Source organism: Oncorhynchus kisutch, linkage group LG22 (genome assembly GCF_002021735.2).
Source record: "Oncorhynchus kisutch isolate 150728-3 linkage group LG22, Okis_V2, whole genome shotgun sequence".
NCBI classification, from domain to species: domain Eukaryota; kingdom Metazoa; phylum Chordata; class Actinopteri; order Salmoniformes; family Salmonidae; genus Oncorhynchus; species Oncorhynchus kisutch.
This window is the reverse complement of record NC_034195.2, coordinates 48920085-48991320: the sequence shown is the minus strand read 5'-3', so window position 1 is coordinate 48991320 and position 71236 is coordinate 48920085. Positions and strand designations below refer to the sequence as shown.

General features: G+C 42.5%; 4 protein-coding genes across 8 annotated transcripts; 1 reads left to right on the top strand and 3 right to left on the bottom strand.

The window, feature by feature from the left end:
* Positions 1–12778: 12778 nt before the first annotated feature.
* LOC109867403 (CCR4-NOT transcription complex subunit 4) lies at positions 12779–30472 on the bottom strand. 3 transcript variants are annotated; one of them, XM_020456548.2, is made up of 13 exons: positions 30234–30472; positions 28272–28480; positions 27443–27640; positions 24338–24424; positions 22440–22541; positions 21974–22099; positions 21442–21569; positions 21065–21295; positions 18139–18196; positions 17622–17883; positions 16487–17041; positions 15829–16074; positions 12779–15404 (listed from the first exon to the last, which is right to left on the bottom strand). In XM_020456548.2, the coding sequence occupies exons 2-13, from the start codon at positions 28443–28445 to the stop codon at positions 15013–15015; spliced, it is 2559 nt and encodes an 852-aa protein (XP_020312137.1). In that variant the 5' UTR covers positions 28446–28480; positions 30234–30472; the 3' UTR covers positions 12779–15012. The 3 variants fall into 3 exon arrangements, with proteins under 3 accessions (XP_020312137.1, XP_020312138.1, XP_031657001.1); XM_020456549.2 differs by having other exon boundaries at positions 15832–16074; XM_031801141.1 differs by lacking the exon at positions 30234–30472 and adding an exon at positions 28949–30191.
* A 138-nt stretch (positions 30473–30610) lies between these two features.
* Positions 30611–49008, bottom strand: zgc:136858 (Indigoidine_A and YeiC_kinase_like domain-containing protein). Of its 3 annotated transcripts, none has more exons than XM_020456543.2 (20): positions 48849–49008; positions 38815–38900; positions 38598–38686; positions 38091–38205; positions 37580–37754; positions 37357–37468; positions 36936–37042; positions 36582–36708; positions 36271–36391; positions 35415–35500; positions 35062–35201; positions 34855–34914; positions 34689–34752; positions 32998–33092; positions 32654–32782; positions 32207–32321; positions 31816–31953; positions 31365–31531; positions 31113–31195; positions 30611–31029 (listed from the first exon to the last, which is right to left on the bottom strand). In XM_020456543.2, the coding sequence occupies exons 2-20, from the start codon at positions 38823–38825 to the stop codon at positions 30828–30830; spliced, it is 2136 nt and encodes a 711-aa protein (XP_020312132.1). In that variant the 5' UTR covers positions 38826–38900; positions 48849–49008; the 3' UTR covers positions 30611–30827. The 3 variants fall into 3 exon arrangements, with proteins under 3 accessions (XP_020312132.1, XP_020312133.1, XP_020312134.1); XM_020456544.2 differs by lacking the exon at positions 48849–49008 and adding an exon at positions 46568–46999; XM_020456545.2 differs by lacking the exon at positions 48849–49008 and adding an exon at positions 40853–41087.
* Positions 47010–55968, bottom strand: LOC109867402 (interleukin-17 receptor A). The gene is made up of 13 exons (XM_020456547.2): positions 55694–55968; positions 53489–53513; positions 53078–53233; positions 52758–52882; positions 52508–52628; positions 52369–52416; positions 52122–52270; positions 51428–51502; positions 51275–51344; positions 51050–51160; positions 50762–50925; positions 50152–50492; positions 47010–49858 (listed from the first exon to the last, which is right to left on the bottom strand). The coding sequence occupies exons 1-13, from the start codon at positions 55787–55789 to the stop codon at positions 49294–49296; spliced, it is 2046 nt and encodes a 681-aa protein (XP_020312136.2). The 5' UTR covers positions 55790–55968; the 3' UTR covers positions 47010–49293.
* Positions 55969–59710: 3742 nt separating this feature from the next.
* On the top strand, positions 59711–67592 carry LOC109867339 (troponin I, cardiac muscle-like). Its single transcript, XM_020456452.2, has 9 exons — positions 59711–59762; positions 61539–61570; positions 61679–61682; positions 61789–61830; positions 62451–62582; positions 63463–63552; positions 63919–64089; positions 64403–64493; positions 64848–67592. Exons 2-8 carry the CDS (start codon positions 61560–61562, stop codon positions 64487–64489), a joined length of 537 nt encoding a protein of 178 aa, XP_020312041.1. The 5' UTR covers positions 59711–59762; positions 61539–61559; the 3' UTR covers positions 64490–64493; positions 64848–67592.
* The last annotated feature ends 3644 nt before the right edge of the window (positions 67593–71236 follow it).

The window sequence follows — 71236 nt, the reverse complement described above, 5'->3', positions numbered from 1 at the left end:
ATAACATATGTACTATACATACACATGGATTTAGTACTGTAGATATGTGGTAGTGGTCGAGTAGGTGCCTGAGGGCACATAGTGTGTTGTGAAATCTGTGAATGCATTGTAAATGTTTTAAAATGGCATAAACTTCCTTAATTTTGCTGGACCACAGGAAGAGTAGTTGCTGCTTTGGCAGCAGCTAATGGGGATCCATAATAAATACAAATACAGTGAGATAAGGAAGTGGCCTAGAACCACCTCTTCATTCATTCATTCATCCATCCGTAGTGCCTTTGCTGTGAGTAAATGGTCAAAATGTGCTTAAGGAAACAGACCGTCTGTAAAGGAGCCATCTAAGACGCAGCACCATTGAAGCAGACAGCGACTGAATTGTAATTTTGAGGTTCCGCACCACAGGACAGTGGTCATCTAAGGCTCTACCCATCCACTCACCTGAAGAAAAGTCCTTCCATTCCTCTCTGCCTCCTCCTGCCGGCTCTGAAAGCTAGATCAGTACACCAGTCTAGATCCAGTCCAGTCTATCAAATCACATTTTATTTGTCAAATGCGCCAAATACAACAGGTGCAGACCTTACCGTGAAATGCTTACAAGCCATTAACCAACAATGCAGTTCAAGAAAGAGTTAAGAAAATATGCTAAATAAGCTAAAATAAAAAATAAAATAAAAACACAATAAAATAACAATACCGAGGCTATATACAGGGTGTACCGGTATCGAGTCAATGTGCGGGGGTACAGACAAGTTGAGGGAATTTGCAATGCAAAAAGTGGCTGGAGTCTTTGACAATTTTTAGGGCCTTCCTTTGACACCGCCTGTTATAGAGGTCCTGGATGGCAGGAAGCTTGGCCTCAGTAATATACTGGGCCGTACGCACCACCCTCTGTAGTGCCTTGCAGTCGGGCAGTTGCCATACCAGGCTGTGATGCAATCCGTCAGGATGCTCTCGATGGTGCAGCTGTAAAACCTTTTGAGGATCTGAGGACCCATGCCAAATCTTTTCAGTCTCCTGAGGGGGTAATGGGTTTTGAGGTGCCCTCTTCACGACTGTCTTAGTGTGCTTGGACCATGTTAGTTTGTTGGTGATGTGGATGCCAAGGATCTTGAAGCTCTCAAGCTGCTCCACTACAGCCCTGTCGTTGAGAATCGGGGCGTACTCAGTCCTCCTTTTCCTGTAGTCCACAATCATCTCCTTTGTCTTGATCATGTTGAGGAGAGGTTGTTGTCCTGGCACCACACGATCAGGTCTCTGACCTCCTCCCTATATGCTGTCTCATCGTTGTCGGTGATCAGGCCTACAACTGTTGTGTCATCAGTAAACCTGACTTGTTTATTGTTTACTCCATGTGTAACTCTGTGTTGCTGTCTGTTCACACACGATGCTTTATCTTGGCCAGGTCGCATTTGAAAATGAGAACTTGTTCTCAACTTGCCTACCTGGTTAAATAAAGGTGTTCTCAACTTGCCTACCTGGTTAAATAAAGGTGAAATAAAAAAATAAAAAAACCTAATGGTGTTGGAATCGTGCCTGGCCGCACAGTCATGGGAGTACAGGAGGGGACTGAGCATACACCCACGAGGAGCCCCTGTGTTGAGGATTAGGTTGGCGAATGTGTTGTTGCCTACCCTTACCTCCTGGGGGCAGCCCGTCAGGAAGTCCAGGATCCAGTTGCAGAGGGAGGTGTTTAGTCACAGGGTCCTTAGCTTAGTGATGAGCTTTAAAGTCTCTATGGTGTTGAACGCTGAGCTGTAGTCAATGAACAGCATTCTACCATAGGTGTTCCTTTGTCCAGGTGGGAAAGGGCATTGTGGAGTGCAATAGATATTGCATCATCTGTGGATCTGTTGGTGCAGTATGCAAATTGGAGTGGGTCTAGGGTTTCTGGGATAATGGTGTTGTGAGCCATGACCAGCCTTTCAAAGCATTTCATTGCTACAGACGTGAGTACCTTGGTGTTCTTGGGGACAGGGTCTATGGTGGTCTGTTTGAAACATGTAGGTATTACAGACTCAGAGGTTGAAAACGTCAGTGAAGACACTTGCAGGTTGGTTAGCGCATGCTCGGTGTACACGTCCTGGTAATCTGTCTGGCCCAGCGGCATTGCGAATGTTGACCTGTTTAAAGGTTTTGCTCACGTCGGCATGATCACATAGTCGTCTGGAATAGCTGATGCGCTCATGCAAGTTTCAGTGTTACTTGCCTTGAAGCGAGTATAGAAGTTATTTAGCTTGTCTGGTAGGCTCATGTCACTGGGCAGCTCTCGGCTGTGCTTCCCATTGTAGTCTGTAAATGTATGTTTGCAAGCCCTGCCACATCCGACGAGCATCGGAGCTGGTGTAGTATGATTTGATCTTAGTCCTGTATTGACGCTTTACCTGTTTGATGGTTTGTCGGAGGGCATAGCGGGATTTCTTACAATCTTCTAGGTTAGAGTCCTGCTCCTTGAAAGCGGCAGCTCTACCCTTTAACTCAGTGTGACTGTCGCCTGTAATCCATGGCTTCTGGTTGGGGTATGTACGTACAGTCACTGTGGGGACGACATCCTCGATGCACTTATTGATGAAGCCAATGACAGATGTGATGTACTCCTCAATGTCATCTGAAGAATCCCGGAACACGTTCCATTCTGTGATAGCAAAACAGTCCTGTAGTTTAGCATCTGCTTCGTCTGACCACTTTTTTATAGACCCAGTCACTGGTGCTTCCTGCTTTAATTTGTGCTTGTAAGCAGTGTAAAAACAAAGGGGGGGGGGTCAATGTAAATAGTCCGGGTGCCATTTTATGAATTGTTCAGCAGTCTTGTGGCTTGAGGGTAGAAGCCGTTAAGGAGCCTTTTGGACCTAGACTTGGGGCTCCGGTACCGCTTGCCGTGCGGTAGCAGAGGGAACAGTCTATGACTTGGGTGACTGGAGTCTTTGACATCCTTGCTGGGTCAACAAACCAGTCTTGAATGTGTCCATGTTGATACACTTTACTGTATATCCCATCTTACAGTTTCAGGCTGTTTCATCATGCATTGTCAGGGGGCCTGTCTGTGGGAGAATAGCTGAAAGTTAGCAGTTAGCATCATTACTTCTCATCCATCCAGTAAACCAGTCTAGAATGTGTCCTTGTTGATATCCAGGGTTAGATACACTACATGACCAAAAATGTGTGGACACCTGCTCGTCAGACATCTCATTCCATAACCATGGACATTAACATTGAGTTGGTCCCTCCCTTTTCTGCTATAACAGCTTCCAGCCTGTCATTGTATGCTGTAGCGTTAAGATTTCCCTTCACTCTCACTAAGGGGCCTAACCTGAACTATGAGAAACTGTTCCAGACCATTATTCCTCCTGCACCAAACTTTACAGTTGGCACTATGCATTCAGGCAGGTGGCGTTCTCCTGGCACAGATTTGTCCTTCGGACTGCCAGATGGTTAACGCGTTTCCACTCCTTCAGAGTCCAATGGCTATGAGTTTTACACCACTCCAGCTGATGCGTGGCATTGCTTAGGTTTGCTTAGGTTCTTAGGTTTGTGTGCGGCTGTTCGGCCATGAAAAAAACATTTCCTTAAACTCCCGATGAACAGTTCTTGTGCTGACGTTGCTTCCAGAGGCGGTCCCGTTCTGTGAGTTTGTATGACCTACCACTTCACAGCTGAGCCGTTGTTGCTCCTAGACGTTTCCACTTCACATTAACAGCACTTACAGTTGACCAGGGCAGCTCTAGCAAGGCAGAAATCTGACAAACTGACTTGTTGGAAAGGTGGCATGCTATGGCGGTACCACATTGAAAGTCACTGAGCTCTTCAGTAAAGCCATTGTGTTGCCAATGTTTGTCTATGGAGATCGCATGGCGGTGTGCTCAATTTTATACATCTGTCAGCAATGGGTGTGACGGAAATAGACGAATCCCCTCATTTGAAAGGGTGTACACATACACTACATCACCAAAAGTATCTCATTTTACAGTCATCATGCAGTGTCAGCAGACCTGTCTGGGGAGAAACACTGAAAGTTAACAGTTAGCATCATCCCATCCAGGAATATATATGACCTTACCGATTAGATTACAGTACATCACTGCACAGGACACTGCACCACACAAGGGGTTAGCCAATAGAAACCACAGAGGAAAGGAAAGTCTGAGTGCAGAAACGAATGCTGATGTAGCTATACAATGTCCACAGGCATACTGTAGATTTACAGTACAGTAGAAAGCTTGGCAAACACATTACAACCTTTCACATTGGTCAAGGCACTTCATTGATGAACACTATGTACAAAAGCATACTGTAGATAACCTATGGTAAAAATTCAACTGCATTATTGGTCAACGGTTTTTGAAAAGAGCTTTTCAAAATAAAATGTGGGCTTGGTGCTTCGGAAAATTCCCTGGAGAAAAAACCCACATCCAGTCACCTCCCTCCTTACCCCACATCAACCTCCACCCTCTACTCACCCCAACTCCCCAACCCAACAGTGGTTCACCGCCTTCTCCTAGCCCCCTCTCCTCTTCCCCTCACGCATTGATAAATAGCAGGCAGTCCCATCAACTCAGTTTGCTCTTAATTCATTTAAGGTGTCCTCTCTTACACTATAGACTTTGTGTCACTTTTACATACTTCTGTGGAAAACCACCGCATTGGGTGACTTTTTACCAGAGACCTTGGTCTTGACTTCTGAGAGGATTATCTACAGAATTAAATATAACACATTATCATGTATCTCTATGGGATTATCTTTGTTGTTACACTACAACTCTGCTGTTACGGGAGATCAACAGTTGTATTTAGCCAAACATTGTGATGTGAGGGTCAGATATTGTATTGTTTCAATGTTAGCGTTATGACAATAGGATTCCTCTTATATAGAAGAGGGGAACCAGATATCACCTAGTCTCTCCACTACCAGGAACCCTACAGGAGAGAAGAGATCCTCCAGGGAGACCAGCTATCACCTAGTCTCTCCACCACCAGGAACCCTACAGGAGAGAAGAGCTCCTCCAGGGAGACCAGATGTCACCTATAGTCTCTCCACTACCAGGAACCCTACAGGAGAGAAGAGCTCCTCCAGGGAGACCAGCTATCACCTAGTCTCTCCACCACCAGGAACCCTACAGGAGAGAAGAGCTCCTCCAGGGAGACCAGATGTCACCTATAGTCTCTCCACTACCACTGTACACATCGTCTAATTCCCCCCTTGTTGTCATAGTGAACTGGCGATACATTGCCAGCCTGTATGCTCTGCAAAAAAAAAAATCATAAGAAAAGTTAGTCTGATACCGAAACTAAATCACGATACACACTACCAGTCAAAAGTTTTAGAACACCTAGTCATTCAAGGGTTTGTCTTTATTTCTCACTATTTTCGACATTGTAGAATAATAGTGAAGACACCAAAACTATGCAATAACACATATGGAATCAAGTAGTAACCAAAAAAGTGTTAAACAAATCAAAATATATTTGAGATTTGAGATTCTTCAAATAGCCACCCTTTGCCTTGATGACAGCTTTGCACACTATTGGCATTCTCTCAACCAGCTTCACCCGGGATGCTTTTCCAACAGTCTTGAAGGAGTTCCCACATATGCTGAACACTTGTCTGCTTTTTCTTGCGGTCCGATTCATCCCAAACCATCTCAATTTGGTTGAGGTCGGGGGATTGTGGAGGCCAGGTCATCTGATGCAGCACTCCATCACTCTCCTTCTTAAACAGCCTGGAGGTGTGTTGGGTCAGTGTCCTGTTGAAAAACAAATGCCTGATTCACACAGTCTCCTCTGAACAGTTGATGTTGAGATGAGTCTGTTACTTGAACTCTTAAGCATTTATTTGGGCTGCAATTTCTGAGGCTGGTAACTCTAATGAACTTATCCTCTGGGGCAGAGGTAACTCTGGGTCTTCCATTCCTGTGGCGGTCCTCATGAGAGTCAGTTTCAGCATTCATAATTTTTGCAACTGCACTTGAAGACACTTTCAAAGTTCTGGAAATGTTCCGTATTGACTGAGCTTCATGTCTTAAAGTAATGATGGACTGTTGTTTCTCTTTGCTTATTTGAGCTGTTCTTGCCATAATATGGACTTGGTCTTTTACCAAATAGGTATTTTTTCAGTATACCGCCCCTACTTTGTCACAACTGATTGGCTTAAACACATTAAGAAGGAAACAAATACCACAAATGAACTTTTAACAAAGCACATCTGTTAATTGAAATGCATTCCAGGTGACTACCTTATGAAGCTGGTTGAGAGAATACCAAGAGTGTGCAAAGCTGTCATCAAGGCAAAGGATGACTATTTGCATGACTATTATTTTGATTTGTTTAACACTTTTTTGGTTACTACATGATTCCATATGTTTTGATGTCTTCACTATTATTCTATTATTCTACAATGTTGAAAATAGTAAAAAGAAAAGAAAAATCCTTGAATGAGTAAGTGTTCTAAAACTTTTGACCGGTAGCGTATGTAGAATGAGCATGCCCATTATTGGTTAAAATTAGATTTGTTTATGAATGAATTATGAGGCCGTCTGTGATTCGAACTCCGGTCTCTAATCAAAACGTAAATGTGTTACCATCGCACCAAACAGCGCTGGTGATAAATAACATTGTAGGATATGGGTTATATATATTGAGCGTATACACTCTACTGATTTTAACCTTAAACAATTTATAAAATGAAGCAAAAATTGTCTAATTCTTTAACTGGCATATCGGCTGCTGACTGGTCGAGTAAACTCTTCTACCAGGAAGTAATTCATAAGGATTAGTGACACGTCCAATACAAACATCACCATCCAGACAGACTGACAGGAACCTCTGACCTGGATGTAATACAGTCACCATCCAGACAGACTGTAAAATTCAGCCATTTTATGGAGTTACAAACATTTATTTCTTTCCATTGATGCAACAATGCCAACATGGTGATTTACAGTTAGCTGGTGTTCTAAATCCTAGTGTTTCCATTCCCCTTTAACATATGTGAAATTGCAGCAACAGAGGACCTATGTCTCGTTCTGCATTAAAGAGCCTGGGTTATTCCCAAATGTCCCCATATTCCCTATATAGTGCACAACTTTTTAACAACCCTAAGGGCCCTGGTCCCTATGGGCCCTGCTGACAGAGTGCTGTCCCTACAGGTTTCACCATCCTGCACCGGGTAATTATAATCTGGTCATTCTCATAAGATGCTAAAAAGGATTGTGTGTGTGTGTGTGTGTGTGTGTGTGTGTGTGTGTGTGTGTGTGTGTGTGTGTGTGTGTATGTGATCCTGTGATGGTGTGTGTGTGTGAGTGAGAGAGAGAGAGAGAGAGAGCTCCTGAGATGGATTATCCCCAGGTACAGAGGAGCAGTCAAGGATGGTAAGGTCAACTATTGCAGCTAGAGACAACACCCTCCACTCTGCGGCTAGAGAGAGAGAGAGAGAGAGAGACTACACCCTCCACTCTGTAGCTAGAGAGAGAGAGAGACTACACCCTCCACTCTGTAGCTAGAGAGAGAGAGAGAGAGAGAGAGAGAGAGAGAGACTACACCCTCCACTCTGTAGCTAGAGAGAGAGAGAGAGAGAGAGAGAGAGACTACACCCTCCACTCTGTAGCTAGAGAGGAGAGAGAGAGAGAGACTACACCCTCCACTCTGTAGCTAGAGAGAGAGAGAGAGAGAGAGAGAGAGACTACACCCTCCACTCTGTAGCTAGAGAGAGAGAGAGAGAGAGAGACTACACCCTCCACTCTGTAGCTAGAGAGAGAGAGAGAGAGAGACTACACCCTCCACTCTGTAGCTAGAGAGAGAGAGAGAGAGACTACACCCTCCACTCTGTAGCTAGAGAGAGAGAGAGAGAGAGAGAGACTACACCCTCCACTCTGTAGCTAGAGAGAGAGAGAGAGAGAGAGAGAGAGACTACACCCTCCACTCTGTAGCTAGAGAGAGAGAGAGAGAGAGAGAGAGACTACACCCTCCACTCTGTAGCTAGAGAGAGAGAGAGAGAGAGAGACTACACCATCCACTCTGTAGCTAGAGAGAGAGAGAGAGAGAGAGAGAGAGACTACACCATCCACTCTGTAGCTAGAGAGAGAGAGAGACTACACCCTCCACTCTGTAGCTAGAGAGAGAGAGAGAGAGAGAGAGAGAGAGACTACACCCTCCACTCTGTAGCTAGAGAGAGAGAGAGAGACTACACCCTCCACTCTGTAGCTAGAGAGAGAGAGAGAGAGAGACTACACCCTCCACTCTGTAGCTAGAGAGAGAGAGAGAGACTACACCCTCCACTCTGTAGCTAGAGAGAGAGAGAGAGACTACACCCTCCACTCTGTAGCTAGAGAGAGAGAGAGAGAGAGACTACACCCTCCACTCTGTAGCTAGAGAGAGAGAGAGACTACACCCTCCACTCTGTAGCTAGAGAGAGAGAGAGAGAGAGACACTACACCCTCCACTCTGTAGCTAGAGAGAGAGAGAGACTACACCCTCCACTCTGCAGCTAGAGAGAGACTACACCCTCCACTCTGCAGCTAGAGAGAGACTACACCCTCCACTCTGCAGCTAGAGAGAGACTACACCCTCCACTCTGTAGCTAGAGAGAGACTACAGCCTCCACTCTGTAGCTAGAGAGAGACTACACCCTCCACTCTGTAGCTAGAGAGAGACTACACCCTCCACTCTGTAGCTAGAGAGAGACTACACCCTCCACTCTGTAGCTAGAGAGAGAGAGAGAGAACACCCTCCACTCTGTAGCTAGAGAGAGACTACACCCTCCACTCTGTAGCTAGAGAGAGACTACACCCTCCACTCTGCAGCTAGAGAGAGGAGAGAGTACACCCTCCACTCTGCAGCTAGAGAGAGAGAGAGAGAGTACACCCTCCACTCTGTAGCTAGAGAGAGAACACCCTCCACTCTGCAGCTAGAGAGAGAGAGAACACCCTCCACTCTGCAGCTAGAGAGAGAGAGAACACCCTCCACTCTGCAGCTAGAGAGAGAGAGAACACCCTCCACTCTGCAGCTAGAGAGAGAACACCCTCCACTCTGCAGCTAGAGAGAGAGAGAGAGAGTACACCCTCCACTCTGCAACAAGCAGTCCCTCTAGGAAGCAGGGAAACCTGAGTTTCAGCATTGTAAGTGAGTGCTGTGTATGTATGTGTGTGTGATTGATACTCAACTACATTCCCAGATAAGAAGCTTTTTCTTTGCCGTAAGCAAAAAAAAACGTCATCTCCCCAAGATAATGCTAACAACGATGGCATAATTAGAGTATGATTAATCTTTATGTCCGTTACTGTTATACATGCATTACCACCCACCGCTTGGTTCCTGTAGTACTCCCATAGCAAGCAGCACTACAGTAACTAGCGTGAATACACTATTTCAGCAAATTCTGGGAATTAATAAGTTAATCAATCATTTTTAATTTGTTTGAACACTTAAAAGTACCCAGCTTGTAATTACCACTCAAAATAGCATATTCTCTACCTGGCCCTGCCCAAGACAAAAGCTAACTAGAGGAATCTGATTGGCCAACCCAGCCAACTCATACACAGAAGTTATATATAAAAAAAAACATAACAATGGGTGTGTTTGTAAATTCTCTCTGGTTATCTAATCTGATTTCAGAGCACTCTCGTCTGAGTGTGCCAGAGCGCAGAATAACTGATGAATTTACAAACGCTCAACCCCTCGTTGAATATGACCGGTGTCAGTAAACGTTGGCAAAAAAAAGGCAATTCAATTGTTGGCAGCAGCAGTTAATCACTAACGCTCTGGATAACATGAAAACATCGCAACCAGCTCTGCTAGGGAGAGTAAAATGGTCAGAGTGAGGTGTTCTCTCATTATGTGTCTGGAAGTAGCTAGAAAGCTAGCCAACATTAGCCAGTTAGCTTGGGTGCTTGACTGTTGTGAGGTCAGAATGCTCGGATCAGCCCTACTCCTCGACCAGAGCGTCCAGTGTGGCTCTGAACGCTCTGCATTTACAAACGGACAATCTGACGACGCTCTGAATTTACGAACACCCAGAGTGCACTCTGGCACTCCAGTTTGAATTTACGATTCAACCTACACTGACTTTCCTGACCCTGTGACCCCACCACCTATATTTACTTTCCACTACAGGTAATTTGTAAACTTATTACAAATCATTAATGAAAACCTGTATATACAAAATATTTATAATTCTTATATACATATCAGGCATACATTGTGTAATATCACTTCAGCTGTGAGTATGTGAAGTGCTTGCTGTGTGAAAGCACTCTATTTTCCTGCTTGTCTGTGTGCGTAAGTGCCTGTGTGTCCGATCGGCAACACAGTAGTGAGAGAGAGCAGTGCCTCCCCCTCTACTGCCTCTGTGTTGCTGACTCATTGTCACTGCCCCAGAATCTGCTGGCTGTCTGCATTATTCACTGACTCACCTTCCTCTGTTAACTGGTACTGTCTCCTCAGCACCTGGCCGGCTATGGGGACTGTGCTGGTCCGTGGGGTCAGTGCTGGGATGGCCGTGCAGGCCCTAGGGGCCAGGCATCAGTGGGAGCCGGGGGACTTGTCTCAGAGGGCATTTCTAACCTCCAGCCTCCCCAGCCCTAAATCACTTGGCCTGCCCTGTGACCCCCCAAAATAATCACTGTAAGCGTTTAACTACAGATCTACAACTTTTTATTGTTATAAGGCTGAAAGTATTGAGCAACACCTAATGCCGGGCTGACTTTAGTACCATGGGGGCTAGTATCAGAGGACAGCTCCAGTCACCCCGGCCAGGAAACACCTCACCTCCAAGAGGAACAACCAGTCACAATGCCCAGCAGACCAGAGGCAAATAGAAGAGGATAACAAACGCTGCTTTGCCTCCTGTGAAAATGATAAATATAGCTAAGTATATTCCAGCAGCGTGTAGATGTCCCAGTGGGAAGACCAGAGGTCACATTATGGACAACGTTGGATTCATAGCATAACCTTTGCCTCAGAAAGTAACACTGTATTTACATAAGAGGACATTAAAATGTACAGCTTTAGGTAGGAGGGTAAACATGGCTGCACGAGGTGGTGTAGACCACACAGTCTGGGAAGACCATAGGTAACTTATGAACAAGGTTTGATTCTCATATTGTGATTCATTAGCATAACCTTGATTATCTCTGACTTGCCTGACTGATTTAACTCGTAGGAAGCCGTTGATTAACAAGAAGGTTCAGAAGAACATTCTAGAAGCCTGGGGTTTGAAAAAATAAAATAAAATCACACTGGGAAGACCACAGGTAACAGAGACAATGTTGGATTCATGCCCTTTTAAACCTTTGCTTTGGATTAAACTAATTCATGCACAGTAGAGACATTCATCAAACACCCAGAGGCAAGAAGAATAACCGAACATTACAATTTTGTCACCGCAGTCCATGAATGAACGCATGGGGTGAGATCTCACAGGAAAGACAGGAAGTAAAACAAGTGTTGGACTCTTATAAAAGTAATGATGCATTAGCATATCCTTGACTATCCCTTATGTAACTAATACAAAGACATTGATTCAATTATAAAAACGGTAAACATTATTTTACCAGCGTGAGGTGTTCAAGTCACACCGGGATTCTGTAGGCACAGTACATAACTGACAGTAGTGATGTCACAGGATCAGTTTCCCCCAGTGTTGCCTTTAATCTGTCAGAGGTCCTACAGGACAGTGAGCTATAGCAGTACACTGCTATTCTGCTGCAGGTAGCCACATAGTACTGCATAGGCTGGCTGGCTGCGTGGAACAGGTTGCACTGCACAGGAGGTGGGTGAGGACTGCATACAGTATGCAAGAACACACACACCCCTACCTCTCAGACAAACCCTCAGATCTGAGAGCACCATCTAGCTGGCCACATACTCTTGCCAGCTTTTCAAAGTCAATAAATCAATGTAGGACAATGTCAATTTGATATCAGTTGGGACAGAATTAAAAACAATTACAGGGGTTTTACAGGAGATAAACAACGAAGACGCAATGTACTTAGAGATAACCTTCAGTACCTGAGCATCAACATCCCACTGAGCTCTCCCAACTGTTGTCGGGGGAGACAGGGTCTCCGTCTCAAACAGCATCCTATTCCCTATGTAGTACAATACAGGGATCTGGTCAAAAGTAGTGCACTATATACGGAATAGCAGGCCATTTGGGATTACAACAGACTAAATTTGGGTTGCAGAGCCTCAGCAGGGAGAGAAGACTCTGCCCCCTAGTGGAGAGAAAGTAAAAATACAGTCCTGAAGAAATTTCTCTAACATTTAAGTAATGATTTATTGACTTGAGTTTATGTGGTGTCACATTTAAGATCATGCAAATTTTCTACTGGTCTTAAAATGCAGGTCTTCGCACTGTGGAGATCAAGCTGACGTTACATCTGAAACATTAGGGGTCTGTTTCCTGTGGAGATCAAGCTGACGTTACATCTGAAACATTAGGGGTCTGTTTCCTGTGGAGATCAAGCTGACGTTACATCTGAAACATTAGGGGTCTGTTTCCTGTGGAGATCAAGCTGACGTTACATCAGAAACATTAGGGATCCGTTTCCCAGGCGCAGAACAAATCTAGTGCTGGAGTAGAAAGCATGCTCAAATGAACATTCTCCATTGAAATAGGGTTTTAGTCCAGGATAGGATTTAATCCGTGTCCAGGAAACAGACCCTACGAGTTGTAACACTGGTTGTATCAACATCTTATGACAGTTTAAAATATTACATTGACTGTTCTAACGACAAGGAAACGTGACAAAGTGTATATCTGTGAAACAAAAAGAGCCAAATCGAGCACTGGGTTTTTCCGTTTTATTTAAGGTTTCTTTTTCCAGACCTGCAGAGGACAGTTCAATTCCTTTAAGCTCCTCAATGAGGGTTTAACTCAGCATCATGTTCAAAACCACGGGAGTACGACTGACCTTTGGCTTCTCCTGGATCAGTTCTTGTTTCTGGTGAATACTGTTTTTAATAGGGGACAGCAGGAGAAAGAGGGAGCGATGAACAGAGCGAGAGAGAGAGAGAGAAAGATGGTGAGATCATGAGTTAAGACTAAAAAGAAAGAGTCTGAAGGGAGGAGAGGTTATTAATTCTCTTGGCCCAGAGGAAGGCAGAGAGCTCCTTGGATTAAATTGCAAGCCGTCGTTTGTCAGCTTGTCTTGTAGCACTTTACGATAATATCACATTGCATTATTTCCATTCTCAGAGGTTTTATACAGATACACATCAGAACATCTTGACACCATTTCCCAATCACTCAAGCGCCTCTCATTAATTCATGGTAAGGCCTCGTTGAAAGCCCTCACGGGTCTAACAAGGTGTAAACTTGTAACGCTATTGGCTACCCTTATTAGTATTAGTTTTGACCTGCATATCTTGGAAGCCATTTCCATCAACCCCTTCATTTCTCTGTTTTGTCTGCTTTCTGGTAGTTCTCCTGATAAGGGTTTAGCTACTGGAGGTGCCACACAGTGGCACTGTGTATAAGACCAAATCCTGGTTTCAGGATGTCCCAGTATTAGCCTGTAATACTCCCAACAGTTTTTAAATACTGTACTTTTTCCCCCCTAGCCTCGACGCCAACCGCTCCGTTTCACCAGAATTAGCAGTTAACGTGCCGAGGTCTGGTATCGCGAGTCTTGACCTATTCTTCTTCCGACCAGCGAACAGTGGCGAGACTCTTTAACCAGTCGGCCAGCCCTCCTGTTAGGTGGTGCTACTTCCTCTGATACAGAGGTTCAACTGAATCTTCCCTCTACTACAGGACGGGGCACCATGACCCCTGACCCCAAAGGGATGAACGTTGGTTTTAAATGACCTGCATGAGACAAGTCATTGGCTGGGCGCGTTCCAGGCAGACTACATTGCAGTCGCCTGCCAGATCTCACAACGCCTGAATAGGTGTTCTCAGCTAACCAGTTAAATCAGATATAGCTGATCAGTTCTCAGCTAACCACATATGATATAGCAGTCTGACACCGACTTCAAAGGTCGATCATTGGTTGCTGCATTGAGTGCAGCACGACTACAATCTAGTCGGCCTGGAACGTCACCATTGTGACCGTGTGTCTAACATGGAAACCGTAGCATGTATAGCCTACCTGTGCCCTCAACTCACCCCTCCTAACGTCTTAGTCCGCCCATCTCTGTCTGCAGAACTTCCTGTCATCTGAACCAACTACGACTAAGTCCCTCAACAATAGTTCTCGAAAGATTCTCAACCATACCTGTTAAACCGTTAAACTGAGGCATTTTGTCACATGCCCAAAGTGAACCACTCCAGGGCTTCTCTGCAGCGAGGGAGCGTAGAGTTTCATCCAGGTCTCCTGTTCTGTTGAAAGTGGGGTTGATGAGGGTATTTAGGGCAAAGCTTTAAGAGCAAGATTTGCCATTCATTTGGTTGCTTCATCCTCAAAGAGTAATCGTGACTTCACTTCTTTCATCCATTTCATATCACGAGTTAACTTCTTAAAATTACCCACGTTAATCTGGTTTCCTGTGCGTTTTGTAGTTATCGACTTTGGCGTCACCAAACCTAGTACTGCTCCTGTTCTCCGTGCTCGTCTAGATCATAAAGAACGGACCTCAAGTGAAGCTCACAGCAGTGTCTGATCCCAAACAATTCACCTGGGTCATATTCATTATGCACCAAACGGAAGAAAACTAAATGAAACCGGCAGGGACTACATGGATTTATCTGTCCAATAAGAAACACTTTCCGTTTTCAAAATGTTTCACAACTACTGAACCCACCCCTGACTACTGGAGCTCACAGTAAGGCATTGACTTGGTCGGTGGCAGACCAAAAGGGAGGGTACCTAGTAATGCATGTCATGTGACACGGGGAAAGAAAAAAAAAGAGAGAAAAAGGAACAAACAGGCCGTCAGAACAGAACAAAAAGATAGAAGTTTAAAGGACAAAGAAAGCAGCCTTGTTATTTTGTTAGCTAATAATTCTTCATAATTTGATAATCTGCAGATTGGTGTGTGTACACTATCTGTATCGGGTTGGGACACTGCTGTAATCTGTCTTTAGTGTCGGTCTCCGGCGGTGGTACTGTTTAGCAGCTCGGTAGCGCTCTGGCCTGGGGGTCTGAAGGCTGTCTGGAAGCCTGGGGGAGGGCTGTGAAATTGGCTGGGGTTGGCCTGTGTGGGTTGGGCCAGGCTGGGAAGGTAAGGGGCCCAGCCGGAGCCAGCTCTGTGGTGGAGGGGGAGGTGTGGGTGTGAGGCAGCCTGGTCTAGGAGGCCGTGGTGGTGGCTGTGGAGGGACAGGTGCTGTTGGTTCTGGGGCTGCTGGGGGAGAGAGGAGCTAGGCAGGGCAGGGCCATCCATCTCTGTCAGGGCCTGGAGGGACTTGAGCCAGTGGGGAGGGTTCTGGTCCTCTTGGAAAAGGTCTAAACTGTTACCTGTCGAGGCTGGGATGCCTGAAGAGAGGAGAGAGATGGATGAGTGAGTGGGAACTGTAGGAGAGAGTTTCCCAAACTCTGCATGCTTTGGTTTTTGCCCTAGCACCACACAGCAGATTCAAAATAGCCAACTCATCAGCCTTTGATTAGGGCAAAAACCAAAACGTGTACCCAGAGGGAGCCCTCGGGACCAGCTGGAGAAACCATGGAGACCCACTTCCATTTAGTATCTTTAGTGCAGTCTACAGATCTCCCTGGAAAACAGTGACTATTGTTGGCGAGTAGAGTATCCTGGCTAAATAAAGATGACATGTCCAACTCTGCTTATAACACTTTCAAGCCTATCTTAATAAGTTAGTGTAAATAGTTGTTATATGACAGAATAAAGTCATTATCATCATCGCATTGTACCCGTGTAATAAATACGTCTGGGGTTACTCACTACCTGTGATGATGGCTGGGTCCATCCAGCTGGCCGGACCGTCCCAGCTGAGGCTGTGTGATAGCCCCCCTGGCCCCCCCAGGTGGTTGGGCCGCCCGATGTGGTTCACACTGGAGGACGAGGAGGAGGAGGAGGAAGAGGAGGAGTTGGGGAGACCGCCGAAGTTGATGTTAATGTTGGGGAGGAGAGCTCTAAGGCCAGCCTGCCATTCTTTCACATTGAGGCCATCTATAGAACAGCTGCTTTCTAGAGAGAAAACATATTTAATTAGAAAATAAGCAGTGCTGATTTGCTTCATTTAATACAGATTTTATGAATCCACACCTTCACAGGTGGCTTTGGACCGCCATCTTGTGGCCAAAACACAGAACTACATCTACATGTAATTTGTCATTTTGACCTTGCAGGAAACATGGGAGAAATCGGCAAAACGATGACATATTTTGACATTCAATGCTTGTTACAGTCCTACTGGACAGACTGTATTAAACATGACTCAAACAGGTTGGGGTCAACTGAATTTCAATTCAGTCCATTCAGGATTTAAACTGAAATGCTCATTTCAATTTTTGTTTACTTCCTGAATTGAGACAAGACATAACTTACTCCTAACCTCAACACTCCAAGAAGACAGAGCCAGGGTCTTATAACAATCTACCTGATATGGGGATCCCTCCCAGCCCTGTACTGTGGCGCTGAGGAGGCATGCTCAAGTCCAGGAAGTTTCCGTGTCCCCCTCCAGCGTTGGCCGAGTGGTTCAAGTGTGAGAGGTGATTATTGCTGCGTGCCGAGGGAGACATGTCCATCCAGGGATGCCGAGAGGCTGTGGCGGCCTGGGCAGCCTGACTTCCACCATGATGACTACTCTGACTCTGGGAACCAGGGAAACTAAAGGAACTATAGATTTGCCTGTGGTGGAGCTGAGAGAGGCGGGGTGGAGGTCCAAGGCTACTGGGGAAATGGTTGGGGTTGGAGGGGGGCAGGTGAAGGCCGTGGTGGGACCCGGGGTGGTGGAGGTTGAAGGGGCCGGGGGACCCCAGCGGACTGGGCTGGTCCTGGACTGACAGCTCCTTCTCTATGAGGTCAGCCAGGGCCTTCCTCGTGATGTCGAAGGGGTCGAAGCCTAGGTCGTCGTCCTGCTGTTGTGTCTTGGATGAGGAGCCGAAGCCGAAGGCCGCCTGCCAGTCTGTGGAGGACGAGACCGGTATTGTGTCTGGGGAAGGGAGAGAAAACTTATCTAGTGGTTATGTTTCAAAGCTGAAACGCAGTGGAGCAGACACTGCACAGTTTTTTTCACCCCTTGTTTTGTTGTGTCCAATTGTTAGTAGTTACAATCTTGTCTCATCGCTGCAACTCCTGTACAGACTTAGGCGAGGCGAAGGTCAAGAGCCATGCGTCCTCCGAAACACAACCCAACCGCTCTGCTTCTTGACCCACTGCGCATCCAACCCGGAAGCTAGCCGCACCAATGTGTCGGAGGAGACACCGTGCACCTGGCGACCTGGTTAGCGCGCACTGCGCCCGGCCCGCCACAGGAGTCGCTAGTGCTCGATGAGACAAGGACATCCCTGACGGCCAAACCCTCCCTAACCCGGATGATGCTAGGCCAATTGTGCACCGCCAAATGGGCCTCCCTGTTGCGACATAGCCTGGGCACGAACCCAGTGTCTCTGGTGGCACAGCAGTGCCTTAGACCACTGCTCCACGCGGGAGGCGACACTGCACTGTTAAAGGAAGCATCGTCTACTAAACAGTGTGTGTGTGTGTCTCAGTGTCTACCCCACACAACCCACCTGATGTGAAGAGGCTCTGTGGTTCAGGGGTCATGGGCCAGTCGGATCCCCCTCTATGTGTGTTAGGAAAGGGGGGCAGGCCAGACGGGATAGGGTTGGGTTGTCTGAAGTTACTGTTGTCTGAGAAGAGCGACTGGGATTCTGCAGCAGCCCCCTCGAAGGGAGAGCGGGCGGTGAGGTCCACTACACTGATAGGAACCACCAGACTGCTCGGGGGTCTGGTCAGCCCCGGAGGAGAGGAGGGGGACTCACTGTTAGGCATCTGGAGAGGGGGGGGGAGACATTGGTAATGTCTGTGACAATGTAACATTTGTAAGAAATAAAATCAGCTATATTTGAAATGGCTCAGAAGAAAGTGTATACATATATTTAACAATCATTTCCCTAAATAACATCAATAGGTTCTTCATGTAATATAGTAATTATCTATATACTTATACAAATCTTGAAAACACATGTAGAAAGGTTAAAACATTTCTGTACTTCTACATGAAGTCATTAGTAAAGGTCTTCGTACCTGTTGTAAGGTCTCTCCATTCACCATACTTATTGATTCCGGAGGTTTGTCGCTGGGACTAAAGAGAAACAGACTATGATCTTCATGGCCCACCACCAGCATTTAAAACAGACCAAAAGGAGACCAGTTTGGCCTGTGAGTTATAGCCTTTTCAATTTATTGTGCTGTCCTGAACCAAACTAGGGCTGGCTTGGATTCTCTCTTCACACAGCCCTTTTCAACACGTTTCCAACAACTATAGTGAATGTGTAACCATGCAGTACAGAATAGTACTGCCTGCCTTCTCAGTAAGCTTGGTTTAACCCTCCAGTATATATTGCCTGTGACATGTCAACATCTGTTATTGTAAAAATGGACTAAAGTCTTATTCTTCTACAGTGCCTTCAGAAAGTAGTCTCACCCTTGACTTCACACATTTTGTTGTGTTAAAGTCTGAACTTAAAATTGATCAAATGTAGATTTTTTTGGTCACTGGCCTACATACAATAACCCATAATCAAAGTGGAATAATGTTTTTACAAATTAATTTAAAATGTCAATTAAGTTAGAATGTCTTGAGTCAATAAGTATTCAAACTGTTATGGCTTAAATAAGTTCAGGAGTAACAGTGTGCTTCACAAGTCACATAATAAGTTGCATGGACTCTGTGTGCAATAATAGTGTTTAACATGATTTGTGAATGGCTACCTCGTCTCTGCACTAGGCACAGTTAATGGCTACCTCGTCTCTGCACTAGGCACAGTTAATGGCTACCTCGTCTCTGCACTAGGCACAGTTAATGGCTACCTCGTCTCTGCACTAGGCACAGTTAATGGCTACCTCGTCTCTGCACTAGGCACAGTTAATGGCTACCTCGTCTCTGCACTAGGCACAGTTAATGGCTACCTCGTCTCTGCACTAGGCACAGTTAATGGCTACCTCGTCTCTGCACTAGGCACAGTTAATGGCTACCTCGTCTCTGCACTAGGCACAGTTAATGGCTACCTCGTCTCTGCACTAGGCACAGTTAATGGCTACCTCGTCTCTGCACTAGGCACAGTTAATGGCTACCTCGTCTCTGCACTAGGCACAGTTAATGGCTACCTCGTCTCTGCACTAGGCACAGTTAATGGCTACCTCGTCTCTGCACTAGGCACAGTTAATGGCTACCTCGTCTCTGCACTAGGCACAGTTAATGGCTACCTCGTCTCTGCACTAGGCACAGTTAATGGCTACCTCGTCTCTGCACTAGGCACAGTTAATGGCTACCTCGTCTCTGCACTAGGTACACACATACAGATAACTGTAAGGTCCCTCAGTTGAGCAGTGAATTTCAAACAGATTCAACCACGCAGACCAGGGAGGTTTTCCAATGCCTCACAATTTCAGGGATTTCACCATGAGGTCAACGGTGAATTTAAAACAGAGTTGAATGGCTGTGATAGGAGAAAACTGAGGATGGATCAACAACATTTTAGTTACTCAACAATACTAACCTAAATGACAGTGAAAAGGAAGGCTTTACAGGAAAAAACTATTCCAAAACATGCAGCCTGATTGCAATAAGGCACTAAGGTAATACTGCAAAAAATACATGGTCAGCAATTCCCTTTTGTCCTGAATACAAAGTGTTATGTTTGGGACAAATACAATACAGCACATTACTGAGTACCACTACATATTTTCAAGCATAGTGGTAGCTGCATAATGTTATGGGTATGCTTGTAATCTTTAAAGGAATGGCGAGTTTTTCAGGATAAGAAAAAAAAGAAACTGAATGGAGCTAAGCACAGGCAAAATCCTAGAGGAAAACCTGGTACAGTCTGCTTTCCACCAAAAACTGGGAATGAATTTAACTTTCAGCAAGACAATAACCTAAAAACACGAGGCAAAATCTACACTGGATTTGCTTACCAAGAAAACAGCTAATGTTCCTGAGTGGCCGAGTTACAGTTTTGATTTAAATCTACTTGAAAATCTATGTTAAAACCTGAAAATGGTTGTCCAGCAATGATCAACAACCAATTTCATTTTAGAGCTTGAAGAATTTAGAAAATAATAAATAGGCAAATAGAGCTTTCCACAACTGGATTATACACAACTGGATTATACACGAAGAGATTTACCAAGAACGCTGTAAATCACTGCCAAAGATGATTCAGGATTGTGAATACTTATGTAAATGAGATATTTATGCATTTAAATGTTCAATACATTTGCACCAATTTTTAAAAACATGTTTTCATTGTCACTATGGAGTACCCATGTTGAATTGAGGCTGTAACAACAAAATGTGGAATAAGTCAAGGGGTATGAATACTTTCAAAAGGCACTGTATATCAGGGGTTCTCAAAGTGGGATCCAGGTTCTGCAGGGGGTCTGTAGCCAGATCTCTCAATCTATATCCATCCACACACAATTTTTTAAAATTAATATTACAAAAAGAGAATTTTGGCCAAGGGATCCATGCAATATATTTAAAGTGTGTAATATTAATCTATAATGTATGTTCTTAACTCTGGGCCTCGGAAGCTCACAGACATATTGATATCCACAGTACTCCAATTATACATTTTTCAACTCAATACTAGTTGAGCATTTAATTTAAAAACATGTTTTTTTTAAATAAACTTAACTGCACTGTCATTTAAGTTTTAAAAACGGTGAAGTTCTCTCTGCCTAATGGCAAAAAGCATAGAATTACAGGAAATTCACTTTAAATCTGCATTATTTTCTCTCCGATGGCAAAATGTGGGCCTTTTAAAATGTTCCTTCCCCGGGGCTGAGACTTGGTTCGTCTGGCCATGTAATGCAGAAGTCATAGTAAAAAGATTCCTTGTAGGCTATTTGTTAAAATGTCACTCAAGTAATGTTCTGATTATGAGGGGGTGCTTTCACAAAATTGGTCCATTAACCAAAAGGTTTGAGAAGCCCTGTTCCATATTACCTGTTGCTGTCACAGTTAGAGGAGAAGGGGGACAGGGCAGCACCCTGACCAGACGCCATCCCCAACTCGGTGTCCAGCCCCAGGCCAAGTCCTAACCCATCGGAGGTCATGCCCTCTGGGTCCAGGCAGCAGTCTAGCAACGGAGGAGACTTCCTGTCCTCTGACAGGCCATTGGCCAGTTTGCCACCGTACCCCGATAGAATCGGCCACCCATCTTTGCCATTGTTGGGTCTGTTGTGATAAATGAACAAACATCTAATAATGTTGTGTGGTGGAAATCAATAGAAGCCTAAGCTGGTCAAGCGGTTAGCGCCACAGCCTCCGGGGCAAATATTTACTGTTGGGTAGATAGGGGGAAGCCAAAATACCAAACATACCTGTGTGTAGAATTTGAAGATCTGCTTTTTGACTTTTCCCCTGCACACGGTGACGTCTGTAGAAAGCTTGGATTCATTTTGTAGAGGTCCTGGAGTAGTGTTTGCTCGTATTCTTGGTGTTTCCCAGCCTAAGGACAAACATAATAACGTTAAGTCATTTAAGCAGTGAATCATAAACACACAACGCTCCCACTGTTCACCACAGACACCTACTCAATTCAACTGTGTCGCAGCTTCCACCTAGACCCAGATCTAGCATGACAACGACATTAGGAATTGGCTATACAGCACATCCAGATCTGGGACCAGGCTAGCTTCAAATAACATTAATACTGAGGTCCAAAGTCACTTGAAGTAAGAAAATGGAAAAGGCAGATACTAAAACATCCAAAAGGAAATAAAAGAACAAGATCTAACCTGCGACAAGGTATACACACAGGCAAGCACAGTACATGACGTCAAGAGAAAGTTGTTAGGCATCTCTATTCACCCACCAACAAATGACACAGGAAGAAAAAAAAGGATTTGTTACCTGCATCTCCTCTTTAGTAAAGCTAGCTGCCTCGTCCCCCAGCTCATGTAGATACATACAGTCTGGTTTGGGACACTGCATGCTTTTCAGGAAGTAACTGCAGTATTTTGTTGTACCTAAAGAAGCCTGTATTTAAAAAAAAAATACATTATTTTAAATACAGAAAGGAGAGCTCAGTGAAAATGTACTTGACAAATGTTCTCTTCAGTTGTTGCCCTCTAAATCATATTATTACATACCTAAGACAAAGGTCATATAGCATTTAAGATAAGGAACGTTATCAAATAAAGTACGATCTTACAATAAGTCTACAAACAGTTACTTCTAGGACCAGTTTCCCAGACAGATTAAGCTTTGTCCTGGACTAAAATGCACCTTCAATGGAATTTCTCCATTGAGAATTGTTATCCAGGATTTGGTTTAATTTGTGTCCAAGAAACTGGCCCTGAATGTCTGTTTCGGTCACCTTGAGTGTTCTGCCGTCCACCACTACATTGTTTACACATTGTATTGCTCTGAGGGCGTCTTCAGAGCGGATATAGGTGACATAGGCACTGGCACTGGGACCCTGTGGATCAGAAAAGTTATAATAATATTCAGAATAGGTCATAAGAAAACACACTGCTTTGTTAGAGATGTATTGAGAGGAACCCACTTCTGAATTCAATCCCACTTTTTATGATCTGACTTTTCTCCAAAGTAATTGACAGTACATTGAGTTTGTAACAGTACCAGCCGAAAGTTTGGACACCTACCCATTCAAGCGTTTTTCTTTATTTTTTTCTACATTGCAGAAAAATAGTGAAGATATCAAAAATATTTACTAACACATATCGAATCATGTAGTAACCAAATGTGTTAAATCTGATTCATCAAAGTAACCTTGATGACCGCTTTGCACACTCTTGGCATTCTCTCAACCAGCTTCACGAGGTAGTCACCTGGAATGCATTTCAATTAACAGGCCTACCTTGTTAAAAGTTCAATTCCAAATTCTTTCCTTCTTAATGCATTGAGCCAATCAATTGTGTGACAATGTAGGTGTGGTATACAGAAGATAGCCCTATTTGGTAAAATACCAAGTCCATATTATGCCAAGAGCAGCTCATATAAGTATAGAGAAAGGACAGTCCATCACTACTTTAAAACACCAAGGTCAGTCAATTCTGAAAATTTCAAGATCTTTGAACGTTTCAAGTGTAGTCGCAAAAACCAAGAGCTATGATGAAACTGGCTCTCATGAGGACCACCACAGGAAAGGAAAACCCAGAGTTACCTCTGCTGCAGAGTACAAGTTCATTAAAGTTACGAGCCTCAGAAATTGCAGCCCAAATAAATGCTTCACAGAGTTCAAGTAACAGACACATCTCAACATCAACTGTTCTGAGGAGACTGTGTGAAGCAGACCTTCATGGTAGAATTGCAGCATATAAACCACTTCTAAAGGACACCAATAAGAAGAGGATACTTGCTTGGGCCAAGAAACAAAAAAAAATGGACTTAAGACCGGTGGAAATCTATCCTTTGTTCTGATGAGTCCAAATTGTAGACTTTTGGTTCCAACCGCCGTGTCTTTGTGAGACGCAGATTAGGTGAAAGGATGATTTTCGCATGTGGTTGCCACCGTGAAGCATGGAGGAGGAGATGTGATGGGGCTTTACTGGTGACACTGTCAGTGAATTATTTTGAATTCAAGGCACACCTAACCAGCATGGCTACCACAGCATTCTGCAGTGATACGCCATCCCATCTAGTGTGCGCTTAGTGGGACTATCATTTGTATTTCAACAGGACAATAACACAAAACACACCTCCAGGCTGTGTAAGGGCTATTTGACCAAGAAGGAGAGTGATGGAGTGCTGCATCAGATGACCTGGCCTCCAGAATCACCCAACCTCAACCCAATTGGGATGGTTTAGGATGAGTTGGACTGCAGTGTCAAGGAAAAGCAGCCAACAAGTGCTCTGCATATGTGGGAACCCCTTTCAAGACGGTGGGTAAAGCATTCCAGGTCAAGCTGGTTGACAGAATGCCAAGAGTGTGCAAAGCTGTCATCAAGGCAAATGGTGGCTACTTTGAAGAATACAAAATACATCTAGATTTGTTTTACACTTTTTTGGTTACTACATGATTCCATATGTGTTATTTCATAGTTTTGAGGTCTTCACTATTATTCTACAATGTGGAAAATAGTAAAAAATAAAGAAAAACCCTTGAATGAGTAGGTGCGTCTAAACTTTTGACTGGTACTGTATATATTTTAGTATGTGAACCCTATGGTGATAGAACCCACAACTGTTCTCCATTACCAACCTAAGTGTGCTACCCTCCTCCCAAGTGAGCCACAAAGAACCAGTTCTTACCTGTGAACCTGCATATGATGTGCTGTTGTTGATGACCACCTTGTGTATTTTCCCAAACTTCCCAAAATACTCTGGCCTTTTTAGAACCTGTGCAGAAATGAATAGAGATGGAGACATTTTTTACAAACAAAGCTTCATAAATACAGTTGAGGGAAAACAAATATAGCTAGGTCAGTAGACCAGAAATATGATCAAGTAACAGAATAGTGAGAAGAAATTCTGAATATCTTTGTCCAACTACTTAAAGCAGGGCTCACAAACGCTGTTCCTGGAGAGCAACCCCTCCTTCAGGTTCACCCCGACCCTGTTCCTGGAGAGCAACCCCTCCTTCAGGTTCACCCCGACCCTGTTCCTGGAGAGCAACCCCCCCCTTCAGGTTCACCCCGACCCTGTTCCTGGAGAGCAACCCCCCCCTTCAGGTTCACCCCGACCCTGTTCCTGGAGAGCAACCCCTCCTTCAGGTTCACCCCGACCCTGTTCCTGGAGAGCAACCCCTCCTTCAGGTTCACCCCGACCCTGTTCCTGGAGAGCAACCCCTCCTTCAGGTTCACCCCGACCCTGTTCCTGGAGAGCAACCCCCCCCTTCAGGTTCACCCCGACCCTGTTCCTGGAGAGCAACCCCTCCTTCAGGTTCACCCCGACCCTGTTCCTGGAGAGCAACCCCTCCTTCAGGTTCACCCCGACCCTGTTCCTGGAGAGCAACCCCCCCTTCAGGTTCACTCCGACCCTGTTCCTGGAGAGCAACCCCCCCCTTCAGGTTCACTCCAACCCTGTTCCTGGAGAGCAACCCCCCCTTCAGGTTCACTCCAACCCTGTTCCTGGAGAGCAACCCCCCCTTCAGGTTCACTCCGACCCTGTTCCTGGAGAGCAACCCCCCCTTCAGGTTTTAACTCAGACCCTAATTGTAACTAGCCTGATTCAGCTTATCAACCAACTAATTATTAGAGTCAGGTGTGCTAAACTAGGGTTGGAGTGAAAACCTACAGGATGGTAGCTCTCCAGGAACAGGGTTGGAGTGAACAACTCATGGATACAATTTGTATGTCTCTGTGTGCAGTTGAGATGATTGACGTTAGCTTAGGGCAATTGCTGGAAGTCTCCCGGTACAGTAGCCAGCTCCTTTCAAAAGCAGGAAAATAAATCTAACTACTGTAAAGCTGGGGTAGTTATTTATTAATGCTAATAATCTACACATAGTAATCAATATTTTATAAATTCATACATTTTACTGATAATATATATATTTTTATGGTTATCCACTTCCTCATTTTCTGTCCCATTGTAGCATAGAGATGTACAGAGATCGCAATGTTGTATCCGTCTCAATGGGATTTCCCACGGACTCACAGACACCAGAATGGGACAAATACAACAATTGTGACCTCTATACATCTCTATGAGAAATACAACCCCAAGTCTCGAAATCTCGCAGTATCCCTTTAAAAATGACTGAAGCAAAGTGTGTGTGGGGGGTGGGACTTCAGTAGATTTAACGCGACGTGTTAAAAACTATTTCCAAACAATGTGCTAAGTGCTTTTGATCTCCACCGGCAAACATCAAATACTCTACGATAAAACCATGTACTCTGCACATAAGCAGCAAAAAAACTAAAACATTTCCCAGGTAAAATTTAAAAAAAAAAAAAGTATGCATGGGTTAACTGGAGAAGGAATGGGATAGTATTTATACTTACAGAAGAAACCTATGGCATTTGTCTGAAATCAGATGAGAAAATATAGACATCCTAAAAACAACTAATTACCTAGATGTCTCCTACACTATCGATGATGGACTCACCTTTGGGTCGGTGAGGCTTCAAGAGGAAAATCCTCAAGAAAGGGTATTTCAACTAGGGTTGCAAAATTCAGGAAACTCACAATTTTCCCAGGTTTTCCAAAAATCCTAGTGGTAGGATACCCAATTTCTGGAAAACATGGGAATTTCTGGAAAGTTAACTGGAATTTTGCCACCTTAACAAAAAAGATCTAGATACTCTGAATGATCGGCTATGAAAAGCCAACTGACATTTACTCCTGAGGTGCTGACTTGCTGCACCCTCGACAACTACTGTGATTATTATTATTTGACCCAGCTGGTCATCTATGAACATTTCAACATCTTGGCCATGTTCTGTTATAATCTCCACCCGGCACAGCCAGAAGAGGACTGGCCACCCCTCATAGCCTCGTTCCTCTCTAGGTTTCTTCCTAGGTTCTGTCCTTTCTAGGGAGTTTTTCCTAGCCACTGTGCTTCTACATCTGCATTGTTTGCTGTTTGGGGTTTTAGGCTGGGTTTCTGTACAGCACTTTGAGATATCAGCTGATGTACGAAGGGCTTTACAAATAAATTTGATTGATTGGCCTATACTGATATAGTAGATCTACACGGAGTATTCCAAACATTAGGGACACCTCCCCTTTTGCCCTCAGAACAGCCTCAATTCACCAGGACACGCACTCTACAAGGTGTTGAAAGCGTTCCACAGGGATGCTGGCCCATGTTGACTCCAATGCTTCCTACAGTTGTGTCAAGTTGGCTGGATGTCCATTGGGTGGTGGACTGTTCTTTATACACACACAGGAAACTGTTGAGCATGAAAAACCCAGCAGCATTGCAGTTCTTGACACAAACCAGTTTGCCTGGCACCTACTACCATACCACATTCAAAGGCACTTCACTTTGTCTTGCCCTTTCACCTTCTGAATGGCACACATACACAATCCACGTCTCAATTGTCTCAAAGCTTAGAAAATATTTAACCCGGCTCCTCCCCTTCATTTTATTTATTAAACTAGGCAAGTCAGTTAAGAACAAATTCTTATTTACAATGACAGCCTAAGAACAGTGGGGTTAACTGTCTTGTTCAGGGGCAGAATGACAAATTTTTACCTTGTCAGCTCGGGGATTCAATCTAGCAACCTTTTGGTTACTGGCCCAACACTCTAACCACTAGGCTACCTGCTGCCCCATGATCTACATGGGGCACTTTTAACAAGTGACATCAATACGGGATCATCCTTTTCACCTGGTCAGTCAATGTCATGGAAAGAACATCTAATATACACTCAATGTATATTAATGTAGTAAGCTCAATTGTGTCTCACCTCTGGATCTGCGAGCCTTTGAGAGAGCCCGACCACAAACACCAGGTTTCTCTGCACCACCCTGACGCTGGCCAGGTGTTTCCTGTTCTCTGTCACCTTCTGCTTCTTCTCGTTCTGTTTCTGCTTCTTCTCATTCTTTATCCTCTGGATCTCCTCCTGTGACAGGGGCTTGTACACCGCAGGGTCCTCCGGGTACGGCTGGATGGTAGGAGCAGAGATAGACAGGTAAACTCACCTGTACAGACTATAGGTATATCCTTCTGGGGAGAGTTAGGAGCTGAGTAGAATCATTTCTGTCTCTGATGGATGAATAAAGTAGTATTACATTATACTAGATCAGTACTCTCCAACCCTGTTCCTGGAGCGCTACTGTCATGTAGGTTGTCGTTCCAACCGTAATCAAGCGCACCCGATTCTAATAATTAGCTGGTTGATAAGCTGAATCAGGTTAGTTACAACTAGGGTTGAAACGAAAACCAACAGGAGCATAGCTCTCCAGGAACAGGGTTGAAAAGCCCTGTACTAGACTGTAGGTCACATTTCCATAACCCCAACGAGCCAGCCTTTTTCTGCAGACGGGGCAGAGGCCGTTCTCGTCTGTGCGGACACGGTGCCAGCAGAAGTGTAGGAGAAAGGCTAGGGGGTTAGGATAGTTAAGTACCTTTCTGCAGGCGGGGCAGAGGCCGTTCGTTTGTTCAGATGCGGTGCTAGCAGAAGGGCTAGGGGTTAGGATAGGTTATGCACCTTTCTGCAGACAGGGCAAAGGTCGTTCTCGTCTGTGCAGATGCAATGCCAGCAGAAGGGCTAGGGGTTAGGATAGATTACGTACCTTTCTGCAGGCGGGACAGAGGCCGTTCTCGTCTGTGCGGATGCGGTGCCAGCAGAAGCGGCAGATCTGGTAGCCACAGGTGCAGGGGAAGAAGTTGACGTCGTCAATCTCCAGCGGCTCCATGCACAGAGGGCACTCCATAGAGTCATCCTTCATCTCGGGGCTGTGGGACATCCTATGGTACGGTGAAGGGGGAGCAGGTGTCACGGCTGGGAGGGAGGAGCGTAGTACAGGATGGGAGCTTTAGTAAGACATCAAGTTATCTTAATTGTCCCAATTGGGAAATATGTTGTGCAGTCAGGATTCAACAATAAACATTAAAAACATACATGAAACAATGAGATGGATAAAAAGGGACAGTCATTGTTGAAAAGTGCAGCAACAAATAGACATTTCCTTTCATGTGCAGATGATAGGATAGAGACTGGAAAGACAATTCTGCTACTCACAGACTCTATTTTGACTATTTTCTAAGTAGGTAAATAAATGGTCAACAATTGATAGGTTTCCATCCAATTGGAAACTGATTTGCATATGCAAAAATTCCCATAAAAAGTAAGATGCGCATTTTCCATCCAGAGATGTGTTCCCATCAAGTTAGTTTGATATGGCTATTATATCAATATTTGCACAACACCTTCATTTCTCACATAATTTTACCAACACAAAAAGATCACCTCTTGTAGCTTATTTTGTTTCGTTGACATTTTTTTCATTGAACAACAAATCTGCTGTTTCCATCAAGCTTGTAGAAACTTTTTATCTGACATAATTTACTCGCATTAAAAAGGCTGGATCGAACACCTGGATAGTGGAGAACATTAATAGTACACTAGTGACAACGCAAAACGTAGGCCTAAATCAGACCTGCTCACTTAACTAGTGGTACTGGTGTCTTAATATTTTAGTAGTCGAAGCTGAATGTTATGAGGATCACCACCAACTTCTGCCTGTGTTAGAGGTCAATTGGCAACAGCTTGATACGAAAGTAGCAGATTGTGGTAAGGACAGCCAGCCACAAACACATTATGTGATGTTGTTTAGACAGTAGGAGGGCGTACCTTCTTGTAGCTGTCAACTGTAATAGATAAAAAAACGGATAAAAAACCAGGCCTATTGAATCTTGGGGTTTGTTAAGTTCGCGCTGGTCTTTAATAGAAATAGATTGCAAACTGGAAGTCACTCAACCAGTGAGCTAGCTAGCTGATTTACAAGTAACGGCCATTGACAAACTAGCTTACGTTAGCTCCATGGGTAACACTAGTTAACCAACTAACATTAGGTACTTTCCAATATAATAGTTCAAACGCATATTTAAATCCGTTGCTAAACTACAGCGGACATAGCAAACATTCCCCTCAACAAATGATGCAGGTATACAAGTACTATAAGCAGCAATGTTTAGATGACTGATACTATGAAGCCAAATAGCTAGGTAATTAACGTTAGCATGCTGCTAATGGTTTGCAATGATTCTCCCCTGTGTTAACATATGTTAGTTAGCTCGCAAAAAAAAGCCGGTCAGGTGCCTAAACAATAAAAATAGGAGTAAGACTCAAGTCAACGAGTCAAATGCCGTCCGTTCGACATTTTGCTTTGAGTAAATACCCAGCGTTCACATGACAGGCATTGTCGTGTGAATACAAAGTGACAGCTTGTTAACCAACGAAAGTGCTAAGAGGCTAACATTAGCAAACAAGCTAACTTCAGAATCTAGGCTAGTTAGCGACTGCGGCCTACTAACGTTAGCTTGCGAGCTAACAGACTCAAGACACAGTAAACCATTGACATTAGATTAAATCCACAACTAGCTAGGCGTCAATGCAAAAATGATTCGCATTGAGGCAGAAACTGTATACATTCGTTCATGCACTGTATAAATTCGTTCAAGCGAAATGTTATGTTACCACGAAATTACCAGCAGACAGTTACAATAATAGTTTCGACTAGCTAGCTACTTACCCTGTACGTATTACAGGGATTCCAATCCAAATGGACAGTCACACCAAATTGGGCGGGGATTGCTGATGTCTCTGAACAGTCCAGATTTGTATAGACACTTGAGATTATGTTAGGCTTATTATTGCGCTATAATTCAAAAAGCTTGATAGATGTTTTGTCCTTTTCTTGTTTTTGTTTTTTATCTGTAAAGAAAATACGCTCTAACCACCATCTTAGCAAGCATTAAAATAGGGAGGAGTGAATGAAGCAAGCATTCAGTACGTACTGCGGCGGCGCAGGTTATCAATAGTGCATTGTGGGAAATGTAGTTAATTGTATTTTCAGTCAACATACCTATGATAGGCCTAGGATAGGGCATTTGAAATACAGTAGTTTAGTAAGTCGAAGCATTAAAGTATTTTATTAAAAATTATGACAAAATGTATACAAATTAACAGCATCAGTTTTCACCAATTTTCAGTGCAGCTCTCTGGACCTCGATGAAGACCAAATGCAGCCCATTGGATAAAATGATTTTGACACCCCTGAACTAAACATTGAAAAGTTATGTTGATGGTTGAACAAGATAATAACATAATAGTAATGGATCTTTCTTCATTCCTCCATCCACAGGAGGTTGGGTTGAGGCCACGATTGGGGTGGTTGGAACTTGTTTGGGTCCACAGAGTCTGTGGTCAGAGTGGTGCAGACGGGATGTGGGGAGGCCAGTGACAGGCGTGCTGCCAGGAGCCCCATCCTAACACAGCTGTGAGTGTCTCTGCTCTGGAACATACCAGCCAATATCCCACCTGCAAGACTGAGGAGGGAAGAGAGGGGTGTGTGGGAAACCAACATTCACCTATGGAGATTTTTTTATTTAAATCCTAGATAGCTACAGACCTATCTCCGGCTCCTGAGACATTCACCATTTCGGCTGCGGTCTGAGCCAGAGCAGAGTAGTGGACGGCACATAGCCGACCCTTCTGGAAAACAAAAAAACATCATCACCATAATGTCCGGAGATATAACACACACACACACACACACACACATATATATATATATACACACACACACACACACACACACACACACACACACACATATATATATACACACACACACACACACACACACATAGTATCATCTTACCCTTGTTCCTCTCCTAGGCTGCAGGTCTACAGACCCAGCGTTATGTTCTCCACACAGCAGCACTCCCATGGCCCCCAGGGTCACCACCACACACTGCAGGTGGTCCAGCAGGGGGCGTGCGAGAGCCATGGCACAGCTCAGCACTTCCTCCACAGAGCTAGGCAGCACTGACACCACAAGACAAGATCTCATCCTCATTAATCAGACAGGAGTTTGTGCATGATGATGAGCTTTCAAACAAAGACTTCATAGTGTGTGAATTACCTATTATACTAGCCCGGACTCAGATCTGTTTGTGATGTCTAGCGAAGTGTCAACTCCTATGGTCACTGTTACACCAAGCATAGGAGTTGGCTCCACAGCACAAACATAGCTGCGTCCAGGCTAATTACATATTATATATAGTAGGCTCCAGAAATGATCTCAGTGCAGGAATTACTGACTATTATACCTGCAGGTGTCAGGAGGCCCAATGCCTTGTTCATGGTACACAGCTCAGCCAGGTTGGGGGAGGTGTAGGCCAGGGCTTTCCAGCTGTCTGACAGGAAAGGCTTGCAGGCCTTGTCACAATCAGTTGGCTCATACCACACTGCAACACAAGTTTATCACATCAGGGTCTGTATTCATATAGCGTCTCAGAGAGGGAGTGCTGATATCGTTTTGCCTTTTTAGATCATAATGAAAAAGATGACACGGGGAGGGAGGACCTGATCCTAGATCAGCACTCCCACACAGATTCTTTGTGAATATGGGCCCTGATCGCACAGCGATGCACTGATGGTAAGAAAATGGTGATTGATCACTATTGATTGCTGTCAAAGCGTTCAGCTCTATATGCTAACCTGGCACTGCATGCTTCTTGGCGACAGAGCAAACATAGTTGATGGTGGAGATGGGTATATTGCCGTCCAGACACATGAGAGAGGCTGCTGAGAGCTTCTCCTCAAACTGGGACACCTGTATGTAGAGATGGGCAAAGTTGTTATTTTTCAGTGCTATTCTATAAAAAACACAATAATGAACAAGAACATTAGATATATGTACTTTTACGTGTAGTATTTTTATTCAACCTTTATTTAACTAGGCAAGTCAGTTACATTTTCAATGGTGGCCTACCCCAGCCAAACTCGGACGACGCTGGACCAATTGTGCGCCGCCCTATGGGACTCCCAATCACGGCCGGTTGTGATACAGCCCGGAATCGAACCAGGGTCTGTAGTGACCCCTTCAAGCACTGAGATGCAGTGCCTTAGACCGCTACGTCACTTGGGAGCCCCAGAAATACTCACATACTGCTCTGTGATTTGCTGGTGAATGTCCATGTCGCCTAATCCCAGACTCAGATCCCCGCTCTCAGTGATTACGGCACAATAAGTGGCGGTCCGCTGCTCCTTAAGCACAGCAACACCACTGGTGTTCTAAAGGAAAATCAAAAGAGGAAAGAATGTCATGCCAGAATACTATGTGAGAGAGGGATTCATTCTGCTTTGCACATGGTCATAACATTCAGTTGTTACCACTTATTAAAGGCCAGATTTAGAGTTGAGATAAGTAACTCGCACAACTCTGATTTTAATGGAAACGTGCTGATCTCAACTCAGAACATCTCTCTAAATCTTCTCCACATACATACCATGTGCCGACAGTAGTTCAGCACAGCATCACTGTGAGAGTCAGTTCCAATAGCTGAGATGAAGAGAGGTCTTTGGCCCATTCTGCTCAGAGAGTCTGGTGGGTAAAATATCACACAAGAAGTCAACATTAAACTGTTTCACTCAATGCAACAGTTTCATTCCTTTTTCCTTTTTTTCACATATAGGAGCTATGTAGACATAATTGCACATTATAAACTGGTGGTTTGAGCCCTGAATGCTGAAATTAAATCAAACTTTATTTGTCACATGCGCCAAATACAACAAGTGTAGACCTTACAGTGAAATGCTTACTTAGAAGCCCTTAACCAACAGTGCAGTTCAAGAAAGAGTTACGAAAATATTTACCAAGTAGACTAAAGTAAAAAATAATAAAAAGTAACACAGTGGCGCAGTGGTCTCGGGCACTGCATCGCAGTGCTAGCTGTGCCACCAGAGACTCTGGGTTCGCGACCGGGAGGTCCGTGGGGCAACGCACAATTGGCCTAGCGTCGTCCGGGTTAGGGAGGGTTTGGCCAGTAGGGATATCCTTGTCTCATCGCGCACTAGCAAATCCTGTGGCGGGCCGGGCGCAGTGCACTCAATGTAAATAGTCTGGTAAATAGTCCGGTGGCCATTTGATTAATTGCTCAGCAGTCTTATGGCTTAGGGGGTAGAAGCTGTTAGGGAACCTTTTGGACCTAGACTTGGCGCTCCGGTACCGCTTGCCGTGTGGTAGCAGAGAAAAACAGTCTATGACTTGGGTGAGTCTCTGACAATTTTTAGGGCTTTTCTCTGACACCGCCTAGTATATAGGTCCTGGATGGTCAGATGCTATGCCAGGCGGTGACCCAACCGGTCAGGATGCTCTCGATGGTGCAGCTGTATAACTTTAAGGATCTGGGGACCCATAGCAAATATTTTAAATCTCCTGAGGGGGAAAAGGTGTTGTCGTGCCCTCGTCACGACTGTCTTGGTGTGTTTGGACCGTGATAGTTCATTGGTGATGTGGACACCAACGAACTTGAAACTCTCGACCCGCTCCACTACAGCCCCGTCGATGTTAATGTTAAAGCCCGCCTTTCCCTGTAGTCCATGATCATCTCCTTTGTCTTGCTTACATTGAGGGAGAGGTTGTTGTCCTGGCACCACCCTGCCAGGTCTCTGACCTCCTACCACTGTTGTGTCATCAGCAAACTTGATGATGGTGTTGGAGTCGTGTTTAGCCATGCAGTCGTGGGTAAACGGGGAGTACAGGAGGGGACTAAGCACGCACCCCCGAGGGGCCCCAGTGTTGAGGATCAGCATGGCAGACGTGTTGTTGCCTACCCTTACCACCTGGGGGCGGCCCGTCAGGAAGTCCAGTATCCAGTTGCAGAGGAAGGTGTTTAGGCCCAGGGTCATTGACTTAGTGATGAGTTTCGTGGGCACTACGGTGTTGTACGCCGAGCTGTATTCAATGAACAGCATTCTATGACAAAACATGTATTTGTACTGCTCTAATTACATTGAGAACCAGTTTATAATAGCAATAAGGCACCTTGGGGGTTTGTGATATATGGCCAATATACCACGGCTAAGGGCAGTATCTAGGCACTCCGCATTGCGTGGTGCATAAGAACAGCCCTTAGCCGTGGTATATTGGCCATATACCACAAACCCCCGAGGTGCCTTATTGCTTTAAATAACTAACCAGCAAGGTTCTTTCCTACTCCACCAAATGACTGGCAGACACTTCCAGGATTCGTCTGTCCAAACTGTTGAGCAATCAAACAAACCCATGTGTCATTGACATCAATTGAATATTCCAGACATGCAGTAGTAGATGCTTGACATTAGCAGAGTTTGTGTGAACGTACCACTAGCTTATCTGTTTTCCCCTTGGCAATAAAATCCACATTCACACCACCTATGACAACCTGCGATGATAGAGCCAGTGTTATTGTAACTAAGCATGTTACACACTGTCCATCAAGCTAAAACTAGAATAAGAAAAATGATGTGCTCTACAAGACAAGAGTGATTGGTTCACGTGTATTGATGATGAACATATGACTAGTACTCACAATGTTTGGCTGAGAGTCCGAATCTTTCTCTCTCTCCTTTCCGTGAGGAGCAGGTGTCCAAGTCTTCTTTTGCATTCGTTTAGACAGTGCACAGGCTATCTGACTGCCTACCCTGGCATTATTATGAATGAGAGCGATATCTTTGGGAATATCAGATTAAGGGACCTTAATATAATGATGATACAAACATTCAGTTATACATCGATAAAACAAGTTATAAAAACCACAATTATGTCAGATTATTATAATTTGTAAAAACATTTTCTTACACTAAGAATGACTCTGATATGATCCCTCCCTCTCTCTCTGCAGCGTGGTTTTCTCACACCACGTTATTGATCAGAGAAGGATACTAGCCTGGAGGGACTTTCCTCGGGTCAGTTCGTTGACCTTTTGAAGAACGAAGGGCGTCAAATCCCTTCCTCTGATACCTTTAACACTACAGGGGAAATACGTACGAAGGCAACAGAGAGTTAATCGTGTGCCTGAGGTGAAATGCTGATATTTTTCTTATCATATCAAGGCAACCAAACAGGAACTCTGATAAGCAACTTCCTGTGTTGTCAGTCATGCAAGCGGCTATCTAGAGATCAGGAAATAACTGTTCAGAAAACTACACCAGCACAGACAGACCATGAAAAGTGCTCAATAAATAGGGCTTTATAGCAATACCATAGTAGGCTAAAAAAACATGAGCTGGCGCACACCCAGAAAAATGTGTTTGTGTGGAGGTGCTGACTAACGGCGAATAAACTATAAACTATGAAAATAAAGAAAGTCGCACACTCCATATTAAAACACCCAGAAATGTAATGGGTATTTACCAGTAGGCAACATACATATCCAAAAACATGTATTGGGGATTATAAACTGGGTGGGTCAAGCCCTGAATGGTGATTGGCTGACAGCCGTAGTATATCAGGCCATATACCACGGGTATGACAAAACATTTATTTTTACTGCTCTGGTTACGTTGGTAACCCGTTTTTTTAATAGCAACAAGGCACCTAGGGGGTTTGTGGTATATGGCCAATATACCACGGCTAAGGGCTGTGTCCAGGCACTCCGCGTTGTGTCGTGCTTAAAGAACAGCCATTAGTCGTGGTAAATTGGCCATATACCATACCTCCTCGGGCTTTATTGCTTAATTCAACTACAGTCAAGTCAGGTGGAGAGATCATAATATGTTACAATGCAGTGTTTTCTTACTTAGCCTCTGCCAGTGCAGCCTGTATAGCGTTCTCAATCTGTTCTCCAGCTGCTGCATGCTCCTTAGGGATGGGCACAGCCAGCAGCAGGCCACTCTGTAGACCCAGGGACAGGTTACCCGCTGTAGGCCAGGGGAAAGAGACAGGTATAGTACATTATGATGCAGTCACAATACATTGTAAGATTTGTCATAAGCATGATATCTTATAATCATGCCTAGATTATCAGCTCAGAATGACCCTGAAATAACAGCAATTTTGAGTCAGTTGGAAAATGTTGCTACTCAGACATAAAATATTGAGCTGCGTCACCAATGAGATCTGCAGCCTCCTCAGCATTGTTGACATGGTAAGGGGAGGTAAACCCACTTTGTGGAGAAAAGAAAGCGGGGAAATTCATGGAGGTCCCAAATGTGGCGACACACACACCCTGTGTCTCCTGAAGAAAACACAATTATTAATAATTATTTGCGATGTAATGGAATCTCTTGCAATGGAATCTCTTGCAATGGAATCTCTTGCAATGGAATCTCTTGCAATGGAATCTCTTGCAATGGAATCTCTTGCAATGGAATCTCTTGCAATGGAATCTCTTGCAATGGAATTTTCTGCAATGGAATCTCTGCATTTGTCCATGTATAAAACCATCTAGCAATAACCACTAACCAAGTACTCCAGGGTGCGGCCAATGTCGAGAATGGACTTCACTCCAGCTGAGACCACAGCAATGGGAGTCCTGCCTAGCTCTGTCAGATCTGCACTGATATCCATACCTGAGAAGATGGTCAGTTAACAATTTCAATACATTTAGTTGTTTTCTATTTCTGTATCCTAAACATGAAGTCTCCCTGCTGAGGCTACAGTAGTGTCCAACCAATAACATTTCACTGAGGCTACAGTAGTGTCCAACCAATAACATTTCACTGAGGCTACAGTAGTGTCCAACCAATAACATTTCACTGAGGCTACAGTAGTGTCCAACCAATAACATTTCACTGAGGCTACAGTAGTGTCCAACCAATAACATTTCACTGAGGCTACAATAGGTTCCAACCAATTACATTTCACTTTGGGATATTGTACTTACTATTCTCTCCATCTCGGTGCACTCCTCCAACACCCCCAGTGACAAAGACATGGATACCGGCTCTGTGTGCTGCTATCATGGTGCCTGAAACCGTAGTGCCACCACAGAGACCCTGGAGAACACACACACACACACACACACACCGGTAAGCAAGGTATTCAATCTGAATAAGACTGAATGGAGTGGCTTTTCAGTTGTTTGTCCAACCTTGACAGGTGCTCACCTTGCTGATGGCGTAAGGCAGGTCTCGGCGGGACACTTTCAGCGACGTCTTACTCCGTGCTAGGTAGTCCAGTTCTTCTGAAGACAACCCCACATGAACCCTGCCCTGGAGCAGCCCAACAGTGGCAGGAATGGCTCCCTCTGTCCTCACTATGGCTTCTACCGCTTTGGCTGTGCTGAATGAGGAAAAACAGTGACTGTTGAAAGCAGTAACTTCTAATACTGAATTAAGGGCGGCAGGTAATCTAGTGGTTAAGAGCATTTGGCCAGTAAGCGGAAAGGTTGCTGGTTCGATTCCCTGAGCCAACTAAGTGAAACATCTGGCGATGTGCCCTTGAGCAAGGCACTAATTGCTCCTGTAAGTCTCTCTGGATAAGAGTGTCTGCTAAACGAGGTAGGTACATGTAAGGTTGCTAGAATAAATAAGCGCTTGATAGCATGGATTATATTTTATATCAGGGACCATCTGTCTAACAAAGTCCTTCCCATTTTGACATCTTTGCAGCACATACCTCAGGTTGTGTGGGTATGGCATGCCATGGGTGATGATGGTGCTCTCTAGTGCCACCACTGCTCTGTTTTCTGCCAATGCCTGGGATACTGCAGGGTGGACAAGGAAGAGACCATCTGGAGGGGAGGGGGATACTTTTTTAGAAATATAAAGAATATAAATATTTGAATCCGACTTCAATATTACAATGAGGGTAAGTTCAAAGTGCCTGGGATACTGCAGGGTGGACAAGGAAGAGACCATCTGGAGGGGAGGGGGATACTTTTTTAGAAATATAAAGAATATAAATATTTGAATCCGACTTCAATATTACAATGAGGGTAAGTTCAAAGTGCCTGGGATACTGCAGGGTGGACAAGGAAGAGACCATCTGGAGGGGAGGGGGATACTTTTTTAGAAATATAAAGAATATAAATATTTGAATCCGACTTCAATATTACAATGAGGGTAAGTTCAAAGTCAAGTCTTTTAATATTTTTTTCATTATTATAGCAGGGGCTGACTTTACCATTTTTGCATAATCTCCTGTGAAATGTTGTGATGCCACGTTTTAGGAGTTGTGCAGATACTTCCCTCAGCAACTTCAACTCAGAATATCTAAGGGAAACAATGACAGCAGAATAAACTGATCAGAATTCAAGAATAACATTTGAAAAACAACAACCAAACTTTTGTCAAAATTGCATTTCCAAGTTACAGAACAAAACGTAATCACAGGGAGTTACCTTGATTTCATGATGGAAAACAAAACAGATTTCTCAGCCTTGGATTCCCAGGCATCAAAAGCAGCAGTGAGTAGCCAACCAAGTCACTGCAAGGCACACACAATTCACCCATTAAGTAGATTTCCATGCTCTAGTTAGTTGGGATAAAGGAACCCCCCCCCCCTATTGGGGCACACAGCAGTAAATCTACACCCGGAATATCAGTGCTGCCTGCAACATTGTGAAATAAATTATCCTGCTACATTCAAGAACTGATTCAAAATAAAGGCATACTTATTCATATTAAGTCATACTGGTAGAGAAAAACCCAGTAACTTAATAGAACTACTACTTTACAAAATTATTGAGGAAAGGGCTCTGTCAAAGTTAGGGTCACATAATGTATAAAGTTCACACACAAAAAAGGCCTTATTACACATTATAAACTGGGTGGTTCAATCCCTGAATGCTGATTGGCTGACAGCCGTGGTATATCAGGCCCGATGCCACCATATGACAAAATATTTATTTGTACTGCTCTAATTACATTGGTAACCAGTTTATAATAGCAATATGGCACCTCAGGGGTTTGTGGTATATGGCCAATATTCCATGGCAAAGGGCGGTCTCCAGGCACTCTACCGTGCAAAAGAATAGCCCTTAGCCGTGGTATATTGGCCATATACCACACCTCCTCGGGCCTTACCCAGCAAACATGACTGAGCGGGGCCCCTTTGGGGCTGAGATGGGGCTGTGAAATCAGCCATCAGGAGGGTTTTAATGTGGCAGGGAAACCATTCCTTTACATTTTGGTTGTGTCATTTGTGATGCTCCAGCAAGATTATTCCATACAATAACATTAAGGGCCATTATGGGTACAGTGGGTGTGAGCGCTGCACTCAGGAAGGGGTCTATGTGGAGAATCATGACGTTCAGAGATAAAACAGCTACACTCCACACAGATCAGTTTGAGACAGGAAGATGAAAATCACAATAAAGGACAATCTCCTGTTACCCTGTTGAACATAGACATGGTCACAACGTTCATTATTGACTACATGCACCCTGTTTGTCTTAGAGTAACTCGGAAGTTGATGTATTTTTAGATGAAAAGGGATTTTTCTTGTAGATTGGGATCTCGGGCAGTGAGCGCCACCTCTGAGAGGTTGGTGTCAAATCAGACATTCAAATGGAGTTTCAGAGAACCAAGAGGACTGGAAGAAATAGACACATGGAAAGGAACCGAATTCTGCCAATTCTTATTATACACAGGCCCTGTCGTGTTGCAAGACATCCTTTCCTTCTCCCACTACAGCAACTTCCCTGCCTTGTGCTGTTACTATTGTGGCTATGCAGATGACCTCAAACACTTCCTCAGTGAGTTTGAGAATTTGTATGGCATTGAAGAGTTGGTCTACAATGTCCATAATCTGACTCTTGGCAGAGGATATGAGGAGGTTTGGGTCCTTAGATAGTTTTCAAAAGGAAAAGACGACACTATGAGCAAGTTGAAGAAAGTCTGCCGGAAACCACAATTTGTTCACCAACAAATTAATCACCAAATTACTCGAGAGAACGCTCCCATCCATAAAGAGAACCGAGGACAAGAAACATTCTCTGAAAAGAACACTATATAGAGGCCCAACCATTCCCTCACTCCCTCACTGCACCCAGTTTCTAAAGGCTATATTTGAACAGTTCAGCATTGCCACAACCACTGGAGACAACTGTGTTAATAAAGGAGACCTGGGACTGGTACAGAACATCCTACGAGATGATCGCACAGGGGAGGAGTACATTATTTTCAGGAAGTTCTTGACATTATTGACACTCTTCTCCAGTCCCCTGGATTCAAAAGACATTGGTGTCTATAAAGCATGCCATCCTCAACTAAGAGACCAAGTTCACCACCTATTGGACATTTTGATCCCAATGGGCACAGATTGGGCAGCCACGCCCTTGCTACATAGTCAAGGTTTAGCGTTTTTTGTTATACCCATTTACTGAATTTCTCAAACTCTTATTTTTCAATTGTCCTACAGAGATCTATATTACTTACCAATGGCCCAGTATCACATTGAAGAGTTTCTGTATCATTCAGTTGGGATTGTTAGTAGTACATGGATACAGGATGCGTACATGGACACGTTATGGACACCTTATAACGATCCGAACAAACGCAAGAGAGCTTTAGTGACTCATGAAGTACCTGGTGAAACATAGATTTCATATGAGATGACAACTTTAAAGCACAGCAGGTTCAACTGTGTGTGTCCTGCATGTGGTATGACATTTACACAAGTTGTGGGCAATTTTTGGCTTGCAAGTGCTATAAAAATAAATAGCGGTTATAATTACAGCAAAAGTCATCTTTACATTAATATTTTTGTGGTCTTGGTATGTATGTGAAATCATTTTCTATTTTCACCAGACCAAACAAGCGAGACATTGATTTGGAGCCAGCCCCTCCGAAAAGGCCACAGATGTTTCCAAGTGCAAGAGACCTGTGTCCAGTAGTCTGTGATTCCAGTCCCACCACTACCATTAAGTTTGCCAATAACTTCACCTCCCAGTAACTCTCAGTCTACCAGCAACCCTATGAACCCTGTGAGCAACTCACTTTATTTGAGTCACCCCCAATCTGCAAGACACTCTCTGACTCCAAGCAATCCTTTAGCGCCTGCTAGCCACTCTCTGTCTGCAGGTATGTCTTGCAAAAATTCTTTGCTAAGCCAGAATGATAAAAATAACGCAATTGGGCTTTAAGTCTCGCTGAGTACATGTGGTCAAAGTTTGTGATTAGATGCTTTCTTGTCAGGTATTGATAGTACTTGGTCAATGCGCTTGAAGAAACTAAGGACAGACTGACAACTTGAGCGAGTGGTGTCAGGTCTCTTGATCAAGTAAAGCAGGAGGCCACTTTATCTGACGACATCAGCCTACCCTTACAAAACTATGATGAACTTGATCGCCTGGAACATAAAATTGAGGACCACCAAAGTCTAGAAGACTTGGTAAACTCAATACATTACTTTCTTACTAATAGTGTCTCTTTCCTTTACACATTTAGCTTTTATTCATTTCCCTTGATTTTAAATGACATATCTGGGGACCATTGGATGTTATGATGTCCAAGCGACAACAAGAAGGATGATGAGTCATGCTCTGGCAGCTCAACTGGAAAGGCATGGATGACAAAATACCCTTTTACAACCTGGGGCTAAGGAAGGTTGTTACAGGTACATCCGGTGGAATCTCAAACATTTTCACATTCTTTCGAGCACCTGGACATCCGTGATTTAAATGTTTGAAACTGCAACTGTTTCTACTCAACCTCCGACTATTGCCTGACATGTTAATTATGTAGAATATCTATGTGTCGCCATGGGAACCCTGTTGGCTATAGTAAGCATGACATATGCTGCTTATATGTGGGGGGGGGGGGGGGGGGGGGAGTGAGTTTATCGTAGTGTAAAATATGGTTTCTGCCATCTTCCTACTAGACACCCATGCTTTCTCATGATATATGGCGATCCTATGATCTGACCCCTATATGTCTGTATGCTCTAGGGTCTTCAACTGGACCTGTCACCGGGTCCACAGAGTCTGGTCATCTTCATATTGCATACCATACCAAGACAATCTGAGATGTTGCTACACAGGAGAAAGAGTAGGGGAGGAAAGGTGGAGAGAGAGAACTGCAACTACTTTGTCTCGGAGGCTGTCTGTACAGATACGTATCAGCCTAGTCCTTGAGGTTCACGTCTAAATGTTTGGTTGCTGGAACCAAGGTCAAAAATGGGGATTGTGTTTACATTTTAGCCCCACAGTCAACCTCAGCCTTTTCTGATGTGAAAACAGCCTGAGAAACTAAACTGTCACTCTGTACAGCAGCTGTGAGAGCTATACATGAGAATCATACATTCTGTATACTCTGTACAGCAGCTGTGAGAGCTATACATGAGAATCATACATTCTGTATACTCTGTACAGCAGCTGTGAGAGCTGTACATGAGAATCATACATTCTGGATACTCTGTACAGCAGCTGTGAGAGCTATACATGAGAATCATACATTCTGTATACTCTGTACAGCAGCTGTGAGAGCTATACATGAGAATCATACATTCGGTATACTCTGTACAGCAGCTGATATATTTGTAATTGTGTGGTGTGTGGTGTGGTGTGTCTCTGTATATTTAAACCATTAAAATGTTCATGTTATGTTAATGAAATGTCAGTGTTGTGCATGTTGAAGTTGTAACCTCACTTTGAAAGGATACTTTCTTAATTGAAAATTGTATTGTAATTTTAAGGCAAAGACTCCATTCAAGTCATACTTAAATACACAGAATGTGTATCTTGTATATTCATTTTATTATATTAGCCAATTGTTAGAAAATCTTGCCCTTTTTAATTGTATTTACTTGATATTAACCTAAGACTCCCTTCAGACGCTGAGGTACTTACAGTTGAAGTCAGAAGTTTACATACACTTAGGATGGAGTCATTAAAACTTGTTTTTCAACCACTCCGAATTTCTTGCTAAACTATAGTTTTGGCAAGTCGGTTAGGACATATACTTTGTGCATGACAAGTAATTTTTCCAACAATTGTTTACAGACAGATTATTTAACTTATAATTCACTATATCACAATTCCAGTGGGTCAGAGGTTTACATACACTGAGTTGACTGTGCCTTGAAACAGCTTGGAAAATTCCAGAAAATGATGTCATGACTTTAGAAGATTCTGATAGGCTTACTGACATTATTTGAGTCAATTGGAGGTGTACCTGTGGATGTATTTCAAGGCCTACCTTCAAACTCAGTGCCTCTTTGCTTGACATCATGGGAAAACCTCTACAATTTCCTCAGAAAAATTGAAGACCTCCACAAGTCTGGTTCATCCATGGGAGCAATTTCCAAACCCATGAAGGTACCACATTCATCTGTACAAACAATAGTACGCAAATATAAACACTATGGGACCACGCAGCCATCATACCGCTCAGGAAGGAGACGCCTAGAGATAAACGTACTTTAGTACGAAAAGTGCCAATCAATCCCAGAACAACAGCAAAGGACCTTGTGAAGATGCTGGAGGAAACAGGTACAAAAGTATATATATCCACAGTAAAACAAGTCCTACATCGAAATAACCTGAAAGGCCACTCAGCAAGGAAGAAGCCACTGCTCCAAAACTGCCATAAAAAAGCCAGACTATGGTTTGCAACTGCACATGGGGACAAAGATCATACTTTTTGGAGAAATGTCCTCTGGTCTGATGAAACAATAATAGAACTGTTTGGCCATAATGACCATCGTTATGTTTGGAGGAAAAAGGGGGAGGCTTGCAAACCGAAGAACACCATCCCAACTGTGAAGCACAGGGGTGGCAGCATCATGTTGTGGGGGTGCTTTGCTGCAGGAGGGACTGGTGCACTTCACAAAATAGATGGCATCATGAAGAAGGGAAATTATGTGGATATATTGAAGCAACATCTCAAGAGATCAGTTAGGAGGTTAAAGCTTGATCGCAAATGGGTCTTCCAAATGGACAATGACCCCAAGCATACTTCAAAAGTTGTGGCAAAATGGCTTAAGGACAAGAAAGTCAAGGTATTGAGTGGCCATCACAAAGCCCTGACCTCAACCTATAGAACATTTGTGGGCAGAACTAAAAAAAAGCATGTGCGAGCAAGGAGGCCCTCAAACCTGACTCAATTACACCAGCTCTGTCAGGAGGAATGGGCCAAAATTCACCCAATTTATTGTGGGAAGCTTGTGGAAGGCTACCCAAAACGTTTGACCAAAGTTAAACCATTTAAAGGCAATGCTACCAAATACTAATTGAGTGTATGTAAACTTCTGACCCACTGGGAATGTGATGAAAGAAATAAAAGCTGAAATGTATCATTCTCTGTACTATTATTCTGACATTTCACATTCTTAAAATAAAGTGGTGATCCTAACTGACCTAAAACAGGGAATCTTTACTGGATTAAATGTCAAGAAGTGTGAAAAACTGAGTTTAAATGTATTTGGTTAAGGTGTATGTAAACGTCCCACTTCACCTGTAACTGTTATTTAATATTGACAAAATCTATTGAATTTGAACATGTGGTATTTGTTTATTACATTTTTTGGAACTTAAAATATTGATTTTATACCTCCAGAATTAACAGGTCTAATGCAGCTGTTTGGGTAGAATGCTGGTAATATTTAGGAATTTATCACTAGACCATCAAACTTTCATTTGGACTGTAATTGGCCCAATGAGGGCAGGCCAAATAACATAAGGCTTCTTGTGGGCTGGTATTGGGCTGCCCACACTTATTTGGGGCTGAATAAGGGCTGTCAACAATTAGGAGCCAACTATGTGCCCATGAGCAAAAACCCACGGGCCAACCCGGGCCTTTTGTTACAGCGCAAAGTGGACCCCTACGGTGCCAACCTTGGTGCGTTTGCTTAATTATACAAGGGGTGGGTCTAATCATGAATGCTGATTGGTTAAAACTGCATTCCAGCCGGTGTCTATTCCACAAATGACCACTTAAATAATAAAGGCTGAATCGTCACAGTTAGCCTTTTATGCTAGACCAGCAGTGATACATTTAAGTGATAATGCCCGAGAAGCCGGTGTTTGGAGGATCTATTGGCACGGTTGTTGTTCGTCTCAGGACGGCCAACGTGCCATTTTTTAACGGGTTACCAATATGTTAAAATGATTGACATATTTTCATGAACGTTATTGATGAATGTATTCACACTATTTCAGCCTTTCACAATATATAGTTCTGACACATAGGGTTTCTACCCAAATCCGTCTGGTCGTTCGTTCTATTGGTTCGGTTGCCAGAGACGCGACCCAGTCGTTCAGTCTTTATGTTCTGTACCCAGTCGTTCAGTCTCTATGTTCTGTACCCAGTCGTTCAGTCTCTATGTTCTGTACCCAGTCGTTCAGTCTTTATGTTCTGTACCCAGTCGTTCAGTCTCTATGTTCTGTACCCAGTCGTTCAGTCTCTATGTTCTGTACCCAGTCGTTCAGTCTCTATGTTCTGTACCCAGTCGTTCAGTCTTTATGTTCTGTACCCAGTCGTTCAGTCTTTATGTTCTGTACCCAGTCGTTCAGTCTTTATGTTCTGTACCCAGTCGTTCAGTCTTTATGTTCTGTACCCAGTCGTTCAGTCTTTCTGTTCTGTACCCAGTCGTTCAGTCCTTCTGTTCTGCATCTTTGGACGCGACCCAAGCCGTTTGTTCTAAATGGTCCATTTCCATACTGGCTGGTAACGTTAAGTCAACTACAGCTAATTTACAGTCATGTCAAACAGTGCAGCCCAAATAACGAAGTAGCTGTATATGTTTAAGCTGTTTTCTAGTTATATTGATTTTGATACATAACAATGAGCTAGTGATGCGCGATTTCACCTGGCATAGAAAATGTGCTCTCTCTTCAGGACACTTGTTCAATATCTAGCCAACAACACAGCTAACTCCTGAATAGAGCCAATGCTAACTAGAGCAAATGCGCTAAAGCTAGTTAGAAACTTCCTTCAAACTGCACGCAGAGACATACAAATGGTATACACAAGTTAATCTGACTCTGGGGATGTAGATAACGGGTTTCATTGCCAAAATCCCTAAGTATGCCGTTATTATTTAAGGCATATTAATTAATTGATAACTAACATATTTGTATACATGGCACTAGGCATTCAATTTCCCATAATTCATATCAGCTCATTACCAACAATACTGCTCTTAATGCTTACCTTCTCCAGTGTATGAGAAACTCAGGAATGAGAGACTTTTTCGCCAGAAAAGTGAGTGAACTTTGACCCTGCCATGCCTTTTGTTGACACAGTTTGCTTGCCTTTACCATGAGAACTCTGACCTGTATCTATTCACCCAGTTTCACCCAGTTTGAGTTTATGCAATTGGGAATTAACATGATATGAATAAGAAAACTATATCTAAAATATAGCCATTATTATCAATGCACACAGTTACACAATTTGCTAAGATCAGAGCTACTCTGGTATCAAAACGTTGAATATATAATGAAACACATGAGTAATTAAATAAAATATGGTTGATTCCATGCCAGCTCATTCTCCCTGCCTATTTCACTAGGCCTACACAACACATTTTACACCAACAGGTTTCTGTGCCTGTCACGTGAGTGAGGAGAGACGGACCAAGGCTCAGCGGATGTTGATTTCAACATATTTATTATAAAGTGAAACTTAACAAGCGCAAAACAAAATAAATCAATAAACTAACAACGAAACGTGACTACGTGGTGCACATGCACAAACCACAAAATAATATTACACAAATGCAGGTGGGGAAACAACCTACCTAAATATGATCCCCAATCAGAGGCAACGATAAACAGCTGCCTCTAATTGAGAACCATATTAGCACCCACATAAAAATATCTATACTAGATCACCCCCTAGTCACGCCCTGACCTACACCATAGAGAACTAAGGGCTCTGTATGATCAGGGAGTGACAGTGCCAATATACCACACAACCAATAAACAAAACATACTGACTTGGGCACTTCAAAATCATGGGTTGTGTTTTCAACACCACAATAAAAAGACTATGTCAATCTTGACAAACAGACAATCAGTGGTGTAAAGTACTTAAGTAAAAATACCTTAAAGTACTACTTAAGTAGTATCTGTACTTTACTATTTATATTTTTGGCAACTTTAACTTTTAACTTCACTACATTCTGAAATAAAATAATGTACTTTTACTCTTTTTTTTCACCCAAAAGTACTGGTTACATTTTTACAGGCAAATTCACACATCAAGAGAACATCCCTGGTCATCCCTACTGCATCTGATTTGGCAGACTCACTAAACACAAATGGTTTGTCTGTAAATTATAGCTGAGTGTTGGAGAGGGCCCCTGGCAATTCGGCAATAAAAATAATATAAGACATGGTGCCGGCACAGCCACCCCTCGTAGCCTGGTTCCTCTCTAGGTTTCTTCCTAGGTTCCGGCCTTTCTAGGGAGTTTTTCCTAGCCACCGTGCTTCTACATCTGCATTGCTTGCTGTTTGGGGTTTTAGGCTGCGTTTCTGTACAGCACTTTGTGACATCAGCTGATGTAAGAAGGGCTTTATAAATACATTTGATTGATTGATTTGCCATCTGGTTTGTTTAATATAAGGAATTTTTAATGATTTTTACTTTTGATACTCAAGCACATTTGAGCAATTCCATTTGCTTTTGATACTTAAGCATATTTAAAACCAATTACTTGGACTTTTACTCAAGTAGGATTTTACTGGGTGACTCACTTTTACTTGAGTCATTTTCTGTAAAGGTATCTTTACTTTTACTCAAGTATGACAATTGAGTACTTTTTCCACCACTGCAGAAAATACATCCCTCCCAACCTTGTAGATCTACCCAGTATCAAGGACTTGGATTGACAATCTCAGAATATTATTAAACTTTTGGGGTGTTTTTAAGCAGTTGTCTCTTTCAACTTATCAAATGGCAGCTGCACAGTTTAGATTGATTGATTTCATTAGTCAGTAAAAAAATAATAATACATACATATATATGTACACAGTACAAATATGTTGAAAGTGACCGGGATTGCACAATAAAGGTGAGTAATGTAAACCAGCGAAAAAACACACTACCCTCCTCTGTGCCAAATAAAAAACTACACAACCATCCCCAAAGCAAAAATAAAGTTTGACAACCCTCCCCTATTTTGGGACCACTCCCCCACCCCAGTAAATATAAAACTGTCCCTTCTACAGAGTTACCTGATCAAATCTATTTGTCATATGCATAAGATACAGTGTAGTGTACACAGTACAATGAAATGCTTACTTACTGAACACAGCAGGATAACGGTAGAGTAAACTAAACACAGTGAGTCTCTATGAACACCTTATTGTTGTACTTGTTTTTCTTGTACAAACACTTGTCTTTTTTAACTAGCACTTATTTTGGTGATAGCTGCATCATTTAAGTTTTAGAACATGCAATGACTGTGATATGTGGTTGTCTTACCTACCTTAGTTGAATGCACTGACTATGAGTTGCTCTGGTTAAGAGCATTGGATAAATGACCAAAATGTTAAATGCCTTTAAACTGTATTGAGTTGCAGGTGGGTTTGAGAGTAGTTACTTCGTTCTGTCCTGGACACATTCCATGTTCCCCTCACTCCACAACTGAGAGCATTATGAGCTTCCCCCTCGACTGTTACACGTGCGCGGTCTTCACTCTCAAAAGGTCATAGGAAGACACCGTGCAACAGGGTCCACATATGCTTGTGGTGGGGCCTGTAACGTTAGATGAGTTGCAGTATGTGACACTGACACCCTCTCATAGACCTCTCTTTGGTATGTCCCTGTTGACCCCATACAGACATTAGTTGAACCCAAGATGTCTTCAAGATGATGATGTGGTGCACTGCGTGGGCTTGGGGATGGATCACTCCCTAGTGGCATCAGTGAAATTACACTGCTGTTCCTTCTTTAAGTGTGCTGACAGAGGGATACCAACCTACCAAGACAGAGTTACAGGACCCATCTTGCTCAGCTGGATGGGAAACATATATATGTGTGTGCGCCGAGAGAGGAAATGGTTTGGATTCATTCGAAGTGGGACCTTTGACTCCCTCTGTAATGTGAAGGGTTGCAGAGTACACCGCGTGATCCCTCTCTGCCGGTGTCACATCATTGATGGGAGAGGAAGGTCCATCTTCTATGCACTCCGGCACACTCTGTCTGATGGTGAGGGGGCTCTCAGTTGGTTGTTCTATAGCATGATGCTCCAGGGAAGGTTCCTCCACTTCCACGTCCTCATCTGTGTCCTTTACTAGTTCATCCTCAAACCAGTTTGGATGCTCCAGCTGATAGGCATGGAAAGCCTCCACTGCTTCCCGCAATGCTTTCCCTGAGGGACATTGAAAATACTCGTCCTCGGTGATGCCTTCAATGCGATTCACTCGCCCTGGCTCATGTTTCTCTTTATCCAGGAGCCTGAAGAAGAGCTCCTCAAAATGCTTCATGAGTTTGTACCTGTAAAGGGGAACAGGAATGAGTCAGGGCAGGTATCCCTCCCTCCCTCCCTCCCTCCCTCCCTCCCTCCCTCCCTCCCTCCCTCCCTCCCTCCCTCCCTCCCTCCCTCCCTCCCTCCCTCCCTCTCTCTCTCTCTCTCTCTCTCTCTCTCTCTCTCCCCTCCCTCCCTCCCTCCCTCCCTCCCTCTCTCTCTCTCTCTCCCTCCCTCCCTCCCTCCCTCCCTCCCTCCCTCCCTCCCTCCCTCCCTCCCTCCCTCCCTCCCTCCCTCCCTCCCTCCCTCCCTATGACAGTACCTCACTATGATGTTAAACGGAGATGGAACATCCTCCTCGGAACAAACGTCCTCAAAGTAAGCCACCATGTAGTTCTGGAACGTTCCAGATCTCACAAAGCTGGGCACCAGGAGGCTGAGCGCAGGGGTGAGCATGTCCCCCATGGGGGAACGTACATCCTCTCTCAGGATCACCCGGGTTTCGGCACCATCACACATTGCTCTCCATTTGGCCCTTACCCCTCGTGAACACAGGATTAGGATCTTGTCTGAGGATTTAACAATCTGTTCCCTCTGCCAGTCCAGCCACTGGACACTACCCACAATGCCCAGCCGGGCAGAGTCCAGCAGGTCCAGCACCACCTAAATGAGTCAATTAATTCACTTTATTTGACAAATTGAATGTACATATAGGGCTGGTTTCCAGACACAGATTAAGCCTACAGTATTTCACAACGCTATTTCAATGGAGATTCATTATTGAGTAGGATTTCAAATCCAGGACTAGGCTCTAACCATCCCATAGAGGTGCCCTAGTCACAATACATACATTAAAAAAATTATAGACGATTAAAAACACAATAATATCAACAGACAACAGTCAAAATGTCCATTGTGGTCCTCGTTCTCACCTCTATGCCACACTTAGCCATGAGGAAAGCACAGAGCTTCAGGACGATCTCTATATACAGAGGATGGTCCAGAGAGTAGATGATGAGGACTTTTCTTTTTCTCTCTTGTATTTGGACTCCCTCCAGTTCACCTCTGGGCGTGGTCAGGAGCTGGCTTCCTGGATCTAGGAAGGAGAAGAAGAAATGGAATAGAGTGCGCAGAAATATAAACAATATTTTACCAGTTGAGGCATGTAGTTTACTATTCTGTTTTTATTTAGTCAAAGGTTAATCTATTAACTGACAAACCTGTATGGGATGTTTTTTGCAGCATATAAGCCAGGAAACCACCAGCCATGATTAGTCCCAGTAATGCTTTTATTATCAAAGATCGGCTGTAAGTGGGAGGCCTTTGATAGTCTGGGGGAAAAAACCAATACAATAACATTTATCAGACAAAGATAAAAGTGGAAATCAATGAGATGACCGTTGGACAAAATAAGTCATTTAGATGGCAAATACATTTTTACTCACAGGAGCAGTAGTTACACTTTGTCTGGTGACGTAAACAGTTGCTCTTGCACCGTATAAAAAATGGCTGAATCTTTTGAGAGAAAAAAGTATGTTTGTGGTTAGGTCAGTCAGTGAAATTGAAAACAAATGGTTTCTATAGGAAATGAAACTTACCACAATTAGCATTTCACATGGAGGCAGCTGCCATACATCCAGTTCAAAAGTCACATTCAATGATGTTCTATTCTCCTGAAATGTGAATTGAAGGGAATTGAAGAAATCATGACACAGTAATAAGTTCCAGGAACACAGTAATCAATTACCAATGTTTCATCATTGAGTGTTGTTGACCACAGATACCTACCCTCGTGACATGTTGTGAGTGTTGTTAACCACAGATACCTACCCTCGTGACATGTTGTGAGTGTTGTTGACCACAGATACCTACCCTCATGACATGCTGTGAGTGTTGTTGACCACAGATACCTACCCTCATGACATGCTGTGAGTGTTGTTGACCACAGATACCTACCCTCATGACATGCTGTGAGTGTTGTTGACCACAGATACCTACCCTCGTGACATGCTGTGAGTGTTGTTGACCACAGATACCTACCCTCAAGACATGCTGTGAGTGTTGTTGACCACAGATACCTACCCTCATGACATGCTGTGAGTGTTGTTGACCACAGATACCTACCCTCATGACATGCTGTGAGTGTTGTTGACCACAGATACCTACCCTCGTGACATGCTGTGAGTGTTGTTGACCACAGATACCTACCCTCATGACATGCTGTGAGTGTTGTTGACCACAGATACCTACCCTCGTGACATGCTGTGAGTGTTGTTGACCACAGATACCTACCCTCGTGACATGCTGTGAGTGTTGAGTGTTCTGGATGGATATCTGGTATTCGTCAGAGAACTCAGCTGTATTAAAACCCACTGTGATGATCAGTCTCTCTCCTCCATCCACTGACACAGTCCAGGACAACTGGGGATCCCAAAGACTGCCTGGAATGATGCAACATACTCAGTGTTGTTGTAGATATATCCAAGCCCTTGATTACTTTCTGTATTAACTATTACCTGACTGTAATTGTGAGCCTTACCGTTTTCCAAACACACCTTGGCTGCTTTTATGCTTGGATCCTTGCATCCTGATCATGATAACATACAGGTGTACATTTTAATACACATTCAGAAGTTTAACCTAATCACTTTTCCAATCGAATTCCATGTCTGCCTCACCTGGGATTGTAAAGATTTTGTCAAGTCTGTAATTCCCCAGGTCTGGTTTTGGTAAATTGTAGATCGAAACAGAATACTTGTTTTCGGGGTCCACCACAACTCTGTCCAAGGAAAATGTCCACTACAAGAAAGTCAAGTAAATAGATATCAGTCTAACGAAACAGAAGGTTATTTTCATATCTGACTATTAATTTCCACCTTTTTAGCAAACCTCCATCACTTAGATTCACATCCAGTATCATTGTTTTACCGGCTTCCAGTTAATCATCATGTTTTGTATTTTGTTATGGAAGATGTATCGGACACATATGCTTTGATTGCTGTCCTCTTCAGTGACGTGCACCTCGGTCCCACTGGTCCCATTGATTACGCCTCCTGTTGATCAGATCAAGGAAGAAGAAGATGATTACGTCATCGTTGGAGCTGCTAGAGCCCAGGGTCTGTCACAACGCAGTGCAGCGCACCGGGAACAGATTAGGGATGAAATGTCTTGCTTCAACGGCACAACAGCAGAAGCAAGCATCCAGTTTTACTTGCCTATCAAATAATAAGACCCGCTGTGTACATTACCATTGATCTGAAGGCTCCAGCTCAGAGACATCACGGGTAGCAGATCACCACTCTCCCCTCTCCTCACAAACACATGCTGCTGTGAACCTGAGTGCCACAGAGGACCGTTAGGCGCCTGGTGTCTGGGTTTAATCCAGCCGTCGTCTGAACAGTTATCTGGCAGATTCAATAGATGGTATGACAATGAATGATCTGTATTCACAGTGTTTGTCATCATTGAACATATTGAAATGTATTGAACAAAATACTGTACATGTTAACAATATTTATGTTCAACTGCACATGTCATGATTTACCATTTCACTATGCCATTTTTATAATACAGAGACCCCCTTGGGTTTTTCCAACTGTTTACCTGGTATTTACAGCAATCAAGACAAGATACTTTCCCCATAGTCAGATGACACTTACTAATTTGAACGCTGCATTGAAGATCCTGGAAAAAAATAAAAAAAAATAAAGGTATACTGTGCAATAGGCTATTACAACAAATACAATGAAGTGAGAGGAAGATAACGGATCCTAGGCGGTCTTGTCAGGCGGTCCGATTGAGAAGCATAAAGAGTCAGGTGCAAAATCGTGGTATTTATTTCCAGGTGCAGAAGGTGAGCTGAACACGTGGATATTTATAAAACGTTGACGAATACTGGCATATAAACGTATAATCGCTAAATAACTAACAGCCTAATACTCCCCTGAATAGAGTACCACAGTATGAGTCATAATACCCATAAAACCTAGAGATCAATGAAGGAAATGTCCGGGGGTATCATCAGATGGGGCCACAGTGTCTCCTAACCCCTCCTGTCTCAGCCTCCAGTATTTATGCTGCAGTAGTTTATGTGTCGGGGGGGTAGGGTCAGTTTGTTATATCTGGAGTACTTCTCCTGTCTTATCCGGTGTCCTGTGTGAATTTAAGTATGCTCTCTCTAATTCTCTCTTTCTCTCTTTCTTTCTCTCTCTCAGAGCCCTAGGACCATGCCTCAGGATTACCTGGCATGATGACTCCTTGCTGTCCCCAGTCAGCTGTTCAACTGTTCTGCTTGTGATTATTATTATTTGACTATGCTGGTCATTTATGAACATTTGAACATCTTGGCCATGTTCTGTTATAATCTTCACCCGGCACAGCCAGAAGAGGACTGGCCACCCCTCATAGCCTGGATCCTCTCTAGGTTTCTTCCTAGGTTTTGGCCTTTCTGGGGAGTTTTTCCGAGCCACCATGCTTCTACACCTGCATTGCTTGCTGTTTGGGGTTTTAGGCTGGGTTTCTGTACAGCACTTTGAAATATCAGCTGATGTACGAAGGGCTATATAAATACATTTGATTTGATTTTGATTTGAAATGGTTCCAGTTGTTTTCCACCATTCATTTTTCCCATAGGGGATTTTAGAAACGCTTAAAAAAAGGGCTGTATTTCATGTAGTCTTACCATGGCATGATGTTTTGATAACCGAGTAAATCTCTCTAAGACAAGGTGACTTTTATCAATATATTCACCTGTATTTTCCCCACAAAAATGAAATGCTAATTATCTGCTAATGTGGCTATCATAAAGAACTACAAATACCACGATGATCTGGAGGAGACTGCCAAATTGAGGGAAAGTTATGAATCTCTGGATTAACTATCTAATGTTAGCTAAATTTAGTAATGAATAAATTGGCTACATTTCTTTAAATTGACAATTCTGTGAACTGTTCTGTGCAATTTTTAAATTGACACAATACTTGTTAGCAAAGGTGTCTGCAAGAGATGATTTGATGCTTTGATGATAGTTAGCATTTTCGGATCTGAGAGTAAATAAAGCTGAATATATTGATAAAAGTCACCTTGTCCGAGAGAATTACATGGTTATCAAAACATCACGCCAGGGTAAAACTATGCTTAAAACAGCCCTTATTTTGTGTTTGTAAAATTGATCGTGGAAAAAAACAATTGGAACCATTTCCTTGTTGACCACTAGGTTTTATGGGTATTATGACACCTCCATTGTGGAGCTCTATAAGCAACCTGAACAGATGAAAAACCCAACCCTTAAAACTGGTATAATCCAAAATGCACCTCAACAGGTATTTCTTCAATGACAATATCTTATTATATAATCAATACTCTCAATGTATTAGCCTATACATTTCAACATCTCAGAACACAACATCACATAAACATTAAATTAATAAAGATTAGGAAAAAACCCTCAGTGGCTATGAAAATAGAACATCTAAATTCCTGAGAGCCTGCTGGATAAAAATGTGACGTGACTGGCTTGCGCTCTCATTGTCAGTGGCGTGTACTCACCACAATTCGCTTCTGAGTACAGGTCAATTTAAAATGAAATTGTTATTTAACTTCCTTCTCGCGTGTGATATTTTATATAGAAACTTGGGACATGTGTACTATTAGCAGGCGTACGCTTGAAACATGAACAAACAACAACAAAAACATTTGCAACGTGTGTTTGGCTGTATTGCGGCAAATTAGTCAAATACAATGGAGTGGAATGTGTCACGTGACGGGCGCTCTCCAGTGCGCATAGTCCCAGTGTGTTTTGATCATTTGCGATGCATTTCTACAGTTAATTACAGTAAAGAACAACTGTGTTGGTTAAAACATACCTGTTGTGTGCAGTTCAGGGGTGGCCATTCCAGAATCCTGAGAGTTGACGTCAGAGTCAGTCCAAAGATGATCAACCAAACACAGTACAGGTCCATTGTCCTCGAGAAATGTTCTGCACGTCCCTGAAAACGCAGGCCTATGTACACAATAAGGATAACATGTGTTGGAGATGTGTTGTGATGGTACAAAGCCTTCAATTCTGAGAATGAAATACAGGTAGCTTGCAGGAGGATATGTGCAGGCTTGAACAAGGAAATGCTTTGAGGTAAATGTACTGTCTCTGGTGAATTTGTACTGATAAACATAATTTGAAGGAAATGACACATTAGGTTGTTTTCTTATCAAACATCAGCCACTAGAGGGAGGCACCTACTAGATGTCTTTGCCCTGTCTAGTCAGGATCCTCAAGTATTCTAGATTGGTTTTGGTATACTGTATTTGGATCATATGGATATTAGCCAATCTATGCCTTTCTGACCATATATAGTCCAATTTCTACACTATAGAAAAATAAAATATGTTTGGATTTTGAAACCTCTTAGTATTCATAAAAATACATCCAATAACTCATGTATAAAAATGAACGTGTTGATTACTGTATATTTAACTTTAGTCTAATCCTACTACTTCTAATCCAGAGAATACACCATTACTCATCAACGCCGAGTGGGAATGTGTTGGAATGTTCTCTCAGCCGAATCCCCAAAGGATCTGTATACATTCTCAACCTCAATCACAGGCTCAACACTGTGATCTACAAACACGTTGCCTGCTTATCTACACTGAACCCCAAATATCCCAGCGTCAGTTGTTTCATTATCGGGCTTAAATCCTAACGATTGATCTGTGACCAGGGATTGTGTGTGCTCAGTCCTGGCTCTTCTTACAGCTGTTTCTGTACTGTTCACTGACAGCCAGCTAAGAGCTCTGTCCCAAATGGCATCCTATTCCCTACATAGTGCACAACCTTTTTTAAATTTTTACCAGCTCTCATAGTGAACTATGTCGGGAAGAAGGTGCTATTTGGGATGTAGACAAAGCTCTAGTCAGATCAGCTTACATAACACTATGGCAGATTGACTAGCCTGGTCCTAGATCTGTTTGTGCTGAGTTGCCAATGGCCGTATAAGTTAGCAAGACGGCACAAACAGATCTGGGACCAGGCTAAAGATTGACACCTGCCCTCTAGCTGCTATTTGGATCCATTACGTAGATCAGGGCAACCCTGTTCCTGGAACTCTGAAGGTACTGCAGGATTCTGTTCCAACTAGGCACCACACCTGACCAACTGAGCTAATTGATCAGTTCAGCGATTGCCTAAATTCAACACACCTGGTCTTTCAGGTCGGGTAAAATGTAAAATAAAAACACAAAGTGTCTGCGATGCTCCAGGACCAAGGGTCGCCTACCTCTGCTAGATGAGGGTGTACTAGTGCATGAGCACTGAACGTTGTATCGAATCAAATGCACACTCCAATCTAGTTCAGACAGACACCATCATGGTATTTGTTTATTTTTGATCCCAAATTGTTTAATGTAAAAATAGATGTTACAGTAGTGCTTTGTTCCAGCTAGAAAGGAACACTGGCGGTGAAGATCTTTATAACAATGGGGGTGGTGATCTTTATAACAGTGGGGGTGGTGATCTTTATAACAGTGAGGGTGGAGATCTTTATAACAGTGGGGGTGGTGATCTTTATAACAGTGGAGTTGGTGATCTTTATAACAGTGGGGGTGGAGATCTTTATAACAGTGGCGTTGCTGATCTTTATAACAGTGGCGTTGGTGATCTTTGTAACAGTGGCGGTGGTGATCTTTATAACGGGGTGGTGGTGATCTTTATAACAGTGGCGGTGGTGATCTTTATAACAGGGGCGGTGGTGATCTTTATAACAGTGGCGGTGGTGATCTTTATAACAGGGGCGGTGGTGATCTTTATAACAGTGGCGGTGGTGATCTTTATAACAGGGGCGGTGCTGATCTTTATAACAGGGGCGGTGCTGATCTTTATAACAGTGGCGTTGGTGATCTTTATAACAGTGGCGTTGGTGATCTTTGTAACAGTGGCGTTGGTGATCTTTTTAACGGGGTGGTGGTGATCTTTGTAATAGTGGCGGTGGTGATCTTTATAACGGGGCGGTGGTGATCTTTATAACAGTGGCGGTGGTGATCTTTATAACAGTGGCGGTGGTGATCTTTATAACAGGGGCGGTGCTGATCTTTATAACAGGGGCGGTGGTGATCTTTATAACAGGGGCGGTGGTGATCTTTATAACAGTGGCGGTGGTGATCTTTATAACAGTGGCGGTGGTGATCTTTATAACAGGGGCGGTGCTGATCTTTATAACAGTGGGGGTGGTGATCTTTATAACAGGGGTGGTGGTGATCTTTATAACAGTGGGGGTGGTGATCTTTATAACAGTGGCGGTGGTGATCTTTATAACAGTGGCGGTGGTGATCTTTATAACAGTGGGGGTGGTGATCTTTATAACAGGGGCGGTGCTGATCTTTATAACAGGGGCGGTGGTGATCTTTATAACGGGGCGGTGGTGATCTTTATAACAGGGGCGGTGGTGATCTTTATAACAGTGGCGGTGGTGATCTTTATAACAGTGGCGGTGGTGATCTTTATAACAGTGGCGGTGGTGATCTTTATAACGGGGGCGGTGGTGATCTTTATAACAGTGGCGGTGGTGATCTTTATAACAGGGGCGGTGCTGATCTTTATAACAGGGGCGGTGCTGATCTTTATAACAGTGGCGTTGGTGATCTTTATAACAGTGGCGTTGGTGATCTTTGTAACAGTGGCGTTGGTGATCTTTTTAACGGGGTGGTGGTGATCTTTGTAATAGTGGCGGTGGTGATCTTTATAACGGGGCGGTAGTGATCTTTATAACAGTGGCGGTGGTGATCTTTATAACAGTGGCGGTGGTGATCTTTATAACAGGGGCGGTGCTGATCTTTATAACAGGGGCGGTGGTGATCTTTATAACAGGGGCGGTGGTGATCTTTATAACAGTGGCGGTGGTGATCTTTATAACAGTGGCGGTGGTGATCTTTATAACAGTGGAGTTGGTGATCTTTATAACAGGGGCGTTGGTGATCTTTATAACAGTGGCGGTGCTGATCTTTATAACAGTGGCGGTGGTGATCTTTATAACAGTGGCGGTGGTGATCTTTATAACAGTGGCGGTGGTGATCTTTATAACAGGGGCGGTGCTGATCTTTATAACAGTGGCGGTGGTGATCTTTATAACAGTGGCGGTGGTGATCTTTATAACAGTGGCGGTGGTGATCTTTATAACAGTGGCGGTGGTGATCTTTATAACAGTGGCGGTGCTGATCTTTGTAACATTGTTTGGTGTGCAGCTCTATGTATTTCACATAAGGATTACCTGTGTTGAAAGACATTTCCGTTTTAATTGTATTCTATTACACTGCATCTCTGTTTACAGTATGATACAAGCCAATCATCCCTGTGTGAAGCACTCATGACCCTGAGCAATGATTTCTAGCTGGACCTTGTGTCTAAGAATCTATTTTGCTAGAGAAACTGGCATCAGATGATGGTTCCATGTTTATGGTCTTACAACAGGTGGTCTTAGATATCAGACTGTTCTGCCAGTTTGTTAGAATTATTTATTATTCAGAAGTAGTTTCATGGTACTGTGTGTGTGTGTGTGTGTGTGTGTGTGTGTGTGTGTGTGTGTGTGTGTGTGTGTGTGTGTGTGTGTGTGTGTGTGTGTGTGTGTGTGTGTGTGTGTGTGTGTGTGTGTGTGTGTGTGTGTGTGTGAATGTGTGTGTGTGTGTGTGTGTGAACTGTTTACAGCTTTTATATGTACATCATCTGGGAACGGATGTATACTAGGTTGGGGAACAAAGAGCGATGCATTCTATTAAATGTTAAATGTCAGGACTAGGAGAGGCGTTGCAGGGGGTCTATTTTAGTGAGCCATTCACACGAGGCTTTCAATCCATAAATCTATCATCTCAAATCATAAAATACTTTTTCCTCTCCTCTGTCCTCTGACACTCCTCTCACTCTCTCTGATTGTCCTCACCTTGAAGGTAAGTTTGATACAATAATCAAGTAATAGAAATACGCTAAATTAAATGGGTATTGTGTAAAGTTATGTATTTGAATTTGGAAGAAAAAATGTAAGTAAATCAGATTTACATTAAAACTTAACGGTAAAACGTCTGACATTACAAGATACAGTGGAAGAATGGAGCCCAGCCGTAGCTCCTGCATAGTAACGTTGAGACAGAAGTGCATTTGCCTGGGTGTGTTACAGGCTCTCTCTCTACACTGTACAAATGTGCTGAGGCCGGTGGACTAGCCTTTGTTTTAATGCCGGGGACTAGTGAAGATTGCATATCATTGTGACCAGCTGTGACACGGATACTGCTGCTGCTGTTCGTATTTACGTCATGGAATCTGTGTTATGCCACTACTTTTGTTGTGTATGTGTGTCTTCAGAGCAATCGTCCGATTGTGTGTGACTTATTTTCTCCCTCTCTGAGCCAACACCATGAATGACTGACTGATTAGATTTTTTACCTTTATTTAACTAGGCAAGTCAGTTAAGAGCAAGTTCTCATTTACAATGACGGCCTACTAGGGAACAGTGGGTTAACTGCCTTGTTCAGCGGCAGAACGGCAGATTTTTACCTTGTCAGCTTTCGGTTACTGGCCCAATGCTCTAACCACTCGGCTACCTGTCACCCCAAAGAGAAAAACATGTAACCTGAAGCTTATACACACCCCAATTGCCAAAAGTCTGATGGCAGGTTACAACCACTTCACAGCTTGAATCCTCTTTAGTGGTCAAGAATCTGGGGTCAAAGGCCATACTTCCTCTAGTAGTTTACCTTGACTTGAGCACACCGCCAGTCATGGACAGGCTTAGCTTCATAGGCTGCATATTTTGCATTTAGGTTTCATTATACTGTCATGCTATGGTACAGAACCTGTAATTCTCATGTCTCATTCTATCTACACTCTTAGAAAAAGTGGTGCTATCTAGAACCTAAAACATTTCTTCAGCTGTCCCCATAGGATAACTCCTTGAAGAACCCTTTTTGGTCCCAGGTTGAACCCTTTTGGGTTCGATGTAGAACCCTTTCCACAGAGGGTTCTACATGAAACCCAAAAGGGTTCTTTCTACCTGGAACCAAAAAGGGTTCTCCTATGGGGACAGCCAAATAACAAGATTTAAGATAATAATAATAAGATTTTTTCCCTGTCAGCCATGTATTGTAAGGTTCTCTCTGCTATATTTCAACACCAGCTGCCATGTCCAACAGGGAAGCTGAAAGGAGAGTCACATTAAATCTGTTTCCTACCAGAGACAGAAAGAAACAGAAGAAAGAGAGAGATGGGAAAACAGCTAGATCATCCTCAGTGTCCTGCCAAAACCTCTTTCCTGTCAGGTCTTCTATCGACAGGCCTTCTATTGCCAGTCCTTTGACTGGCATAACCAAGGCCACAGCTGCTACTTAATGTCTATCTGGGCCAAAGGAAAGCACGGGAGAAATGTGCTACGCAAATATAGCCAGACAGGAGCTCTCACACAACCTTAGCCCTTGATAACAAAGAAAAGTATTATCCCATGGTGTGAGCACACTGACATTTTGTCCCCATCAAGTCCTATGAGGCAACCAGGCCTAACTGTAATCATTAAATGTATTATCCCATGGTGTGAGCACACTGACATTTTGTCCCCATCAAGTCCTATGAGGCAACCAGGCCTAACTGTAATCATTAAATGATCTGTGGGAGATTACTGTATCAGCATAAATGTTCCATAAAGCTTGTAACGCTTGTTTGAATTGGTTCCTCAGGTAACCTGACCGACAGTAGCCATGTCTGAAGGGTGAGTAGTGACTTTAACCTCTTGATCCAAAGCTTGGTCAAAATATATGTCATGTACAGTCAATTAACTGCTCTTGTCTTATTGTTGTTTTACCAATGGTGGAAAAAGACCGGTGAGTACCTTGTCCTTTATCCACATCAACACATCTAAAGCAGTTGCTTATATACAGAGGTCACTGGTGTATATTGTCTATAGTGAAAATGTTTTGTCTCTTTCAGAAAAAGACAAAGTATTCGGCAACACGCCGGCTGCTCCTAAAGGTAGGTTTCACTCTCAGGCCTTGCTGTGTTGATGACGGTAGTAGGTTGATGACAGAATTCACAGAAACAAGGAGGCCTTAGTTATCTGCATGTGCCCCTACAATAATGGATACACATTGAATCCTGAGTGTTAAAGACTCCAGGTCTTCAGACATGGACCTGCCCTTTGAATCCCTAGGTTGTCCCTTTATTTCAACTTCCTGGCTGCTTATTGGTCCTTCGAGCCGGATATGGACAACCAATATTTGGGGTCAACTGCTAATTTAGAATGGGAACAACTGCTCAGTTACCCATACACACACTTAGAAAACAGTGGAAATGGTTCTATATGGAATCAAAAATGGTTCTACCTGAAACCAAAAAGGAACAGCCGAAGTACTATTTAAGGTTCTAGATAGAACCTTTTTTTCTGAGAGTGCAGCTACACCTTTTATTGAGAATGGATTCTAATACATGATAAGCATAATAAGGCAGTGTTAACTTCAATTGAAAAGAGATGTTTACCTGTTTACCAAATGCCACATTAAAAGTGATTAACTGTTGGTGTAAAACACAAATCTGTGTCATTCTGTGAGAAGGAAAATTGGCAGGGGTTAACTGCTGCTGTTGTCCTTCCTCAGACCAAACTGCTGAAAAAGGCAGGGATAATGCTGGTGGCTGAGTTTGCGGACAAGAAACGTGAAAGAGAGAGTGCTCTGAATGAGAGAGCCCCACCCCTCAAACTGTCTGGCCTGTCTGTGCAGGAGCTACAGGTAGGCCTTAATATATCTATAATACTTAATGTATCTATAATACTTAATATATCTATAATACTTAATGTATCTATAATACTTAATATATCTATAATACTTAATGTATCTATAATACTTAATGTATCTATAATACTTAATATATCTATAATACTTAATGTATCTATAATACTTAATGTATCTATAATACTTAATATATCTACAATACTTAATGTATCTATAATACTTAATATATCTATAATACTTAATGTATCCATAATAATTAATGTATCTATAATACTTAATGTATCTATAATACTTAATGTATCTATAATACTTAATATATCTATAATACTTAATGTATCTATAATACTTAATGTATCTATAATACTTAATATATCTACAATACTTAATGTATCTATAATACTTAATGTATCTATAATACTTAATGTATCTATAATACTTAATATATCTACAATACTTAATGTATCTATAATACTTAATGTATCTATAATACTTAATATATCTATAATACTTAATGTATCTATAATACTTAATGTATCTATAATACTTAATATATCTATAATACGTAATATATCTATAATATGTAATATATCTATAATACTTCATTTATCTACAATTCTTAATATATCTATAATACACCATATATACTATAAAATATATTCCAGTATATCCATCCATATTAGGAGGTGGTTAAATAGGCAGAGAATCCTCCATGCAAATATTTTACTCAACAAATCTGCTAATATAGAATTTATAGAATTGTCTATACACTATAAGTTCTTTCTTTTGCAATTGATTGGCTAAATATTTTAAATAATCTGTCATTTCAATAATATCGTTATCTGTAATGTGTTTTCTACATGATATCATATTTTTGCAGGACCTTTGTAAAGACCTACACAAAAAGATTGATATCGTAGATGAGGCACGATATGACATGGAAATCAAAGTGGGGAAAAATGATTTAGAGGTATGCTATGTTCTCTGTTATTGTGTTTGATATATTCACCCAACCATAAACCTGTCCACAATGATGACTCATCGTCTAGAATGTATTTTACAGTAATTAAATTATTACATTCCTAGCTAAATTAAATAAAAAAGTGGTGAGAGTGTACACCCTTGTCTTGTGCCTCCATGAGAAGGAGTATTCCTAATAATTAACAGCAATAGCAATTGACTGATTGGACACATGCTAGATAAGCTAAAATTGGACTTTATTAATCCCTTTAAGGGAGATCCGATCTGATTGCACCAGCCATACAAACAACACCAATAAATACACAACAAAAATATCAGACACTAAAAAGCAGCACATCATCAACGCTGTCCACAGATTAAGTCGCTGACCCAGAAGGTCGATGAGATTAAGGGGTCAAAGAAGCCTACTCTGAAGAGGGTGAAAAAGTCTGCCGCCGACGCATTGTCGGGAGCCGTGGCCGACACTGGCAAAATGAAGGCTGACTTCACATCCGGCCTCAAGAAAGTCAAGAAGGAAGAGGAGAAGGTTTGTTTGTTTTAAGACAACAATGAGGTCTATGGTTGTCCCAAATGGCACCCTATTCCCTATATAGTGCTCACTGGTTTAAAAAAAAGTAGTGCACTATATAGGGAATAGGGGTCAAAAGTAGTGCACTATATAGGGAATAGTGGTCAAAAGTAGTGCACTATATAGGGAATAGGGGTCAAAAGTAGTGCACTATATATGGAATAGGGTGCCATTTGGGATGTAACCATAATCTTCCAAGGGTCCATGAAAAACAGAAATCTGATAGTATTTTTCGAATCAAACCTAATAACATGATATCTGGTCTCCTCAGAAAGAAGAGGTGACTGACTGGCGTAAGAATGTGGATGCCATGTCTGGCATGGAGGGCAGAAAGAAGCTGTTTGATGCTGGAAAATAAGCAGGTATTGATTATGATTAGCAACATTAGCTAAATGACACTTTAGGACATGTGTCAAACTAATTCCCCGGAGGGCCAGGTGTCTGCGGGTTTTCACTCTTCCCTTGTACTTGACTGAATTACAGAATTAAGGTCACTAATTAGTAAATAGCTCCCCTTACCTGGTTGCCTAGGTCTTAATTGAAAGGAAAAACTCTCAGACACTAGGTCCTCCATGGAATGAGTTTGACACCCCTGCTTTAGGACAATGGAAAGTGTCTTTTGCACTTATGATATATTGTCAAGGAGTGCTTAAATACTAACCTTCTTCATTTCATTCTTATTCTCATCTCTAATCTCGATTCTAATATTATTGCAGGGTCATGTTGTACCACCATTAAGAGAGAAGTATGCCAAGACTGTAAGAACCCACAAAGAAGAGAGAGAGGAGGTCAGTTCTAGATGAGATGTGAATTTCATGTTGTGATATGAAATGAATTTTATAAAGAATCATGTCAACCATGTCAATTTTACGTGTGTGTCCCCTGTTTAATGTGATATGAGAGTTTGCTAGTTCACAGGGAATATTGTTGATATTATATATTGTAGATATGTTGTAGATAGTTGTGTTATAAATTATGTGTTGATAGAATCAGTTATTTATGATGTATTGGTAGTATCCCTTATGTAAAAACCACATGATTTCAAGTGGAAAATCACATGATTTCAAGTGGAAAATCACATGATTTCACATGTGAAATTTCCACGTTTCGCAGATGTAAAAGTGGTATGAACTATGTGGTTTTCGAACACTTCACATATGAGGATATTTCACATAAAATTTCACATGGATTTTCACGTGATCACATTATCTTTCACATGTGAACCAATGTGGTTTTGGAACACTTCACATGTGATTATATTTCACATGAAGTTTCACATGTGGATTCAAATGTTCAATTTTTCACGTGAGATTTCACAGGTGATGATGCCCTGCATACAATAATTTGTCACAAAATAGTTGCAGTGTTTTCAACTTACATATTTGACACACATGATTATATTGTGCATGTTTATTTCAGTGGAGGGGAGGACGGCTCATAATAACAGCTAGAACCATGGAAACCATGTGTTTGTTGTTGATACCTTTCCACCTATTCTGCTCCAGCCATTAACACGTGCCCATCCTCCCATCCTCCCCAAGTATGGTGCCACCCAACCTCCTGTATGTTTATTTATACAGTAATTATTATTCAACATGTCCTCACCTTCCTGCCATGCCACCATGTCCGTGTCAATGAATGATTTCACCTGTATTCCTACACGTTGGACTTTTAAGTTAATCTTAGCTTTGCATAATACACTCAAGAAAATCTATTATATTTATCATAGTGATTCACCAACATCAGACAACTATACAGAAAACCCTCAAGTTGCTGAAATGAGTCAAGTAAATCAATGATGAGAGAATAGTCAGATTAAATGATAACTAAAATCTTAGTTATGCAGAGATGTATTACAGGTAATTAATGTGTAGGGGGTTTCTGAGAATGGTACAGACTTTGTGGTGCAGCAGAAAGATCAGCGTAGCCCAATTCCCAGTTGGGGTCATATTGAAAAGTCTACTAAGTGATCATGTAAAATGTAATCATTTTTCTATTGGTGAAAGATTTTTGCACTATTTCAGCTGAGCAGCGTACCATTTACCTTAACCCCCCCTACCATTTAATTACTTCCCTAACAAACAAAAATGTGAAAGGTACAGTTTCACATGTGAAACCATGTATATTACATTTAGAGTTCATAATTTAACACCAACTTTTCACATGTGAGGAGAATAACATTTTGTGAAATTTGCAGTTCCACATATGAAAACATTTTCACATGTGAAAATTAAATTCAGCATTTTAATGTGAAAAACTTTCACATGTGTGGAATTGCATTTTCAATGTGAAAATCGAATTTGTCACGGTCTTCATCGTTGACTTCTATTTTAGGATAATATGATGATTTCACTTGCCCGAGGTCATTCATTATCCACCTACAAAACATTCTCAGTCCACTCCTTATACGTGTATGTGGAATAAGTACTAACTAAGTGTACGGTCATGTGGTTCACTAGCCTGTTCCGATTCTGTATAGCAGAATGTATAGCCAACCCTTCTATTGTTGTCATGACATATGAGGCAAGCTGCATTGCATTAAACCTCTATCTTACTTTACATGAGTGTTTCCCATCCCTGGTCCTCCAGTACCCCCAACAGTACACATGGTTATTGGGACCCTGGACAAGCACCCCTGATTCAACTGATCCTCAATGAGTTGAATGAGGTGAATGAGGTGAATGAGGTGAATGAGGTGAATGAGGTGTGCTTGTCCAGGGTCCCAACATCAATGTGTTGGGGGTACTGGAGGACCTGCATATGTGGAATTGCAAGTTCACATGTAAGAAACATTCACATGTGAAAATTGAATTTGCAGTTTTACATGTGAAAAACGTTCAAATGTTATCACAGGTGTAGTGTCATGGCATCACATGTTGAAATTTGCATCCTCATGTTGTCACATTTATTTCACTTGAGATCATGTTTTCACATGTGGAATTCATGTGTTTTTCCGTAAGGGATGGAAGTTCTGTAGGTGGATGGATAACTGTCAATATCATCTGAATAGATATTTCAGGTCAGAGCCAGGAATGTGATGATATTAACAGTATCTGTACAGTATCTGAAAAGTTGTATATTTTCAGTTGATTTAGCAAAATAAAAAAAGACGATCGATACTGAGAGAGTGAAGCCAGGTTATTTTGATGTACAGACTTGGTGTAGCCTACATACATTTAATTTGACTGAATGTACAGACTTGCTGTGGGCTACATTCAATTTGACTGAATGTACAGACTTGCTGTAGGCTACATTAAATTTGACTGAATGTACAGACTTGCTGTAGGCTACATTAAATTTGACTGAATGTACAGAATTGGTGTACACACTGCTACATTTGACTGAATGTACAGAATTGGTATACACACTGCTACATTTGACTGAATGGTTTAAAAGTGATTTATTTATTTGATATGAATGTAAATGCCACTCAACTATTTAATAAATAGAGCTTGATAGTTTTGCAGTCTGGTGTCTCACTTTTTATTACTGTGGAAAGGTGGCTGCTGCGGGTGTTTGACAAGTTCCAGAACAACATCCTCTCATCCCATCTAGGGCTGAACACTGGAGTGTAGTAGGGGACCTGCCATTGGGGACTGGGGGAGTTCTACACTCATGATATAGTGTTTAGATGTTATATCCTGGTTCGTCAGGACAGTGGGTTTATTTGAGTTGTCCACTCACAGGAGTGACTGAGGTCATACAGTAGTTATCCTATTGTCTAGTTATCACATTGTCTAGTTATCACATTGTCTGGTTACCATGTTGTCTAGTTATCACATTGTCTAGATATCCTAGTGTCTGGTTATCATATTGTCTGGTCATCTTATTGTCTAGTTATCCTACTGTCTAGTTATCCTATTGTCTAGTTATCCTAGTTTCTAGTTATCCTATTGTCTAGTTATCCTAGTATCTAGTGTCATGATGTTGGCCTGGGGGTAGGTTTATGACAGTCATAAATACTACTTTCGCCCTTTTTCCTCTCTCTACTCTACTGATGTTACATTTGCAAAACCCTTGGTTAATAGAGACTCTGGGAACATCAGAAGGTTGGGGGAAATGAACTATATTCTGGTAATCCGACCAATTGAACATATGCGGTAGTACTTAATGATGTCAGTTCGGTTGTCATCTGAGACATTCTCATCAATGATAAGATGACATAAACTCTACAGTGGAAAGTCTACACATCAGAGTTATCGAATTCACATGGAATTGTTCAATTTAAATGTTTGAATATCAAATTATTCGTGATGGGATGAAATGTGATTTTAGCTTCTAAAATGTGAGATTTGGGTTTTCATAAGGTAGGGCTCTGCTCAATCAGTGGCCCGCCTCTGTGAAGGGACATGGGCTATAAAACCTTTCAAGCACGCCCTCCTCTCCCTTCCTATATAAAGCCTTGACGACAATGTAACCTCCTGTTCCGAGGATGTGAGGACGACGGTCCGATGTCAGAATGGTTCAGATAATAACTACAGAACGAAGCCAACATCAGCGTGAGCTTTGGTTGCGAATGGTATGGACTGTGAACTCTTATTCACTACAGAAGTGATACCTCCTAGCCGTTGAGTTAGTAACAGCAGCTGCAAACGCAGGTTAGGAAGGAACAGAAAGAGTATTCCGTCTACCACACAACGACGTTACTACAATGTATCCAATTTACCAGCAGAGACATTCTTCACAGGACAAAGGACTCGGTTTGGCAACACGGCCTTCCATTTACCACCAACCTACCGAAGCGCAGCTCAGAGTAAATATTTATTGCATTTTCCTTTTCCAAATGGGCAGTAATTTAGAATGCATAAGATATTGTATTTACAATAGCACAGCTTCGCCCTTTGTTCCTCAGTCTTCCCACTCTTTCACTCAAACCCAGCCCATTTGGATGAGACTGAATTAAGGTGACGATTAATATTGACTGCTATTGATGTAAAATATTACTAGGTCTTAAAGAGTTTATTTGGAAGACAACAGCTCTATAAATATTATTTAGTGGTGCCCCGACTCTCTAGTTATTTACATTTACATGATTAGCTCAATCAGGTAATATTAATTACGGATAAATTATTTTATAGAATAGCATGTCATATCACGACACTAGTTATCCTATTGTCTAGTTATCCTAGTCTCTAGTTATCACATTGTCTAGTTATCCTAGTGTCTAGTTATCTTAGTGTCTAGTTATCCTAGTGTCTAGTTATCACATTGTCTAGTTATCCTAGTGTCTAGTTATCATAGTGTCTAGTTATCACATTGTCTAGTAATCATAGTGTCTAGTTATCCTAGTGTCTAGTTATCATATTGTCTAGTTATCACATTGTCTAGTTATCACATTGTCTAGTTATCATATTGTCTAGTTATCATGTTGTCTAGTTATTCTAGTGGCTGGTTATCCCAGTGTCTAGTTATCATATTGTCTAGTTATTCTAGTGGCTGGTTATCCTAGTGTCTTATTATCATATTGTCTAGTTATTCTAGTGGCTGGTTATCCTAGTGTTTAGTTATCACATTGTCTAGTTATCCTAGTGTCTAGTTATCACATTGTTGACCAGTGAATAGCTCACTCTTCCAGGTTTTCTTCCTGCAGAAAAAAAGGTAAGTTTGTTTAACATCCGATGTGGCATGGGAGCATGCTCTGAGATCAGATATCAAGATATGAAGTTAATTATGTATCATTATGTACATGCAGGTTCATATTTCTTATACTATATTTAATATTAAAAATTAAATATTGAATATCAATATATATTTTAATATGTCATATTCACAATTGACTAATGTCTACCATTGTTATGTAGACACATTCTGGACAAGAAAGATATTTAATAAAAATTTAAAAAAATCTTTAGATCTTTCCGAAATAGGGCAGATGTACAGTATGCCTCTCAAAAATATATTTCAAGTCAATTTCTTTTAACAATCTATAGTATTCAGGTATGGCCTGGTGCTAATTGAAAGGCTAAGTGCCTGCGTTTTAGCATACCATGACTTGAATAGTTCACATATTTACCTTCAGCTGCATGGGCATCACTCAGCCAGAGGCTTGATATAGGAGCAATACGTAGGGTTTTGAAGCTGAAACCGTATTCTATTCTACGTGCACATGCCTTTGGCAATTAGTCCAAAAATAAAGTCATAGTTGATGAGTTGAGGCTACAGACTAATTGATCTGATTCTTAGGTTCAGATATGTGTATACTGTAATTTGTCTTCAATGCAAGGAAAATGTTAGTTATTTTAATCTAATTAAATCTAATCTAAATTGTGGGCGTTTGGCAGTTTTTCAGGAAACTAAAGGATAATCCATCATGTCTGAGGCCTATGATTTTTACGTGTTTTTAAAGGATATTTTTATTGCACAGAACCTGTTTCATCATTAACTCATTGTTTATTTCTCCATTGTTCTCTACGATCATGTTCTTCACAGACCGGGGCAAAAATCAATTATATCAACCTATCATTTCATAATTTTGTTACACATAATTGCTGGGGAAAAAAACATTGTTTTATGGTAAAATTATGTACATTAACTTGTCAGTGATGTCGTGTTAGGTATGTTTAAAAAAGAAAAACGATGATACAGTATGGAGAAAATAATAAAATAGGAGATAACAAGAATCCTAATTATAACAGACAGTAAACAAAAACAAGAGGTAAACATGACATATAGGGATAATTCAAAGAATTCTTAATTAACCTCTATGTTCACGTAGAAAAAGCCGAAGATCCCGCTGACTGGCTCTAAAGCTATTTTCTTCCTCAATCCTGAGTGGTGCAGCGGTCTAAAGCACTGCATCTCAGTGCTAGGGGTGTCACTACAGACCCTGGTTTGATTCCAGGCTGTATCACAACCGGCCATGATTGGGAGTCCCATAAAGCGGCGCACAATTGGCCCAGCGTCGTCCGGGTTAGGGTTTGGACGGGGTAGACCGTCATTGTAAATAAGAATTTGTTCTTAACTGACTTGCCTAGTTAAATAAATACTTTAAAAAATCCCAACAGCTATACAAGACACACACACATTCAAAGAGATCTCAGGAGGCCTAGGACATCAATTATATTGATAACATGTCTTTATTTGATAGGAGTGGTACTTAGTGGCA

Bases quoted from the DNA above. Each gene is read 5' to 3' on its own strand.
- LOC109867403 (XM_020456548.2), bottom strand. From the start codon at position 28,445: ATGTCCCACAGCCCCGAGATGAAGGATGACTCTATGGAGTGCCCTCTG. The intron at 24,425-27,442 runs GTGAGACACAAT...ATTTCTGCACAG, and splicing joins AAAGGCTCGCAGATCCAGAG to GTTCTAAAAAGGCCAGAGTA. The intron at 17,884-18,138 runs GTACGAAGACCT...CCCCCTCTCCAG, and splicing joins ATGGAGAGACCTTACAACAG to ATGCCTAACAGTGAGTCCCC.
- zgc:136858 (XM_020456543.2), bottom strand. The intron at 37,043-37,356 runs GTAAGTACAATA...CCATCTTCTCAG, and splicing joins GCACCGAGATGGAGAGAATA to GTATGGATATCAGTGCAGAT. The intron at 31,532-31,815 runs GTATAATAGTCA...TTGTGGTGTCAG, and splicing joins GGGCCTCCTGACACCTGCAG to TGCTGCCTAGCTCTGTGGAG.
- LOC109867402 (XM_020456547.2), bottom strand. From the start codon at position 55,789: ATGGACCTGTACTGTGTTTGGTTGATCATCTTTGGACTGACTCTGACG. The intron at 53,234-53,488 runs GTAAGTGTCATC...TGAATCTGCCAG, and splicing joins TCAATGCAGCGTTCAAATTA to ATAACTGTTCAGACGACGGC. The intron at 50,926-51,049 runs GTTTGTCAGTTA...TCTCCTTCCTAG, and splicing joins GCAAAAAACATCCCATACAG to ATCCAGGAAGCCAGCTCCTG.
- LOC109867339 (XM_020456452.2), top strand. The intron at 61,831-62,450 runs GTAGGTTTCACT...GTCCTTCCTCAG, and splicing joins CACGCCGGCTGCTCCTAAAG to ACCAAACTGCTGAAAAAGGC. The intron at 62,583-63,462 runs GTAGGCCTTAAT...ATATTTTTGCAG, and splicing joins TGTCTGTGCAGGAGCTACAG to GACCTTTGTAAAGACCTACA.